Source organism: Astyanax mexicanus, unplaced genomic scaffold (genome assembly GCF_023375975.1).
Source record: "Astyanax mexicanus isolate ESR-SI-001 unplaced genomic scaffold, AstMex3_surface scaffold_33, whole genome shotgun sequence".
Lineage (NCBI taxonomy): Eukaryota > Metazoa > Chordata > Actinopteri > Characiformes > Acestrorhamphidae > Astyanax > Astyanax mexicanus.
Window position 1 is genome coordinate 715161 of NW_026040043.1, and position 72089 is coordinate 787249.

Sequence of the window (72089 nt, forward strand, 5' to 3'; positions counted from 1 at the left end):
CTGCTGGCTTCTAAAACACACTCTCTCTCTCTCTCTAGAGTCTCCATGAAAAAAAATAATCTAAGGTCTAATTTAACATATTTGAGCTTCGTATGAACAGCATACAGCATACATACAGCTCTGTAAAAAAATAAAGAGACCACTTAAAATGATGAATTTCTTTGATTTTACCAAATTAAAAACCTCTGGAATAAAATCAAGAGAAAGATGAATGATCACAAGCCACTGCTTGAATTTAGCCAAAAGCAGTGTGTAAGACTGGTGGAGGAGAACATGATGCCAAGATGCATGAAAGCTGTGATTAAAAACCAGGGTAATTCCACCAAATATTGATTTCCAAACTCATAAAACTTTATAATTATAAACTTGTTTACTTTGAGACTTGATTATTTGAGGTCTGAAAGCTCTGCATCTTTTTTGTGTTATTTCAGACATTTCCCATTTTCTGCAAATAAATGATCTAAATGACAACATTTTAATTTGGAATTTGGAGGAAAATTTGTCTGTAGTTTATAGAATGAAACAACAATGTTCATTTCACTCAAACATAAACCTATAAATAGCAAAATCAGAGAAACTGATTCAGAAACTGAAGTGGTCTCTTAAAAAAAGCTAAAAAAAAAAAGGCTTAAAGTGGAGTAGTGAAAATAATTTAACATCAAGATTTTTTTTCCTACTCCTCCATGCATAATTCTTTCAGCTGTTTGATTCTTCATCACCTGTGTTTGTATAGCATGGATTGTCTTGCTTATTTTCCTCTGCTTCAGTAAAGCATTTATAACCTATAAACTTTCCATACCGTATTTTTCACACTATAAGGCACATCGGATTATAATGCGCATTTTATGTGATACTAGGAACTTGTAGTAGCAACAGGGGTGTCGTCAGGTTTACCTTCTAAATTTAGCAGCTACAGCTAAGTTAAGTAAACAAAACTGTAATTCAAAAAAAAAAAAAAGAAAAAAATTCAGACAAGTTGGAAAAGTCAAACGAGCAATGGATGTTAATCTACACAGATTTCTCTCCTGAAAATTGTTTATTTGGGTGAGTATAGCTGAAGCATTAGCATTAGCGGCTAATGCCACCCAAAAGCGCTACACTGAGGAACCCTGAGCTAGCGGTTTGTCCCACGTATGCTTGTTTAACATGGTAAATGTGCAGACTACAGTCTCATATACTCACCTCTGAATGGCGAAAGAGTTAGAACTTAGCATTGCGGTTAGTGGCTAATGCGAATACTGCTCCAGCAGTTCTAGCCAGGGTTAGCTGCAGGGTACAGACTCATAATACTAACCTCTGGACAGCCAAAAAAGCTAGCGTTTATCGCCGTTAGCAGCTAATGCTAATACTGCTCCAGACTTGGTGCTGGAGAACTAAACTAAACTGAAACTCATGTATAACTCTGTACTTCAGTGGAGTTTCTTTACTGCCAGGACTTTTTAAAATTAAAGAAAATTAAAGTGCACCTTATAGTGTGAAAAATATGGTACTTTTACTACTATTTTAAGCCACTTGATGTTTTGCTTGCTAATATAATAGCATAATAACACAACTACATCTTTTCAAATGTCTTTTACTCCTGTATTTTCCATATTTTTCTCATTTATTTGGTCATTTTCACTCGTTTAACTCTGTCTTAAATCTTAAGTCTTCTTTCTGAAAAAAAAGTATCCCCCTCTCCATTTGCCAAACTCCTGCCGGCCCCTCCCCCATCAATCCCACCCCCCCACCCTCCCTAAACCCAAACATCCTTCAGCGGAACAGCCCCAAACACAGCAGGCCCAAATTGAGTAACTTCCTTTTGACCCGGGTCAGCGATAACTTCGGATGACGGATTGCCAGCATCTTGAGTGTGTGTGTGTGTGTTTGAGAGTGTGTGTTAAAGTGTGTGTGTGTGATAGAGTGTGTGTGCGTAGGAGGCCTTCTGTTTATGGAGGTTGGCTCTCCCAGCCTCTCGCTGACCCAGTTCCACGTCGCTCGCTGCAGAAATCAATATTTCCTGCATTGCTCTGGAGCCGGTTCTTTGTTTGGGTGAAGCTCTTTCAGCCAGGTGTCACTTCACTCCCTGCACTGCTAATCTACTCCTCCTTTGTGCTCCGGCGCTCTCGCACGCCAGCTGGTGAACATGCATGTGCGTGCCATCGCTCACACACTCGCGTACACAGGGAAAACCCTACGCATGGGAATGCCGAGCAGGTAGTCTGGAAGCTCTTTTTGAGGAATGGAATTTCCAAACATTCTCATAAACACACTCCTAAACCTTTTCTAGAAAAGTTGAAAAAAGCTTTTATAGTTGTAGAAGGCGGGCTTACATCATATGAAACCATAATTCTCCAGCAGTATTAGCATTAGCCGCTAACTGCGATAAGCACTAGCTCTTTCGCTGTGCAGAGGTAAGTATTATTGGCCTGTAGCCTGCAGCTAACCCTGGCTAGTACTGCTGTAACGGTATTTAGCCATTAACCACACTAAGCACTAGCTATTTCGCTGTCTAGAGGTAAGTATTATTGGCCTGTAGCCTGCTGTTAACCCCGGCTAGCACTGCTGGAGCAGCATTGGCATTACCCACTAGCAGTAAGCCACTAATGCTAATGCTCTAGCTTTAGTGTAAAATTTGGAAATCTAAGCTTACTCTAAATAATCAGAAGTGCTTTACTCACACAAATAAACACAAGTTTTCAGGAGAGAAATCTGTGTAGATTAACATCAAGTGCTTGTTTGAATTGTCTGAATTAACAGTTTTGTTTACTAAGCTTAGCTTAGTTTACCTTAGCATAGCCTAGTTTTCCAGGTATAGCCACCCAATGGCAAGACCTACTGAATTAGAAGTTAAACATGGCGACACCCCTGTTCCTTACTAGTGTCGCTTAAAGTGCGCCTTATAATCTGATGTGCCTTATGTATGAAAATAGACAAGAAAATTTGTTATCGATAATGCGCCTTACAATCGGGTGCAACATATAGTGCGAAAAATACAGTACTTTGGCAATATTGAGTATTATGACATGATGTGAGTAAAGCTTAGACATGGCTAACTGTGGGCACCGACCGAGTGGTCCAGCTGGCTTGAATCCCGGTCATGCAGCTAGCCATCAGCTGCCGGAGCCCTGAGAGAGCACAATTGTCCATGCTCTCTCTGGGTGGGTACAGTAGATGGTGCTCTTTCCACTCATCACACCTAGGGTGATGTGGATCAGCACAAGGCTGCATCTGTTAGCTGATGTATCAGAACCGTGTTTCCTTTCCTTTGAGTGTTAGCAGTTCAAAAAGAAGCGTGTCACATGTGTCGGAGGAGGCGTGTGCTAGTCTTCTTCACTCTCCTGATGTTGGGGCATCAGTCGTGATGAGTGGGTTGGGTAATTGGCTGTGTAAATTGGGGAGAAAATGGGATAACAATTTGAAAAACTTATAAGTGGTGTCCCATTCGTTGTCCATTGTCCAGCGTCCATTGTTTGGTATTCTTTTAGGGAACTGAACTGTCCACATCACGGTAGACGAGTTGGACATACAACGTCCTGCCAACTCTTCCCATGAGAGTGCCAAGCAGGTAGTCTGGGAGGCATCCGAGCCAAAGGAGGCCGTCCTGTAGAGTCCTGAAGAATAAACACGGCCGAAACTGAATGCAGAGTAAACTGTTCAAACCAGCGTCTTTAACCCTCTACAAGGCTTTTTTTCCGAGGCCAACTAGAAACCACCCAACCCCCCCACCCACCGCCCGTCACCCTACCCTCCTATTCACGGCTTAAAACAATGACGGGGGCGAAGCAAGGAGCTGCACGATCCGGTGATTGGGTTTCTGCTGCTGCTGAAAGCCCTGGAGCTAGCCGCCCGTCACGGTGCGAGAGAACACGCTCCGACATGCGAGAGGCAGCAGCTTCTCTTTCCTGTGGAACTCCGTGCCCTGAGAGACCCAATAAATCACCCACAGCCCCGTGACTCAGTTCTCCAAACAAACCTTTACTCAGACTCACTGCTCTCACAGCGTTAGCAATAGCAGTGTCAGTGTTAACATGCTAATGTAAACATCAAATGCTAATTAATCACATGCACATGTTTACGGATGTATTTGCTTGCGGTTTTATTTAAGAAAAGTTAGTTTATTAAACGTTGTTGCTACTGTCGAGATCAGAAAGTAGCTGGATAACTTAACAAACTTAACAAAACATATTCTTCTCTCCACTACTAATGATTAAAATTTGATTAAAATAAATTATTTTTATTAGAATATTGTTGCGATTGCTGCTAATACAATAATATTGTATGAATCATATTTATTCAATGAAGTGAAATGAAGTGTGAAGCTAGTTTAAGCTTGCTAATCGTGTAGAAAAAGGCATTTTTTTGCATATCGTCACTCTCCAATGAAAAGCACTGATCTCCAAAACAGCAACTTTACAGGAGAGAGAAAAAACCTTGTAAACTTTCAATTTAAGTCAATGTAAAAAGAGTTTATTTCAGGTTATTTTGAAGAGTTTCTATTGGTCCATTCATCAAGAAATTTTGGCACAGTGTAAGGGACAGAAAATGAAGATTAGTGTTTTTCATTGGACAGCGATGATATGTAATTAATGTAACTCTATGCCCCAATCACTAGCATTGTAAGACACTTTGGAGCATAGGCTAAAATCGCTGTATTTGGGAATACTGGAGTTATTTGACAAAAGTTCGTACTCGTTTTCATGTTTCTCTACAACCCAAGTTCATTTCACGCCAGATTTCTCCTTTAAGTTCAACACATCTGCTTATTAGCAGCATCCTATCAGTCATGCAGTGTCCAGAGTGTATCTGGTTTTTGTTTCCCTCAGGGCTCTTTCCACGGCACGGAGGAAGACGAGCTCGACACACAGCGGCCTGCCAACAGCAACAGAGCTGCAGATAGAGCTCCTCACGCTCCGGCGGCTAAACCAGCACCAGATGTTCCTGCGGAAGCGGAGGTGGCCAGGATCTCCTGCCGGTATGGGAGGCCTGAGAAAAAAACATCAGAAATACGCCGCTGGCTCTGCTGCTTCACACGGGCAGGCGGGATGGAACTCGTCTAAACCCTCTGCTCAGAATAAAGAGTTCACCCAGAACCAGGAGCTGCTGCAGAGATGCTACACATAGAGCAGAATACCATAGAGCTTCAACAAGTGTCTTAAGATTGTACAACAAATTACTTTAGAGACCCCAGCTGACAATATTTGGTTAGTAGTAGTAGTTTTCTGAATGTTCCTTTGAGCATCAGTGCTTTTAGCCTACCTGCAGTTTTATATATATACAGTATATTTAAATATATATACATATACTGCTCTGAAAAAAAAAAAAAAAAAAGTTTCTTTGAAACCTCTGGAATATAATCAAGAGGAAGATGCATGATCACAAACCATCAAACCAAACTAAACAGCTTGAATTAATTTTTGCACCAGGAGTAAACAGCATAAAGTTATCCAAAAGCAGTGTGTAAGACTGGTGGAGGAGGAGAACATGATGCCAAGAAGATGCATGAAAAAACTGTGACCAGGATTACTGCACCAAATATTGATTTCTGAACTTCTAAAACTTTATGAATATGAACTTGTTGTTTTATTTGCATTATTTGAGGTCTAAAAGCTCTGCATCTTTTTTTTTTTTTTGTTATTTCAGCCATTTCTCTTTTTCTGCAGATAAATGCTCTAAATGACAATTTTTTTTTGGAATTTGGGAGAAATGTTTATAGAATAAAACAACAACGTTCATTTTACATTTAAACCTATAAATAGCAAAATCAGAGAAACTGATTTAGAAACTGACGTACTCTCTAAATTTTTCCAGAGCTGTATATATATATAGCTGTGCTGAACTCATCAAGAGTTAATTTCTTGAATTTCTTGTCTCTTAATGTTAAGGTTTGAGAGCATCAGTTAAAGTAAAGTAGTGAAGAGGAAGAGTTACAGGTATATAGTGAATAGTGAATATTTGAGTAATGTTCGAATCCAGATTATGAGAAGCAAAAACTACTCAAAAAAGTAAAGAAAAAAATATCCTCAAAGTATCCTCAAGTGCAGTCACCGCAAAGACCATAAAAAATGTTGTAATGATGAAACTGGCACTCATTAGGATCGCCCTAGGGAAGAAAGAGCTTCCCTTAATGAACCGCAATTTTAGTTTGTTTAAGTTTTTTCACTTTTAAGTTACTACATGATTCCTTATGTGTTCCTTTCTAGTCTGGATCACTTCACTATTCATTTACAGTGAACAATTAATTTTATTAATTCACAGTTCATCCCTGCTGCTATAAAATAATCTTAAAAATAGCTTCAATATTTCAGCTGCAGAAGAGCTATGATTAGGCCGGTCATAATAATTACATTATTGACTTATTGTACAATAAACTGACATGACCAATAATCAATAATATTTGATCAACGTGATATCGTCTATTGTGTTTATTTGTATGTGTGTTCACATATATGATGCTGTAGTAGGTGAAGAAAAAAGCATATACTTCCCAAATTATGATGAATTAAATCTGTTATCTTTAAAAGTATATAATTGATTGGTAACACTGTAAAATAAGGCTCCTTTACAAAGGGTTTATAAATAGTAAAAGGTGTATATAAATAATTATTAATTTGTTTATAAACCATTAATAAGCAGTTACAACACATACATAGAAAAGGCAACAGTGGCCTGCCATGTACCAAATAGTGATTCCACATTCGTTTATACTGTTAAACCTCAAAACTTACTACTAGATGCTTATCTCACTTTGTCTTTTCAATCAGTCACCATTAATATTTCTGTTAATAACTTTATTTATTTAACTATAATAACATACTGTATTAAATGACTGAACTGACTTTCTCTATTATTTTATTAGATATGTTAAAAAAGTTATTGTCACTGTTGTTCTTTCTATTTACATGTTGTAAGTGCTTATTAATGTTTTCAAAATGTTTATAACTTAATTTATAACCATTAATAAATGCTTTTATAAACTATTTATAACCCCTTTATTAAGGAGCCTTATTTTAAAAAGTGGTACCAATAGATTTGTTATGCTATTCTACTACTATAACATCAGTGGCATTTAATAATCTTAAAATGACAATAATATAATTTATCGCAATCATTTCTGGAACGATAGATCGTCCACAAAATATTGTTATTGCGACAGGCCTAGTTACGATACAATGAAAACAGCCCTAATGGACACCCTTGAGGGATACCAAACTCATAAACATGGGTATAAATAAAGCTCTGTATCTGTAGTTCACTATAAGTTAATGCTACACCTACTCTATCAGGTACGTCTTTTTTCTTCACCTCTAACGATGACCCAGGAAGTGAAATCTTCGAACCCTGAGCATGTTTTCCATCAGCAGAGCCCCGGGCAGAGAAAAGCTAGCCTGACAGCAGATCCATCCCTCAAACAAAAGCCCCAGCAGAGGCAGAAGAGCCCCAACAATAGCCTCTTTGTATGGAGATGCTACAATGCAAAGTTTCTGTTTTTTTTTTCTTTTTTTTTTGAACCAGGAAACACGACCACACCAAAACACACACAAAAAAAACACTGAGAAACGAGCGTCTGTTTGATTTCGAAAAACGTTAATATATTTTCTAATTCTTTATAGTGAACATATGCATCGTACATGACACCCACGTCAATCTTATCGGCAGCAACAATATCAACATTTTCTTCTTCCTCTGTCTGGAAAAAAAAGTTAGAGTGATGTCTATAAGATGCCTCTCGAAATAAATATTTCTTTATAAAATAATAAAACTTCAAATAAATATTCTTTACACTAAACAATGTGTTGAAATTAGAAAATAAAAGTTTTTTTCTGAGGGTTGCTGTACAATTTTACACGTAGAACTGTAGGAATAAAATTCAGTATAAGGTAAGGCTTTTGTAAGGCAAAAATATATACATATATATTTATATATATTTAGCAAAAAAAATTGATTGCTGTACATTCGAAAAGAATGTACAGCTCTATTTATATATATATATACGTATTATATGTTTCATACATATATTTATATTTTTATATATATTTATGTATATAAAGATCTGTTGAGGCGCCTCTGGTTTGGCACGCTGCTTTTCACAGTTGAAATATGTACAAAAATATAAGATCTCTGAGAAAAGGAAATGTTTTTGCTAATTCACAACTTTAAACTTTCAACAAGGTTAGTTGGTAACATTTCCTATGAATCCTGTATTCATAATGCATTATGAATGCTTTTATAATGCATTATATAACATACATAATATCTAATGACATATAGTTTATTATAACTATAATAGTATAATAACTCATTAATAACTATCTATAGCAACATATATAACATGTTATAAAAAAGAAATAGATATTTTCATAATAAAAGGTTTCATAATGCCACATTACTATGTATAATGTTCTTGTAAACATATATATATATATATTTATATATATATATATATAACATATATAGCTCTGGGATAAAAAATAAGAGACCACTTAAAAATTAGGAGTTTCTTTGATTTTACTCATTTTTGAAAACCTCTAGAATATAATTAAGAGGAAGATGGATCTAAAAGCAGTGTGAAGAAGATCCAAAAGCAGTGTGTAAGACTGGTGGAGGAGAACATGATGCCAAGATGCATGAAAAAAACTGTGATTAAAAACCAACCAGGGTTATTCCACCAAACATTGATTTCTGAACTTTTAAAACTTTATGAATATGAACTTGTTTTCTTTGCTTTATTTGAGGTCTGAAAGCTCTACATCTTTTTTATTTTAGACATTTCTCATTTTCAAATAAATGCAAATAAATGACAATATTTTCATTTTTTGGAATTTGGGAGAAATGTTGTCTGTAGTTTATAGAATAAAACAACAATGTTATTTTAACAAAGTCATTTTACTCAAACATAAACCTATAAATAGCAAAATCAGAAAAACTGATTGAGAAATTGAAGAAAGTGGTTGGTCTCTTAATTATATTTCCAGAGCTGTATATATAACCTATATAACTTATATGTCATTATGAAAACTCTTTTTATAAAGTCACATATTTTTTTTTATATTTTACCACATGTTATAAACATGTTTATAACCTGTATGTGGCTGTTACTATATATTACACTTATTATTATACAACCTTATAACAGTCATTATACATTATAAGGTTATATAAGGTATGTCTTATGATGCATTAAGTACACAGCATTCATAGGAAGTGTTACCTGTTAGTCTGAACAATGCTATCAGTTGTGTTACTGAACGTCAATAATGCTAACATTCTGGACTTCGGTGAAACAACAGAAAAAGAAGAAAAGGACTGTTGTGCCCTGTTGCAGGAGTGACAGCCAGCCAATCAGAGAAGATCTTCTACCAAGCAAGGGTCCTAAATCAAGCCTACAATCCATCCAGGGCAGGAAGGGTCATTTCCAACTGGACAGTCCTGGACAGTCCTCCTCGCTTTTGGCTGAAACCGCCCGCTTGCGTAAAGACGTCCTGCCTTGGGAAGCTTCCCCCGCGATGACAAAGGGGAACAAACAATTAAAAACAACAAAGAACAAACAAACGTACTTCAAACTTCAAACACCGACACTCTCGTCGGTCCGTCGGTCCCCTCTCCCTCTCTTGGTCTACAGTGCCAAAACTACAATGTCAAAGAAAAGAACAAAGAACAAATGCTCAGGTTCTTCTGTTGTTGTTTCTTTTTTATGTACTGTCCTTGCAGAGCGAAGCTCCAGCATCCTGACAGCGGCATCCGGGCCGGTGGGCGCGGTCGTGACAGGCTTGACACAGTGCCAGGCAGCCACGGGCGGGGAGGTAACACAGCAGGCAGGGCAAGATGAGCGCCAGCGCGCCGGCTGCCGACCAGCGGACGCAGCAGTTCGGCTGCTGGCAGGAGAAAGGCTTGTCAGCGCAGACGTCCTCGTCGTCGGTGGAGCAGTGGTAGAACATGCCCTTCAGGCAGCAGGCGCAAGTCATGTAGTCGACGGCGGACTCGGCGGAGCACAGGCAGCGACGCCCGCAGAGCCAGCAGGCCGGGAGCGACCTCGGACTGCGGCATTCCTCGCACTTGCAGCGACGGCACCGGTCACACCGGTCTGAGTGCTGCTTTCCACTGCCGGCGCTCACAGTCAGAGGCTTCAACTCTTCTTTCTTGGCTTCGGAGCGCTTCGGTTGCGCTTGAACCACTTGCACCTGCTCGACTGCCGCCCTGCTCGCGTTCCCCAGAAGTCGCTGCTCCGAGGAGTTGCTGTAGGACCCCTCGCTGGTGCCGCTGGTTGATCGGCTTGCCGGACTCTGGGCAGAGTGGGGACCGTGCGGACCATGCGAAGAATCCCGAGAATCGTGCAAATCCCGAGTCTGCACATCTCTAGAGTGTCCAGAATCCTGAAAGTCTTGAGAATCCACAACTTCCCCAGAGTTCCCAGAAGACAAGGTCCAAGAACCGTCCTGCATCATTCCCTCATCCATCGTTGGACCAGAAGGTCGTAAGTCTGGAGTCCGAGAGCGAGCGGAGATAGCCACCGGCCCCTCTGTGTACTCATTGCTGACGTGAACGGTCCGGATCTGGTGCAACAGCAGGACCGGTGCTTCCCGTGCCTCCTCGCCGCCGTCTCCGCCGTCCGGCGGCCCGCTGCTGCCGCCACTTTGAGCTCTCGTCTCCATCTGTGCTCTGAAGAGGGGACTCTCCGGCACGCCGGGAACACATCTGAAGTCCTGTGGGAAGAGGAACAGAGTTTAAGTAAAGCCCAGCGTAAACGACAGAGACCCATGCAAATCACTACCAGCTTAGCCAACAGAAACGGCTAATGAACACGGCCATGCAAATCAGCTGTGCCCACACACTCTCCATTGTGCAGTAAAGCCTCACAGGGAAGATCAGGAACGCTACTGTGCCATGCCAACGGGTGGCCATCCAGCTCACACCTTTAATTACCTGTAAAACTTCACCGCCTTTAATTAAACAAGTGGGTGCAGTGCCCTCTGTCATTTTCTGTAGGTGTGCCACCTTTCCTTTACACACCTCCAAAAGTGTTTAATTTATCACAGACCAGTGTGCCAGCAGGTTACACTGAACCCAGAACATCTCATATCTTCAGAAAATGCCTTTACTATTGAAGTTATTGTCTTTATTATTGATGCCAGGGGCTAAAACCTTTCTAAACGAACTCTGAATTTGTCCTGGATGCACAGAACTCCTAATTTCACTGATAACAATTAGTTGGATGATGCAGTTTAACAGTTTAACCTTTAACGAGGCATAGGGGTAAAATAATATCACAATATTTTAAGGTATTTAAGCAACAAAAATAACATTATAAGAGTTTTAAACATTTAGTAGAAACAAGAAAATCTATTTGACTATTTTGTGAATAGTAATTTAACAAGACTTTGCTTTTGTATCATTTATTAATGGTGTAGCAAAATAAAGAATTTCTTCAAAAATACAAAAGCAATGTAACAACAAAACCTAACAAAACTCTAAAGTGCTAAAACGCAGCATATTTAATGCAAGCATATAATCTGCAAAAAACAATAAGAACTTTTTTATACATTATACAGCTAATAGCATTGCTTTGAAAAACATCATTATCATCATATGAAGTTTTTTTTACTGTGTAAACTTTTTTTTGCAATAATGTTCCATGCAATACAGTATGGCACACCCCTACTTACTTTATGTAACACCCTTACACTGACTTTATGTTTATTTGGGTTTAGTATTCTAAAGTTATATAGAGTTAATTACAGATAGACACTCTCACTGATAACAATACTGCTAATAGTAACAATACTAACAATTCTAAAGCTAAACCTATTATTACTAAAACTGAAACTTCTACTAATAACACTGTTTAGTACTTAATAAACATGATTGGTTCTGGCCCAAAAAACACTAAAAAAGAATCATATAAGCAAATTGTATTTATGTAATTTTATTCTTTTAAAAACTTCCAACAAAAGTCCCATAAAATATATATTTGGATGATATATTGCCACAAAAATAATTGCGACAAACTATATTACTGTATTTTAAGACCATTTTATGCTTATATAATATAACTAACTACTATTAATACAAGCATGGCTCATGTTTGTTTACTTCGTGTTGGATCATCTGGTGAAGCATTGCACCATTGATAATAAACATACAGAATAAATATAATATATAATATACTGTATTTTTTGCACTATAAGGCACACCTAAAATCTATTAATGTTTCCAAAAATCATCAGAGCTCCTTATAATCCGGAGCTCCTTATGTATGAATTCTACCAGTCAGGTATTAAGGAGCAGTAAATCCACTCTACTGAAGTACAGAGTTATACAGGAGTTTCAGTTTAGTTTAGTTTCCAGCACTAAGACTGGAAAAGCATTAGCATTAGCTGCTAACTGTGCTAAGCGCTAACTCTTTCACCATTCAGAGGTGAGTATTTTCGGTCTGTATCCTGCTGTTTACTTCGGCTAGCACTGCTGGAGCAGCATTAGCATTTGATGGCAAAAAAATACCATTAAAAAGTTGTGATGATAAAACTGGCACTCATCAGGACTGCCACAAGAAAGGAAGAGCAAGAGTTCATCAGGGTTCATCAGGGTTACCAGCCTCAGAAACCACAAGTTAACAGCTCTCAGATAAGAGCACCTAAATGCTTCTTCACAGAGTATTTTGTATTCTGGTTTGTTTAACAATGTTTTTAAGTTACTACATAATTCCTTATGTGTTCCTTCATAATCTGATAGATCACTTTATTACATTATTAATACTAAAGGTTATATTTAATGAACATATACTGAAATCATAATTTTCCCAAAGGCCAAATACCATAAACCAAACACATTTGCGCAGTTCCTCCCTAATTTTCATCATTGTATCCTCAATTAGGCCTGTAATTATAATTACACCATAATTTTTTTCTATTTTAATATTTATAAAATTGTAATTTGATGGCATTTGTTTAGATGATAGGCTCTCCTTCACAGTGCTAACTGAAAATATTTTCCTCAGTTTATGTGATTGTAATAGAACCTGCCTGAATTTATCATCACAATAAATATATGCAGCTCTAAAAAAAACGCCACTTAAAAATATTTTTTTATTTGACCAAATTGAAAACCTCTGGAATATAATCAGGAGGAAGATGGATGATCACAAACCATCAAACCAAGCTGAACTGCTTGAATGTTTGCAGGAGTAAAGCAGCATAAAGTTATCCAAAAGCAGTGTGTAAGACTGGTGGAGGAGAACATGATGCCAAGATGCATAAAAAATGTGATTATAAACCAGAGTTATTCCACCAAATATTGATTTCTGAACTCTTAAAACTTTATGAATATGAACTTGTTTTCTTTGCATTATTCTGTTTTGTACAACTGCTAATCCTAAGCAGCATTCTGCATCAAAGGTTTAGACATAACTTCTCATTAAATGTTTTGCTTTTTTCCTACATAGCAAATGAATAGTAAAGTGATCTATCAGATTATGGAGGAACACATAATGAATCAAGTAGAAACTTAAAAATGTTAAACAAACTAAAATACTCTGTGAAAAAGTATTTAGATGCTCCTATCTGGGGAGCTGTTAACTTCGCTGGTAACTCTGATAAACTTATCCTGTACAACAGAGGAAACTCTCACTCTTCCTTTCCTGGGGCGATCGTGATGAGTGCCAGTTCCATCATTATATGGTTTTTGATGGTCTTTGCAGTTACTGCACTTTCAAAGTCCTTGAAATCCGTCTTTTCAGATTGACTGACCTTCATTTATATCAACTCTACCTCTTCACAACTTTACAACTGATGCTCTCAAACATATTCAGCACAGCTGTTAACTGAAAGCCTGAATTCCAGGTGACTATACCTCATAAAGCTGACTGAGAAAATCCAGCAGAGATGTACAAAACTGATCATCTAACCAAGAGGATCTACTTTATACTTTATACTTTATAAAACTGACAAATAAGAAATGAAAATTGAGAATTAAAAAGCCCTGAATAAAAACAATTAAAGAGTCTGCTGTAGGGCTGCACAATATATTGTTACAGCAATGATGTCATGTATCATCAAAGCAACATAACAGGAAATGGAAAATTCACACTATTTATTATGCATGCTGTATCTATCAAAGGCAGATTATATTTGCATATCATCAATTATTTTACTTAAATGTTTGACAGTATATCAGATATTATTGACTTTTAGTAAAATCTGGCAATACTTATTGTATTTGTTTATATTGCAATATATATTTCAGAAGGAAAACAAGCACAATGTTTTTATTTCCAACATACCGTACACTCCCCCTGTCTATATTGTCAAAATATGCAGTCTTTATATACAGTCCGAATATATAGTCTACATATACAGTCCATTTATACAGTCTACATGTACAATCCATACCAACAGTCCACATATACAGTCAACATTTGCAGTCAACATAGAGTCTAAATTAACAGTCCATATATACAGCCAATATATACAGTCCATATATAGTCAATATCTACAATCTATATATAGTCCACATCTACAATCCACATATACAGTCAACATATAATGTCCACATGTACTGTCTATATATAAAGTCCTCACATACAGTCCACATATACAATCAACATATACAATCATTAAACAGTCTATACATGCAGTTCACATATACAGTCCAAGTATAGTGTCAACATATAGTCCCATATATGCAGGCCACATTTTATAGCTTTTCAAAAGTAAAAAAAAAAACAGGAACAATCTCTGATTGTACTATATTTAATACATAATTTGAACACACCAACCGTCACTTATACTTTAGCAAAATCTCTTGATGAATTGACCAATAGGAATTATCCAAATTTACCCGAAATTAACTCATTTTACATTGACTTCCATTGAAACTAAAAATGATTTATATCTCTACTGTGAAGCTGCTGTTTTGGAGACACATTTTTTTATTGGTCAGCAACAATATACAGTCCATACACACAGTCTGCATATACAGTCCACATATATAGTCTATATACACAGTCTGTATATACAATCCTTGTATACAGTCCATATCTAAAGTGCAGTCCAAATAAAGTGCACATATACATCCTAAACACAATCTGCATACACAGTTGACACAAATAGTCCACAAATACAGTCCACATATAGTCTATATTTACAGTCCTCATATACAATTAATATACACAGTCCACATATACAGTACAGTCCATATATAGTCCACATATACAGTTCAAACACATCCCACATACAGTCTACATTTACAGTCCACAAATACAGTCCAAACTAAATCTGCAGTCCATATACATGAACCATAGAGTCCACATATACAGTAGATATACAGTATACAGTCCATATTTACAGCCCCCACAGTATCTGCATATACACTCCACACAAACAGTCCAAATATACACTCCATATATACAGTCCATACACACAGTCCGCATATACAGTCCATGTATACAGCCTACATAAAATCTGCATATACAGTCCACACAAACAGTCCACATATACAGTCAATATATACAGTTCATGTATAAAGTTTTCATATATATTCCACATTTACAGGCCAGGTGTTTAGCCCATGTATACAATCCATATATATAATCCACAGTATAGTCCATATAGAGCTAAAGTACAACATATAAAGTACAGTCTGAACAGAATCCAAACATACATTTCATATATACAGTACAAACACGATCAACATATTTAGTCTACATATACTTTTCACATATACAGTACAGTCCATATATACAGTCCAAGCAAAATCCACATACAGTCTACATATAGTCTAAATATACAGTCTACATATACAGTCCAAGCACAGCCCACGTATATTCAGTCTAAATACAATCCCTACAATCCCCATATATTATCTACGCACAGAGTCCACATACAATACATATATAAAGTCTATATAGACAGTGTACATATGCAGTCTGCATACACATTTTGATCATTCTGTTCCCAATATAGAAAATGATTTTATGTTTCTATTAACTTTAAAATGAGGAACAAAATTTAAAGTACTCATTGGGAAATGGAACTTGTTTTGTTTGTTTAATAAAATAGCTTTTATTTTGTGAAAACTATGTTTGTCTATACTAACATTTGTGACATGACAAGAAAAATGTTTGCATATGTCTACCTATGCAAAAATATAACAATTTTAAATATTCTATTTACATATTCTAGTACACATGAGCATATTTTTAATATCACAAAAATTAAAGGTGTTTTTGGCTTTACAAAAATAGCATATTTTTTAAATTCTGTGTTTTTATGATGTCACAATCTCTAACTAATTTACTAATTTATTAATGTACCATCCCTATTTTGAATTCACATTTTTTTGTGATTTCAAAATAAAAATATACATAATTGGTTCTAACCCTAGAACACCCCAATTTTTTCTTTTTTTTGTAATTAATCTTTTCAGGTTCAGTCAATAACTGTGAATGCTACAAAATCCAGTGTACAAAAACATTGCATTAAACTACATTTTAGTATTGTAAACAAATATTAATATATCGTAAAAATATATTGTAATATTATTGTTTAAAACAGAGAGGGGGATTTTTAGCAAATAATTAATTGGTTAACAGCTTGTAGCTGGTAAGTATCAATAGAAATAAACTGAATTTTGAAAATGGATTTTAAAGAATTTCAACTTCTATACTATTAGTCTGTAGTAAAGCTGTAGTGCTGAAGCAGATTAGTGTTACTGCTGTTACTCTCTACTGCAGCAGCATTTACACACTTACACACACAGCATATTCACACTTTCATCATTATAATAACCAGAAAAGGACACAGATAAAACACAGCAAACCCTGTAACTATTAAAAGTAGAAGTATTTCTTTTCTTTAGAGAAATTACAGATACAGAAGCCAGAGAGCGGTGAGTACTGTTTCCTACACCTTCAAATAAAGACTCTTGGAAACTGAAGAAAAAACTGCTACAGGAAGAGTCACGTCTGGCTGATCCACATGGAAACAGCAGCTTTAGCCTTTAGCTCTTTAGATTAACATGATTAAGGACTGAGTCTCAGTTTCAGCAGAAGAAGAGAATTAGAATTAGAGTTAATCGGACAGGTGAAAAACTGCAGTAATAAAGTCATTAATAAGACAAAGATAAAATAATAAAAATGATTGTCTGGGTTAAACAGCACTGCAGCTACAGGATGACTAAACAATAGGGGTGTTCTAAAACTTTTGACCGGTAGTGTACATTCATGATTATACATAATTTGGTGGGGTTTTACACATTTACATACAGGGTTTATACACTTTTTAACTATCAATTTCCATGATTTTTTCATGCCTTCAAGACAAATTTTCATGACCATACGACAATAAAACCAAAAATCAACTAAAACTATTATCAAAATTGATTATAGTAGGCCTTAAATAAAATCAGATAAAATGTCTTAATTACTGAATTAACTTTAAGATGATGTATTTTTTTTAGCTCAAAATAGATTTTCTTCATCGATAAACTGAAACACAAAGATTTGAAACCAAATTTCCATGACTTTTCCAAAACTTTCTGTGTATTTATATTTTTATATTTTTCCAAAACTTATCCAGGCCTGAAAAAAAGTATTTTTAAATTCCATGACTTTTCCAGGTTTTTCATGTTCGTACGAACCCTGTACATATATCCACCTCTGCAAAATTACAAAATTATAGATTATAGAATTATACAAAAGCTAAGTATTTACATAGATCCTCTTATATCTGTGATGTTACAAAAAAGAAAATAAATATATATGTGCCATTTATGTTAATTCTTTGTTTTTGTGATGTGACACATTTTAATCCATGCACAAATTGATCACTGACCTAATGGGGCTTCTGTATACACATCAGCCAAGCCAATTAAAACAGTGCTTATTTACATATTTATATCAGTTTTAATAATATAGTCACAAAAAAGTGTATCTAGAAAACAAAAGTGACAGAGCAAAATTCATTTTACTGTAAATTCTGTAAACTAATTCTGATTTGTTGGGAGTTGTACAGTGACCCCAATACATGAACTCTGACAGAGAGAGAGATCATGAACGATAGAGCGAGATTCAGTAAACAAAGCCACTTTTATAAAATCATTTACACCATCTCAACCACCTACACAAGACCACAGTGACAGTGATCAGCTGTACAAAAAACATCCATTTTTAAAATTATAATAAGCAGCCAATTTTTTTAATGTTCTGTTTTAGTGATCATATTTTTGGCTTTTTGATTTGAACACCATCTCAACCACCCAAACAAGACCACAGCATCCACCGCCTGCTCCAGACTCCTACACAAATCAACAGTTAGGGTCTTCTCCCAGAACTAGAACCAGAAGTACTACAAGACAACATCCACCTCTACAAAAAACTTAATTTTCAAAACTGTTTTTGAAGTGAATCAATTTGCAAAATTAAACACCATCTCATCCACCTAAACAAGACCACAGCGACCACCGTGACAGTGAGATATTTTGAGCTGTACAAAAAAAACCAATTAATTTATGTTTTTTTTATATGTATATAAGATTTTTGAATGTTCTGTTTTAGTAATCATATTTTTTGGCTTTTTTTTCGTTTTGAACACCATCTCAACCACCTAAACAAGACCACAGCAACCACTGCCTACACAAATCAACATCTGTCCTCTTATATACTAGTGTGGGTCTTCTCCCAGCACCAGAACCAGAAGTACTACAAGACAACATCTACCTCTGCAAAAAGGTAGGTTTTTTTTACTACTATTTTTGAAGTTAATTAATTTGCAACATTAAACACCATCTCAACCACCTACACAAGACCACAATGACAGTAAGATGTTTTCAGCTGTACAAAAAATAATCAATTTTTGAATTTTGCATTTTTGTAATGTCACAAAAACCAACACATTATAGATTTTTTTAATGTTCTGTTATAGCGATTATATTATTGGCTTTTCGATTTGAACACCATCTCAACCATCTAAACAAGACCACAATAACCACCGCCTGCTCCAGACTCCTACACAAACCACCATGTGTCCTATTATATACAGATATAGGTATATATATGTTATATACCAGTGGGTCTTCTTCCAGCTCCAGAATCAGAAGCACTACAAAACAACATCCACCTCTGCAAAAATAGGTCATTGTTGAATTTTTAGACTTTTGATGTGATTAAATTTGCAACATTGAACACCATCTCAACCACCTAAACAAGACCACAGCAACAATTTTTTTGTATTGTCTTAAAAACCCTCACATAAAAAATGCTTATTTTTGAATGTACTGTTTTAGTGTTTTTGACTTTTTTATACAACATGTTGAACATCAGTTCAACCACCTGGAAAAGATCACAGCAACAACATCATCTCATAAACAAGGCCACGGGTACAGCGTAATTTGTGTTTTTGGCTGTACAAAAAAACTATTTTTAAATTTTGCATTTTAATAATGTCTCAAAGAAAAAAAAACAACACGAAAAATTGCTCATTTTCGAATGTAATTTTTTAGTGACCATATTTTTGATGCAGCATTACAGTGTAAACACCATCTCAACCACCTAAACAAAACCACAGTGACCACTGCCTGCTCTAGGCTCCTACAGAATCCATACTATCCCATTATATATGCAAAAATAGATAATTTTGGGATTCTTTGTTTCTGTGAAAAACATTTAGGTTAATCCCTGTGAGCAATAAAAAGGTAAATTTTCCAATTCTGTGTTGTTGTGATGTTGCTTTTTGATGCAACATTATTTGCAATGTTAAACACCATCTCAACCACCTAAACAAACCAAACAAAACTGAAATAAACTAAACAAACCCGGACATAATAAATAGATAATTAAAATATATTTTTTAATACTGTACTGTTTTAGTGATCATATTTTAGGGGTTTTGATGCAACTTTATTTTCAATGTGGAACACCATCTCAACCACCTAAACAAGGCTTTTACAGAACTAATTATATATGCAAAAATAGTCCATTTCCGAATTCTTAATTTCTGTGAAAAACATTTAGTTTATCCCTGTAAGCAAAACAAAAGGCTATTTATTTATTTTCAATGTTTAACACCATCTCAACCACCTAAACAAGACCACAGTGACCACCGCCTGTTCTAGGCTCCTCTAGGCTCCTACAGAACCCATTATACAAAAAAAAGGAAATTTTTCAATTATGTGTTTTTGCGACGATGCTTTAAGATTACATTTTTGACTTTTTGATGCAACTTGATGCAACTTTATTTGCAATATTGAACACCATCTCAACCACCTAAACAAATCAAACAAAACCAAAATAAACTAAACAAACCCGCACATAATAAACCAGCACCTAACAAATAGCCCATTTTTTATTTCCAATTTTACTGATCATATATTTGGCTTTTTTATGCAACTTTATTTTCAATGTGGAACACCATCTCAACCACTTAAATAAGACCACAGAACCGAATATGCAAAAAAGGTCAATTTTTCAATTACGTGTTTTTGTGACGATGCTTTTAGATTACATTTTTGACTTTTTGATGCCACTTTATTTTCAATGTTGAACACCATCTCAACCACCTAAACAAACCAAACGAAACCAAAATAAACTAAACAAACTTGCACATAATAAATAGCCTATTTTTGAATAATAATATATATCATATTTTTTGCTTTTTTGTGTTTGAACACCACCTCAACCACCTAAACAAGACCACAGCGACCACCGCCTGATCCAGAATCAGAACCAGAACCCCCATCCGAACTCCAGAAGGCCCAGACTAGCATGCACGAGCCCCTACCCCCCACTCAGACCCCCAGAACTCCCCGGTCTCGAGCTCACCGTGGTGTCAGCGCGCGCCTCCGCTCCGGCTGGTTCGCTTACAGCGTAAATCCCGGGTCGCGCGCCTCGGCCGGAGCTCGCTCCCCCAGTTCCATTCACAAAAACAGCGGCGCGCGGGGAGCGGAGAGCTCGCGAGGGCTCGCGGAGGATCCGGGGCGGGAAGAGCGGCGCGCGAGATCCGCGAGAAAAAAAGTTACAAAGTTTCGAACAAAAAAACACGCGGCGACTTTTAACACTTTTCTCCCCCTGCACAAACTCCTCGCGCCCTGTGCGCGTGTGTGCGCGCGTGTGTGTGTTTTCTTCTACTTTCCGGAGGAGGAGGAGGAAGGGTTTATGCTGTAAATGGCGTCATGTGGGAGAGGAGGAGTGTGTGTAGAGGGGGTATGTGTGTAGAAAGTGTGCGTGCAAAGAGAGTGTAGTAAGTGTGTGTGCAGTGAGTTTGTGTGTAGATTATGTGTGTGTGTGTGCAATGTGTGTAATTAGTGTGTAGTAAGTGTGTAGAGTATGTGTGTGTGCAGTAAGTGTGCAGTCTGTGTGTACAGAGTGTGTGTGTGTGTGTGTGTAGAACAGAAGAGCTGTTGTCCCGGAGGATATATCGCATCCGGTCTCGCCTCATTGGCTCTCCAAAGACTCCCCTCCCCACCTACACCCCCCCCCCCCCTCCCCTCTGTGGGCCTGGAGAAAGAAAAAAGTCCTGAAGTTCATTTTTGATTTTTTGGATTTGGTGATGTCATAAAAAAGAAATATATTTGCGAATATACAAAAATAATTACAAACTAAATGCAAATTGTTTAGTTAATTAACCGTTGAAGACAGACAATTAGCCAACTTTTTGTTTATATCAACATTTTTGGAATTTTTGTTTTTGCAATTAAAAGTCACATCAATATTTGGCTATACCAAACTTCTATAAAACATTTTTAAGTTGTTGAAGACATTAAGATATTTTTGGCTAAACAAAATCGACCAATTTTTCCAAAACACATTTGCATATATCCACTCATTTTTAAAATTTGCTGTTGATTGATTTGTATTGTCAATAAAAAAAAGTTATAAATTTTTGGCTAAACTATTTTTTTTTTTTTAATTAACTGTTCAAAAGGAATTCAACATTTCTTGGTCTCAAAAACTCAAAACACATTTGCATACATCCACTTTTATTTAATTATCCATTTATTTTATTTTATGTTTTTGTTAAGTCATAATAAAAAGTCTACTTTTAACTGCTCACAACATATTTTAGCTAAACAAAGTGACCAATTTTTATTTATTTATTTATTTAATTATGTATTTTTATGTGCAGTCACATTTCCATAATTCACACATCATTTTTTTTTTTTTTGTGATGTCACTATGATAAAAAAAGACACAAATATTTTTGGCTATACCAGAATAGTACATTTTTCAAATAACTTTTAAAGATGTAATGTGTGAGTAGTGTAAGTAATGCGATGCATGTGCTGCATTGCAGAGGCATGCGATTGTTCAGAATGTCCGGTGCAGAATGTTCAGGGGGAAGTTAAGTTGATATGCACGGCTGTACAGTACAGGAAGTCTGAAATGCGTAGGTGCTGCAACATGCGATGCACGATTCAGTAAAAACACTGTGTGATATCTGTGGGTCACGAGACACAGAAGATCACTAGTATTGTTTAAACAGACAGTGTAAAATGTGATGCATGCATTGCGACCACTTGCATCACGTTTAGGCTGTTGATTTCTTGCGATGAAAAATCTGTGCAAAGCAACAAATAAAAACAGTTGCTTTAAACCTGTGATTTTACAGGTGGTTTCTATGGTGGTTTTAGGTGGTTGCTTGGACATTGCTAACTATAGCTTTCTAGAGAGTTGCTTTAAAGTTGCTAAGAAGTTGCTTTAGCATCACAGGTTTTAGCTATGGTATCCCAGGAGGTTTCTATGGTGTTACTGGGTGGTTGCTATGGAGTTGCTAGGAAGTTACTCTTGCATCACCAGGTTTTTGCTATGCAGTAATAAGTAATGGCTATGATATACCAGGAGGTTCCTAAAATGTTACTGTATGGTTGCTATGGAGTTGCTAAGGAGTTGCTCTAACATCACAGGCTTTTGCTATGCAGTACTAAATAATGGCTATTATATCCCAGAAGGTTTCTTTGGCGTTACTAAGTGGTTGCTATGGAGTTGCTAAGGAGTTGCAATAGCATCACTGGCTTTTTCTATGGAGTACTAAGCAATTGCTAAGTTATTCCGGGAGGTTTCTATGTTGTTACTGGGTGGTTGCTATGGAGTTGCTCTAGCTTCACAGGCTTTTTCTATGCAGGACTGAGCAATTGCTATGATATTCCAGGAGGTTTTTATGGTCTTACTGGGTGGTTGCTATGGAGTTGCTAAAAAGTTGCTCTAGCATCACAAGCTTTTTCTATGCAGTACTAAGTAATGGCCATGATATCCCAGGAGGTTCCTATAATGTTACTATGTGGTTGCTAGGAAGTTGCTAAGGCTTTTGCTATGCAGTACTAAGTGATTGCTATTGTAGCCCAGGATGTTTTTATGGTGTTACAGGGTGGTTGCTATGGAGTTGCTAAGAAGTTGCTATGGAGTTGCTAAGAAGTTACTCTAGCATCACCAGTTTTTACTCTGCAGTACTAAGTGATTGCTATGATATCATAGGATGTTCTTATGGTGTTATTGGATGGTTGCTATGGAGTTGCTAAGGAATTGCTCTCTTTTTGCTTTAGTTCTAAGTGATTGCTATGATATACCTGGAGGTTCCTATGGTGTTACTGTGTGGTTGCTATGGAATTGTTATGAAGTTGCTAAGGAGTTGCTCTAGCATCACAGGATTTTGCTATGCAGTACTCGCTATTGGGTTGCTAAGGTGTTACGCTAGCATTACAGGCTTTTGCTATGCAGTACTAAGTGACTGCTATGATATCCCAGGAGGTTTCTATGGCATTACTAAGTGGTTGCTATAGAGTTTCTCTAGCTCCACAGGCTTTTACTATGCAGTACTATGCAGTGTTACTGGGTGGTTGCTATGGAGTTGCTAAGGAGTTGCTCTAGTGCCAAAGGATTTTGCTATGCAGTGTAAAGTGATTGCTATGATATGCCAGGAGGTTCCCATGGTGTTACTGGGTGGTTGCTATGGAGTTGCTCTAGCGCCGCAGGCTTTTGCTATGCATAAGCAATTGCTATAATATCCATGGAGGTTGCTATAGCTGGGTGATTACTTATGAGTTGCCATATAGTTAGTAGGTAGTTACTAGGTTACTAACTAGGTGACTATGTGATTTTAAACATGATTTTAGATTTTAAACATCTGGAGCTTAGCCAAAATATACAGGACCAATTTTTTGACAAATGTAAGCTAATATATACATTATTTTAATAGTCACTGTGTAAATTTTACTTTGTAGTTTTATTAGCTGTATACTGTAGTGGCTAGGTAGTTGTGCTGGCATCACATGTGGTTGCTATGGTGTTGCTATGTTGCAGTTAGATGGTTAGATGGCTATGGAGTTGCTAAGTAGTTTCTATAGGGGGTTGCTAAGCTGTTACTGTTACTGATAACTGATTAACTGACTGCAGTAGCATTCCATACAATTGGTGTATTGTGTGACAATTAAAAAATATATATATATAAACAAATTTGAAAAAAATTGGGTAAAGTAAGTTTTTCAGTATTGCAGTGGTTGGATGCTGCTGAGCATTGAGATGAAGTGTGTGTGTGTGTGTGTGTGTGTGTGTGTGTGTGTGTGTGTGTGTGTGTTGTATTATATATGTGTGTGTGCTGATGCCCTCTAGTGGCACAAATGCAGCAGAGCATGCTCCTCTGAAGGCCTGCTGTATCATTTCTGATACTGTACAAATAATCTGTTCTATAACAGATATATACATGTAGAGCTGCAGTCTGATCTGATTACACATATATAATTAGATCATATATAACCCTAATTATATCTAGGATGATGAGGCATGAATACGATACAACATTATATACCCTATATGTACTGTCTATAGCATAATCACACTATGTAAAGAATAACTTTACATTGCAATTATATACAATCACTATATACTTAGAGTACAAAATATATACATTATAATAACACTAAATAACAACTATAGAAAACTATATAAAATTATATACACATAGATAATAAAACTTTTTCACACTACAACACAACCTTAAAATATCAATAACATTATATAACAACAGACAATAACTATATTACACTATTTAGTGTTATATACACTATACTATATATACTGTATGTAGCATAATCACACAATGTAAAAGTATAACTTTATACAGCAGTTATATACAATCACTATATACATACAGTACATAAAAAAGACACTATATATACACTATATAACAACTATAGAAAATATTATATACATATAGATAATTTAGCTATACATTATGAAATAACCGTATAATAACACAATAATAACACTATTATATAGCAATAGACAATCACTATATAACACTATATAACGTTATATATACTATATACTGCATGTAGCATAATCACACTATGTAAAATATAACTCTCTATTGCAATTATATATAATTACTATATACCTACAGTACAAAATATTTACTATATACCTTAATATACACATAGATAATATAGCTACACATACACCACAACACAACTTATAACACTATATGACAATAGAAAATCACTATATAACACTATATAAACATATTATATATCCAAGTGTATATATAATATACATATATAAACACAATTATAACACACCATATGACAACATAACTCTGTATAGCAATGATATAAAAGCACTATACACCTATATAGCATTATATACACTATAAATTGACATGCCAAAATTCATGGGACAGTATTGTGTATGTGAGTATGAGGTGTTATCTAGTGATGTTTTTGGAGTTGAACATTGATGATTTCCAGAAATACAGATTCCATATTCAGTGCAGTAGACTCCGCCCACATATCCCACAGGTCAGTGCTGCATTCTTTAACTTTCGTTGGGTGTGCCAAAAGTCATGGTACTCCATGCAAGTACCTGTCCAATAACATTTGGCAACTCAATGCATATTGTTCTTTATATTCAAAGAGCTGTGTGTATTTCTAATAACTGTGTGTGTGTGTGTGTGTGTATGTTAGTAAGTGTGTGTGAGTGGTACCTGTTGTTGAGGTTGGCACACTCTCAGGTGTTTGGAACAAAACCACAAACCACACAGTGTCAATCTGCTCTCAGAGAACACACTGACAGCACAGTGCCACACACACACACACACACACGCACACACATGCCGAAACAACACAATGCCACACACACCCTGAGAGAATTAGCAGGAAACAATACAGGCTAACAGGGCTCCCCGCCGAGCGCTAAAACCACAGTTCAGCCAACAATCACACACTACACACACACACACTATACACACTCACCACCACCCGGGTGTACAAGGCTAATGGCTAACACAGCTAACAGGTAATGGATGTCTATGTAAAACAGCAGGCCTACATCCTCACCTGTACCAAACCTGCTGTAGGATGTTGGAACCTGATAGCAGCAACACATCTCCAAAAAGTTGATGCACTGAAACAAAAGACTGGAAAAGTAAATCGCATGACTGGCTATTATTAAAATAGCTTTTTGGAGAGGCGGAGTCTCTCAGAAGCTGAGAATCTGTGAGTAAAAATGAAAAATTAGAAAAATGTAATGTAAAATCTTGCCTTTGTATAATAGTATCATCAAAAGATTAAATGGATCTACAGAAATCCCTTTGTATGTATGGAACAAGGCTGGTGCTGGTGATCAGGCAGCGCTGCAGTAATAACAGGCTGTACTGATTCTGTACTAGTAATCACTGCCTGAGCTTAGAAATGCTTAGTATATGTCAGCACCATCCAGGAAGGCCATTGTCTTCTCTAGGCTAAAGAAAAGCATTTACAAGGCAATAAAGAGCAATGGGCTGAGAACTGAGCCCTGAGGTTCCACCTTAAATGACAGAACAGTTGCACATAATCGTATTCTTACTACTGATAGGGTTAGATAGACTTGGGATGGGAATACAAGACTCCAGAACTGAGAGGCAAACATACTAACCACTAGAGTCAATTTAGTTATCATTATCAATTTGTTGGGTGTGGGAGAGATGTGCAGAGTTGTCCACAATTCCCATGCTGACCCTTTTCAGTCGTTGCTCTGGAGCAGTTTGTTTGTGGTAAAAACGTGATCTGTAAGGTGAACTCTACAGAACTAAGCTAAATTCCATTCACAAATTCTCCAATCTAAACCACCTGCCCAAAACAAACTAACCAAAGACAAACCAAGTTAAACTAACCCAAGCCAAACTAGCCTAAGCTAAGCTAATTTAAGCCAAGCCAAGCAAAACTAACTTAAACCAATCCAAACTAAGCCAATCCAAGCCAAAATAAGCCAAGCTAAGACAGCCAAGCCAATTAAAAACAAATCAAGCCAAACCAAACCAATTTAAACCAAATCAAGCCAAGCCAAGCCAAGGATAACTCAAACCAAGATGACTAAAACCAAACCAAGCCAAACTAAGCCAAGCAAAGCCAAAATAAGCCAAGCTAAAACAGCCAAGCCAAAATAAGCCAAGCTAAAACAGCCAAGCCAATAAAAACCAAAGCAACTCAAACAAAACCAAGCCAATCCAAAGATAATGCAAACCAAGATAAAACCAAGCCAAACTAAATAAGCTACAAATTCAATCCATGCCAAGCCAAGCCAAAGAGGACTTAAACAAGCTTACTTAAACCAAACTGAGCCAAACTAACATGAGCCAAGCAAAGCCAAAAAAAGTCAAGCCAAGACAAACTAACTTAAACCAAACCAAACCAAACCAAGCCAAAACAGGCCAAGCTAAAGCAGCCAAGCGAAGCCAATTAAAACCAAGCCAAACCAAACCAACTCAAACCAAACTAATCCAGGCTAAGCGAAGTCAAACCAAAACCAACCCAATCAAACACATACCAAACTACATAAACCAAGCCAAACCAACTCAAACCAAACTAAACCAACTCAAACCAAACTAAACCAACTCAACTCAAACCAAACTAAACCAACTCAACTCAAACCAAACTAAAACAACTCAAACCAAACTAAACCAACTCAACTCAAACCAAACTAAACCAAACAGAAAATGCTAGGCTTATGTACTTGTAAACTGATTCATACCTGAGCGAACCAATCCTAAAATGTACTTGTTATCATTGGAACTGGACCTCAGTTTGATGGAAGAAAGGAAGTTGGTCCAACAAAATATCTTGTTTTCTTGGACAGTCATCTGCCTGTGAACTGTTTACTTGTGGACATGTGGACGATACCACAGATACCACCTGCATGGAGGTGTTGTAGGGGGAGCTGTTTTTAGTGGCACTTGGAAAACAACAGTATGGATGGTTGTATTATTTGAGATCATTGATGCTTCAGTATGAAGTGAAGCACCATGCAGTCCTTTCAGATGCTGCTGCAGAGCTCCAGCTTCCTCCTCATGAGGAGCAGATGGAGAGTATTGGACACTATCAGACAGTATTGGACGCTGCGGTTTAAGTGTGTTTGTATCTCATCCGCTGGCACTTAGCCAGGATGCTGAAGTGGATCCTTGGCAGAAGAAAGTAAGAATAACATCTCCGTCTCTTTTCGACAGCGCTCTTTCTGAAAACTCCTCTCCAGATGGGTGAAGAAAGAGCGAAGTGCGTAAACGCAGATGCGGGAGGAACATAAGCAGAGCCGGGTTTGTTAGTAAACAGCTCTGAGAGGGAATTTGTTGTCTTTACGGTAAGAGTTCGGGGAAATCTCGGAATTATACAGCTTTCCTAACCACTCCAGATGCGCTCGCTCAGCCGCGACAAAATGTTTGGATTTCGCTTCTTTTACAAACTTTGAGGCTTCAACTTCGCTAACACTCGATGTCCATATTTGCTCAAATCATTTCCATACGCAACCACTCAAACTGCTCCAACTCTTTTCATTTGGTCGTTAAGGTTTGTTAAGGTGGCACAAAAAAAAAAAACGGTTGACACATCCCAAGGCCACCTTAACATATCGAGTGTTTCACACCAGCTCTCCTGTTATGATGAAGCTCTGTTTGACTTATTATACTTATTTGTAATCATACTTTTTTTGCATCATTAAAGGTGGAATGGAAATGATTTAGCAATCGTAGTTTGCTGTATTTAAGGTGGAACAAAAATGATGAAGAATTTAATTTCATTATCATTTCAGGTGTTAGGACAACTATCTAGCAGTAATGTTCTGCATCATGTAAGGTGGAACAGAAATAATATAGAAATAAATAATCTGCATATTTAAGGAGGAATAGAAGTGCAAATGTCACTTCTGAATTATTTAAGTGTGACAGATATGATGCAGCAACTCTACTCTGTAAATTTTAAGGTGGAAGGGATTTTTGTTGTTGTTATTTGACCAACATTTAAGGTGGAATATAAATTATGATGAATTTAATTTTTACATAATTTAAGATGGGCTGCAAATTTTGCACCTAAACAATATAGAATGTAACATCAGTATCATTTATATTCTATATAATTTAAGGTGAAACAGAAATAATGTGGAACTGCAATAAGTTTCAATTACGTTCTACATGTGTGACATATATTTCATATTTGTCACATACTATATTTTAAAACATGTATTTCCCAAAAGCAGCAGCTAATCATGCTGAGACTGCTTCTACAAACACTAGTGAAAGGATGGTCGCTGAGTCCAGTCGTGAAATTTCACTACTTACTACTAAATATTCCACAGCCAACTGTCAGTGACATTATAACACAGTGGAAGAGACTGGAAACGACAGAGACTACAGATCTCAAAACTTCATGTAGCTTCAGATTAGATTAGATTATACAGTAGAGCGCAGGATACATTTATAGGCAATATTGTGTATGTACAACATTTTTTTTTTACTTCATATGGCCATATACAGTACAGGCCAAAAGTTTGGACACACCTTCTCTTTTTCAATGCGTTTTCTTTATTTTCATAAAACTCCACATGTGTTCATTCATAGTTTTGATGCCTTCAGTGAGAATCTACAATGTAAATAGTCATGAAAATAAAGAAAACGCATTGAAAAAGAGAAGGTGTGTCCAAACTTTTGGCCTGTACTGTAGGCTGCTCTGAGTGTCAGGTTTTTAGTAATTTAATCTACATGTATCCTAGAGGTGTGATTTTTGATTATCAAGAAAAATAAAATAACTCCGCCTTATGTTGTTTCTCCATGTATTTTATCAAAGTAATAATTAATAATCCATGTAATGAACTCAAATCATCAATATTCTTATGCTTTTAACACTCTAGTCTAGGCATTTTTGAAAATATATGTTAGATGTGAATATATGTAAACTCTTTACATTCAACAATAAGTAAAAAAAAAAAAAAAAAAAAAAAACAGGCGCTTGGTAAAAATTGGAGCAAAACACGATCAGTTCCAGGAAAATATAAAATATAACAATTCTGCTTCCTTTTACATTTTAAATGATTATATTTTTGAGCAGTCGTATGTCTTCTGGAGTAAAAGAGATCAGGGCATGTGTCTGTCTGATATAATTACTGTGTTATAAGACCTGAAAGAGGAACTGAAAACAAAAACGGACACAAAAAAACACAACAAAACAGCCTAGAGTTCAAAGGGTTAATGACCAATTTATGCAGAAATCCAAGCAATCCCAAAGGGTTCACTTACTTCTTCTTGCAACTGTAAATTACATAACTGGACGGGTGGCTGAGTTTGCTTGGAATTCCAAAATTCTTGTTAAAAGTTTGTAAGAAAAAACTGTAGTTTAGGATCAGGCTGCCACCACCCTCACATATCTACACTCCTGCACTGTGGGTTTGGCTCTGGCGCTGGATTGGCTGGAGGGTTTTATAGCCGGGCTTTGTTTCCGAGCAGCAGCGGTTCGGTGGTCCATTAGTGGCCCGGCCGTATCCTGGTGTAATTCGGTATATAAAGAAAAACAATCCTCACGGCTGCCGGCCAGTTGGACCCCACCACCAGGATCTGAACCACAGGCCTCGCAGAGCCATCAGAGCTAAATTGAGACGGATCTCAGGCCGAGTCTTATTAGAGAACATGCACAGATGGCCGTGGAGAGAGAGACAGCTCTAATTCCACCTCCACAGAACCAGATTCTGAGGGAAACGTGGTGAGGTTGGAGTTTTTTGGGCCTGGGGGTAAAGAAGACAGATTGATTTGTCAGGAACGTGCGAGTGAGGAGAGTCTGTGGAGTAAATAAGGAGAAAATCCATCAGACCCAACAACATCCGGCCAAAGTGAAGCAACCAACACCAGTATCACATATATATACAGCTCTAGAAAAAAATAAGAAATCACTTAAAAATTATAAGTTTCTTTGATTTTACCAAATTGAAAACCTCTGGAATATAATCAAGAGGAAGATGGATGATCACAAGCCATCAAACCAGGCTGAACTGCTTGAATTTTTGCACCTGGAGTAAAGCAGCATAAAGGGATCCAAAAGCAGTGTGTAAGACTGGTGGAGAAGAACATGATGATGCCAAGATTTTTTGGTTATTCCACCAAAAATTTATTAATTCTGAACTCTTAAAACTTTATGAATATGAACTTTTTGTTTTCTTTGCATTATTTGAGGTCTGAAAGCTCTGCGTCTTTTTTTTTGTTAGTATTTCAGCCATTTCATTTTTTCATTTTCTGCAAATAAACGCTCTAAATGACAATAATTTTATTTGGAATTTGGGAGGAATGTTCATTGTTTACAGAATAACAAAAAAATGTAATTTTACTTAAACATAAACCTATGGGCGCCGAGTGGTCCAGCGGTCTAAAGCACTGCCACTATGAGCGGGAGGTCGCAGGTTCGAACCCCCGCTCATGCAGCTTTGCCATCAAGCTGCCGGGGTCAGAGGGAGCAAAATTGGCCCTGCTCCCTCTGGGTGGGTAGATGGCGCTCTCTCCCCACATCACTCCTAGGGTGATGTTTGCAGCACAGGGCGTCTGTGAGCTGATGTACCAGAGTCGAGCCGCTGCGCTTTCCTCCGAGCGCGCTGGCTGCTCAGCAGTGCTGCATCAGCAGCAGCTCGAAAAGAAGCGGTGGCCGGCTTCACATGTATCAGAGGAAGCATGTGTTAGTCTTCACCCTCCTGGTGTGTTGGGGCATCACTAGTGATATGGGGTGTCCTAATGAGTGGGTTGGGTAATTGGCTGTGTAAATTGGGGAGAAAATGGGAAAAATTAGAAATAAAAAAATAAAAAATAATAAAACATAAACCTATAAATAGCAAAATCAGAGAAACTGATTCAGAAACTGAAGTGGTCGCTTATTTTTTGCATTTTTGTCATACTTGCATTTTTCAGACTATCAAACAATATCAGACAAATGTAACCTGAGTAAATATTTTTTAATAATCATTTTTTTTTTACGCGAAGATTTTATTTATTAAAGGAAAAGAAAACTAACCAAACCAATCTAGCTTTTTGTTTGCCCCCACATAATTGAACTGTGATTAATCACATTTTTTGAGAAGCTGTGTGTACTTTTAATATGTTTTAAGTAAGTACATAAATATGTTAGTATATTTACAGCATACTTAGACATTTCTCAATATGTTTTAAGTACAGTTAAGTATATATTGTTTTTTACCAGGGTCTACTTAAGTGTGGAGCTTAAAGAACATTTCAACTACTTCACTTCTACTCAAGTTACTTTTTTTAATAGAGCACTATAGTACTTAAGTCTTACTTAAGTCTGGGTCTTCACTAGTACTTCATATTAATGAGTTCCGGACCTGAAATAAGACGTAAATGTAAAATCTGCTGGTTTCAAGCCCCCCTTTTCACATCTGCATGCAGGAGTTGTGAGTAAATGCGATTTCGTGCTGATTTATGGAGTCTGCTCCGGTCCGTCGTGAATATTTTATAACACCCAAAGTGGCAGTAGAGGAAGTTCCCACTTTTGGACGTCTCGCCGGCTAATTAACTTCCTACCACTGCAGAGTGTGAGGGGCTTTTTTACAGACACTGTTTTACAGACACTGCTGTTTCCTTATCGTTTCCAGCTGTGGTCTAAATCTAACTGGAATTGAATGTGGCTCTAATAGTATAGAGACTGTTTAATATGGGTGTATATATCAATATGTTTTTCAATACTGTATAGATCAGGGGTTGGCAATAGCAATAGTATAAAATATATGGCCCGTGAGGTTGTTTAATAAACTATAATGCACGATAATGAAAAAAATAAATAAATAAATAAAATGCTTCTCTGGTGAGCTTTTGTTTACGTACCTCCCCTGTCTTTCTCTGTCTGTCGCGCTCGGCGTAACTTTAGTCTTTAGTTTCCGCCAGTTCTCATTTTTTTCCGCCCGTTCTTGGGCTCCCTATCTCCATATAAGGGTGTTTTTTCCTGGCTGTGTCCCAATAATTCACTAGCCGGGGCTTGTAGTGGTAGTGTATTGGATTGCGATTATTTTTTAATTCTTTCTTCTTGGGTTCACCTGCTTGGAGATCAACTGTTCTGCAATTGGGTTCAACAACCCTCTGGCCTGGAGAGCTTTTACTAGTCTGTAGCACTTTATCCCATTACACTTCATTTTACAAATCAGATTTTTTTTTGCGGCCTCCACGTAATGGCTCGGAAAATATCTGGCCCTGGTATAGACTGTCAAAAAAACACTATAGTTTTTACATTGTAGTTTAGATAGTAAAAATTGGTGTCAGAAGTGGTTTATTTTCTGTGGGTTTTGGGTACCACTGTTTTCCTACTGATAGTAGGAAAAAATATTTTTTTTCATTCATTTTTCAAGATTTTACGCATATCGTTACAGTCCATTGAAAAACATGCTTCGCCAAAACAGCAACTTTCTTAACTTTCAATGGAAGTCAATATAAAAAGAGTTTATTTCAGTTAATTTTGGAGATTTTCTATTGGCCCATTCATCAAGAAATTGTGACACAGTGTAAATGAGTGTTTGTATATTTTTAAATTATGTAGTTAAAGGAAAAATAGACAAAAATGAAGATATTTGTTTTTCATTGGATAGCAAATGATATGAAATAAAACAATGATCCACATTGCCTTGCTTTCATTATCACAATGTATCGCAATATACTGAATTGTATTGTCATAAGTATTGCATTCCCAGGTTTCTACTGATATGCAGCACTAATCCTTAAGTCATAAAAGATGTGTACAGTAGATTAAATAGGCCGACCAGAAGTGAAATAAAAAATATCTTTTAAACATCACTAGGCTCGGATGCAATTGGGACGAACCATCACGCGGTGAAAATGAGTTTTGAGATTAGACAAATCAGAGAATCAGTGTATCCTAGAGGAATAGGATGAAATAACACTTTAAGACACTTTAGCACTTGATATCTTCAGTGCCAAAACTTTTTTAAATGTTGTGAGAAGGAATGGCCATGTATTTAAAAAAATGAAAAGTGCTTATTAATGGATATATATTGATAAATGAAATGAAGCTGACCATCTAAAACATAAAATATCTTGGGTTTGTACTTTTTGCAATCAAATAAAAGTGGAAATGAGTGTAATAAACACTGATTTCTCAAGGATTGGACATCGCTTTATAAAAATAAAGAATGTAGACACTTCCAAAGGTCTGACTGGTGCTATGATAGTCCTCCAAAAGGTCAAAGACACAGAAGACACGAGTTCACAAGTATACAAGTGTGTATAACTCACAGTGAACTCCCTAAACCCCGGTCAGATTATACTGCGATGCCTTTCAGTTTCCAGGACACTCTGGAATAAATCAATCCGGTTTCCTGGAAGTTTCCAGCCGGATCTCTGCAGGAGTCTGGGTCAGCATGTTCGGAGCTGCTCGGGTGGTTTGATGCGCTTCGGCATGTAATCTGGTATTAAAGAGGGGAATGATTTCCAGTTTTCCTTTTTTCATAAGACGTTTGATGAAACTGCGTCTGAGAGTTCCCGTCTGGCATTCCGATGAGCGACCTGTCACTCTGCATTCCTACATATCCATTATTCACCGTCGGCGGGCCCGGCGCGCTCCTGCTGAATGCATAAGCTTCTTCACTTCTTCTGCACCCAGAGTGAATTGAAATGTGTGATTTGTGGAGGGAGTTTTTGGTTTCTTTTGCAGTTGTGTTTAGAAATCAACCCTCTGTGTTCCAGCAGGTGTGGAAGGAGGATTTGTCTTGGCCTTGCTTGGCTGAGTACGAGTCCGGACAGCTGTGTTTGGCTACGGCGCCGCGGCAGCTTTTAGTTCTACCAGCGATTCCCCTTAATTAAATGCACATTTTCCTCACGCCGCGTTCCACACATCCGTCCAGCACAACGTCCATCCAACAGAGTTTCCATCTCCAGCAGCTGTACGCGTATCTGATAGTCTGGCTTCTACTCAATTCTCCTTGAATCGGCCTCACAGAAAAGAGGGTGCAAATTTAGAGGTACAAATTTCTCTAACCCTTGATTTTAACCCTTAGAACCCAACGGACAGATTTTCCATCCAAAATCTCACCTTGTGTTCTCAGCTTAATTACTCAGGAATCCCTTCACACATCAACATAATCCATATATGGTTAGAAAGGGCGGAGCTTACTCTTTTTAAAATTAGAAATCACATCCCAGTGCGGTAAAGCTAAATCTACAAGAAACCCATTGAGAAAAACACCTAAAAAAGTGAAAAATCTCTTTCCCCAACCAATATTATTTACCTTTAGTGCTTCAAACATATTTATATGATGTTTCAAACCAAATAATATCAGTAAATATCAGACTCAAAAGTTTCCACAAAAAAGGTGTGAAACTACCTGCTTTACTCAAACTAAAGCTAGGTATGGTGTGCGCACTACTTTATATATTTTTTTTTTACTTGCACATTTTTACTAAATATTTTTATTTAGACTAAAAAGTTTACATTTTTATATAGTTTTCTTTGTGTGTCCTGATACTGAAAATACTGAAAGGCATAGGCTGCTCTGAGTGTCATGTTTTTAGTAATTTAATCTACATGTATCCTAGAGGTGTGATTATTGATTATCAAGAAAAATCAAATAACTCCGCCTGATGCTGTTTCTCCATGTATTTTATCAAAGTAATAATTATTAAATCATGTTGTGAACTCAAATCATCAATATTCTTATGCTTTTAACTCATAAACACTCTAGTCTAACCATTTTAAAAAGATATGTTAGGTGTGAATATATTTAAAGTTTATACATTCAAAAATAAGTAAAAAAAAAAAAACAGGTGCATGGTAAAATTTTGAGCAAAACATGATCAGTTCCAGGAAAATATAACAATTCTGCTTCATTTTACATTTTAAATGATTATATTTTTGAGCAGCCATATGTCTTCTGGAGTAAAAGAGATCAGGGCATGTGTCTGTCTGCTATAATTATTAATTACTGTGTTATAAGACCTGAAAAAAAGGAACTGAAAACAAAAACGGAGAAAACTGAGAAAAAGACACCAAAAAAGCCTAGAGTTCAAAGGGTTAAGTGTCACCTTTCGGCATGAGAAGTTGGAAGTAGTTGAAAACCTTGAAAACCAAATGGAACCACCCTTCAAGAACCTGATGGATCATCATAATAAACAATAAACACTTATAAAGAATAATAAATATTTATTATCATCTAAGCCTGATTCAGGAATCCAACAAGACTAAGAGATTCAGAGATTTGCTCTTAATGCTTATTCAGGGTCAGTGGCATGTTCTTGATTTATCACAGTGAATCCAGCTCAGTGATGATCAGTCGCTAAAACTGATTACCAGGCTAATCTAAAGCTTTCCAAAGAGATACATCAAAAATGCATTTTATCCTTCAGTTGATTGAGTTCTTCATTTTCTTTTTCATTCACAGAGTAAGGAAAAAGTGATTAAAGCAGCTGGTAGATTTATATACAGGAACGCCTGCAGTCGTACTCTGGTGACTCCACTGAGAGGCATTTTTACAGCAATTCAAACACTCCAGCTCAGATTGGATTTTGTCCTTTTCTTCACCCCAATTTGTGCAGATCTGTGTGTAGATGAATGGAAATGAAATGCGAACTTGAGTCTGACTTCCTTTGGTTCATCCACAAAAGTTGACAGTGTTACAGCAGCAGAGTGATGAGCAGAGAAACTAAGAATACCTCCTCGTCAATTGTTAGAAAACTTTAACAATAGAGACCAAAATTCTTAGAATCAAGTCTTGAGCATCAGGGAAGTCTCAGACGAGTCTCTCGGATTTAAATGAGGCAAAAGTCAGGTAAGTTGGGTCTACAGTCTCATGGCTTCAACTCTTTAAGTCTTGTCTCTACGGTGTGAGTCTGAGTTGAATCTTAAGTCTCCAAGGTTCAAGACTAAATCTAAGCTTGAGTCTCTGGAGTGTGAGTCTAAGTCGTCTATTAAGTCTCTACAATTTTTAAGTCTGAGTCAAAGTTTGAGTCTCTGGAGTGCGAGTGTAAGTGGAGTCTTAAGTCTTTACGCTTAAAGTCTGAGTCTAAGCTTAAAACTCTGGGGTGCAAGTCTAACTCGAGTCTTAAGCCTCTAAAAGGTTCAAGTCTCAGTTATGTTGCGTCTTAATTCTTTACAGTTTAAGTCTCAGTCAAAGTTGAGTCTTAAGTCTCTAAGGGTTAACTCTGAATCTAAGCTTGAGTGTATGGGATGCAAGTCTGACTTAGGTCTTAAGTCTCTAAGATTCAAGTCTAAATTTAGACTTGAGTCTCTGGGGTGCGAGTCTAAGTTGAGTCTTAAGTCTCTAATAGTTTCAAGACCTAGTCTAAGTTTAAGTCTCTGGGATGTGAGTCTGAGTTGAGTCTTTTGTCTCTACAGTTTAAGTCCGAGTCAAAGCTTGAGTCTCTGGGGTGTGAGTCTAAGTTTTGTATTAAGTCTCTACAGTTGTTAGCGGTACCGTTGTATGTCTCTGGGGTGGATTTTGTGTAATTCTCTATATGTATATGTTTGCTCTTTGTCTTGGCTATATCTCCAACATGGCTAATCTATGGATTTCCATGTTCCTGCAGTTTTCTATGTTCCTTTATTCTTTTATCTCATGTTTCAGCTCCTGGTTATTTCGCGAGATTGTGACGGACCCCTGCTACGCGTAATGCTGCTGATTCCCAGATTAGCTTTGATAAAAGTCACCCTCCTGCCACCAGTGCTTACACGGTTGCTCCCACAGGCTTTCGGATAAGCCGGATCATTTGCATACATAGAGGCTGGTTTCCAGTCCGTGCATTTGGCAAAGTCTATTACAGTCTAACCGTCCTGCGTTTAATATTCAGCGAGACGAACGAGCTGATTAGCTGCATCAGAGGTACATGAATGGGGTTGGGACTGAAGTCGGCTGAACAGCCGAATCTATGGTATCTACTGTTCTGGACTTATTGGAGAATCAATACTAGGAACATGATCATTTCTTTTACCAGGTGCCATATTTACTAGGTCAAAAGGTAACTTAAATTTTAGAAAGTGTGTTAAACCAGTAAACCAATTTAGTTAAGAAGTAGGAGCTGGAAATGACAATTTTATTACTATTTTAAAATATTTCGAATAATCCCCAACTGGTTAAAGAGTCATTTACCAGTGTTTTACTTTAAATCTAACCAAAATAAGTCCTATGGTTTATGTCCTATTGCATTGCTAGCATAGTCCCAGCCAGGATAGCCCTGTTAGTGATACCAGTTAATTTATATTTTAAACATCTATATAGCATTAATACATTCACTAATAGACAAAGTAACCGATTGTGTATAGAACTGTTTTAATGAAACACTAATAGATAGAAGTGATGGTAATAATAAACTGTATAATACTACTACTACTTTTATTGCTGTTGATGTGTGAGGGGTGCAGCCATAATGGTCTCCTCAACTTTCCATGTAGGAAATACAACCCTTTTGGAGCATTTTAGATAAAAATTGGATGAGATATTGTACTTTTACTTGTACTTTGTATCTGGATTGGCAGTAGAAACCTTTGACTGGGATTCCCATTATCCCGTTTTCAATCAATTGAGTGTAATGTTGTAAAGTGACCACTAGATGGTACAGGCTGTGTCTCTGTATGAGACCAAAGGATCAACATTTTGAAAAAAAATTAACTACTTTATGGTGCAGAAATGTAGTTTGAACGTTGTAATGCTGGTTCGAATCCCGATCATGCAGCTTGCCATCAGCTGCCGGAGCCCTGAAAGAGCACAATAGGTCTTGCTCTCTCTGGGTGGGTACTGTAGCTGGAGCTCTTCTTTCCCCTCATCACTACTAGGGTGATGTGGATTAGCACAAGGCTGCGTCATTGTGAGTCATTTACCAGTGTTTTAATGTGGTTCTAACCAAACTGTGTATTGTATTGTTAGCATAGTCCTAGAATAGCCTTGTTAGCGATACCAGTTGATAATTATGCATTACACTATATTTTATACATCCATACAGCATTGAAATGTGTCCACAGATAGACAAAGTAACCTATTGTATATAGGACTGGTTTAATAAGACACTAATAGATAGAAGTGATGATAATAAACTGTATAATACTTCAGGAAATACAATTCTTTAGGAGCATTTTAAATAAAAATTAAATGAAACAAGAATGTTGTACCTAGTGCATGTATCTCATGTCTGGACTGGCTGTATAAACTTTTTAACGGGATTCCAATTATCCTGTTTTCAATCAATTGAGAGTAATGTTAAATGTAAAGTGACCACTAGACGGTACGGACTGTTTCTCTATATGAGACCATAGCATCAACGTTTGAATGAAGTATTAAGAAAGTGCTGGCACTATGATTGAGGGATCCCTGGTTCGAATCCAAGTCATGCAGCTTGCCATCAGCTGCCGGAGCCCTGAGAGAGCACAGTTGGGTGGGTACAGTAGTAGATGGCGCTCTTTCCCCTCATCACTCCTAGGGTGATGTGTATTAGCACAAGGCTGCATCTGTGAGCTGCTGTATCAGAACAGAGTCGCTGCGCTTTCCTTCGAAAAGGGGCGGAGTCTGACTACTCATGTTCTCATGAGGAGGTATGTGCTAGTCTTCACCCTTTTTTTAACCAACATTCTCATGTCCCTCAAGGTAGAAATGACACTCAGAAAGCACCGTATTGCTGTAAGCCAGTGGATTACACTGCATTTATCCATGTATTTACATATAAATAAATATATAAGCCTTCCGTTCACAATGCTGAAGATTCGCTGAAGTGGACGACGGCGGCACGTCGAGTGAGGTCGATCTCATTCAGCTACTCTCACATTTTCATTCACATGCAGGAGGAAGACTCTCAGCTTCTGAAGGAAAGGAAGGAGCTTATCACGTGAAGCCAGTCGGCTCTAGCCTCGGGTCAAGAATTAAACGCCACAATAACAACAGCATACATCCGCTCCCCGTTCTCAATCGGCCGCTTACGTAAACGCCTCATTTCCACCTCTAATTGCCGGGCTGAGATTACCCTGTTATTATATAAGACTCTTCCTGAGTGCTGGAGGTAATGAGTGGCTGCGGGAGCATGTTCCTGCATGCAGAGGAGCCCTGAGGAACTTCTGCACCGCCGCCGCCACCACCACCACCACCTCCGCCACCACCGCCGCTGCTGCCGCTGAGAAACGCTGGGGTTAGAGAGGGATGTAGCAGGAATGTGAAATTTAGTGTTTTCTTTCCACAAACAGAACTGCACTTCTGAATAAAGTGATGAATGAATGAAGCCAAAAATGAACCTCAACTGCCCGAATCCAACAAAAGAACTAGGGATGGATTAACTCTTGAATTCCACAGCTTGGTAAAAAGGGCAAAAAGGGGGTACGCAGCGTATGCGACGCGTAGAGGAAAAGTATTTCTAGTCGGTATTTTCTGTAAGAGCTGTTTGTGCATGTAAGATAATACACAGGGGCGTCGCCTGGCCTGGGCTTCCGGGGCTTTAGCCCCGAATGATTATCCAGTACCCCCGAATCGTTTCGCTCAGCTCAGCTGTATTATTAGTGAGGAGACGGGTCCCTGTCCGCTGTGAATGGAAAATCTCTTGACGTGAATCACGGAGCCAGATCAAGGATAAAGTTCCACCTTTTAGGAGAAACAGCCAATCAGCTTGCTGGTAAATCATAAAACTAATACATTTTAGAACAGGGATTGTCAACACTGTTTTTCATATTACATAACTGATTTTCTGCATCTAGAAAAAAAAAATAGTATGTTTGCATACACCTCAAAAAGTATGTAGTTGCACCCCTGGATACTAGGGTTTCGAAACTACTTAACCCTCCAATTATGTTCATTTACCAGGAACAGCAATGGTGTTCCGGGGTTAATTTGAACCGGTGCATATTTGATTATCCAAAAGATGATCTGAAACCCAAAAAAATCCTTACAAGCAGCGCAAATAGTTAATTACTAACTCCATTACTAATTATTCTATCAATATTTAGTGTAATGCAGTTCCTTACCTCTAACAGGTAATGCTTCAATTAGGAAAATTCACTTGTTTTTCATAAAAAAATACTTTTTTTCATGAAAAATTACTTTTAAAAGACCAACATATAAAGCAACAATTTTAAATAACATTGAAACATAATATTGCGGTTTTGTTTTGGTTTTAGTTTTTGCAGGGGGTGGTTGTTGCAAATATGTGAGATGAACCATTTTCATATTATATGTTGATTACACTAATTAAAGCAAGAAAAATACGTTTCATACTGAAAAAAATACTTTTTACTAGATATTCAAACTCAATTTGACCCGAAACACATAACAGGAGGATTATAGTATAAAAGTAAAAGTAATGTAAGGAGAAAAATAAAGCCATTAAGAACAAAAGCTTAGGCCACGCCCACAGTGCACAATAGTGTCCTATAGTGCACAATGACAATAAATATACAGTGGCTTGCAAAAGTATCCAGACCCCTTAAACCTTTAATATTTTGTCATGTTACAACCACAAAAATAAATATATTTTATTGGAATTTAATGTAAAAGACCAACACAAAGTGGTATACAGTTGTGAAGTGGAAAGAAAATAATGCATGATTTTTCGAATAAAAACTAAAAAGTGCACTGTATATTTTGTTGTATATACTGTATATATATATATATATATATATATATATATATATATATATATAACTTTTTGTACTTTCCCACACTGTTGTTGTTTTGCTTAAGTAAAACTAAAAATGTATTAAAATGTATTAACTATAATAATTATTATTATAATAATAATTAAAGAACCACTTTAGACACCACAGCAACCATCTAGGATATCATAATAAAGAAATGCCTAGCTACCACCTAGCAACCGTAACTAATCATCCACACGCAAAGTGCACATAATATAAATATATAGTATAAATATAAAATCAGTTGGGAAAGTTCATGCCCTTTGTGCTTTTTTATATATTTTTTGCACTGTTGTTGTTGTAAAACTAAAAAACGAAATAAATAACCAGCTGCGATACCGTAGCAACCAGAATGAAATCCTTCTTCATTATTACCTCCCACCTCGTTGTGTACAGCAAAAGCATCGTACGTTCCTGAGAATTCGAGGAATTACCGTATTCCCCAGCCGATGCCTGAAACGCAGCAGCAGCAGTGGCACAGATTCTCGTAGAATCCCCAGAATCCCGAGGTCTGATCTCAGCGTTATCGTCATGACAACTGCTAGGCCGAGTTTCCCTCGTCGTGCTCCGTTATGAAAACTGTGGGCCCTAATGACGGCTAAATTTAGCCGACGCGCGGGATGTGACAGACCACCCTGTGAAAATGTGAATTCAGTGGGGAAAACAACACAGTACAAACACTCACACACACACACACACTTAGACATACACACACCTAGACACACACACATACACACCTTGGGATTCCAACAGAGCAGCTGTGAAATCCAACCTGTAGTGCATTTCCACTGCATTACCTGGCTACAGGTAATAAACACTCATTTCTATGTAAATCTACGCTTTTATATTGCTATGCTAAAACATGCTAATTTAATACAAATTAAATTACATGCTGAGAATGCCTTAAAAAACACCTTAAGCCTTGTTTTTACTATTTTTTAAAAGTGTTCTCGGATTATATTAAGACTGATTTCTGTTCCACCTTAAATAGTACTGCAGTATGGAGCATGTAGTTGCTATCAGCAGAGAGTAGTTGCTACAGCATCATTTAAGGCGGAACGTAAAATGCCTAATAAGAAGCCAAGCCAAGCCAGGTAGACTGGGGTTCAGGGGTAATTTTCTCTTTTATGGGGGGTTTTTATTCTCTATGATTTTATTCCCGTGCAGAACGACCACGTACGCTTTTTTCTCAGACGTCCTCTAATAAAAAAGATTTCTCTGAACTCCGTGCTCCTCCGGTAATTTTATTTCTGTCCGGACGCACATTTCTGAGTTTCGTCTCCTAGCTATTTGTCCACTGCCGTGCACCGTAATTACTTTACTGTACTTTGGATATGCATTTCCACAGAGATCCACGTAAAAAAAACAACAACACAACAGCGAGTGGAAATGGAGGAGCTACTGAACTCTGCGATGATGTCATGTGACTGAGAAAAAAAGCCTAAAAACTAAAAACTCACTGGTCCTCCCGTTTTTTTTCAATTGAAGTCCAGATGTAGAGGTTTTATCACTGAGTAGAAGTGTAAAATATTTTTCACAGACATCCCTCAGAGAAACTAATCCCGTCCAGATAGGGTTTAATAATCAGGGCTAAAATCAGAATCAGCGACTAAAATTACATACAGCCGTTTAACATAGACAGTAGCTTCAGTGCATCTTGTTTTACATTGGGATACTTCACCATAGACACGATTTTTCTAAAGTATAGAGTTCCTTTACTCAGAACAGACCGTCATCTTCAAAAAAATTTCAATCATCTCCATTTGAGCTGTAGCTTCATCTGTCAACAGTGGGGGTTTCAAATGATCTGAATCAGCAGCCTTTCCAGAAGTGAAAAGTAACTAATTACATTTACTCACATTACTGTAATTGAGGAGATTTTATGAGTAATTTGTAATTGTTAAAGTAGTTTTTAAATAGGTAATTTTACTTTTACTCAAGTTCATTTTGACACAATTAATTTACTTTGCTACAAACGGGGAAAACTCCCCGTTTATGAGTATCAAATAAAAATGCTGGGGAAAAAAAACAAATTGTCTGAATAAAAAAAAAATTTGAGTTTTGTTCTTCATGGCAGCACAGCTGAACTTTTCCCAGCAGTGTTTATTATATTATACGGTTAGCGGGAGAGACGCTGTGTAAATCAGCTGTGCTCGGGGGAACCGGTGTTCTGTTGAGTTATGCTATCCATCCATATGTGCTTCTTTACAGCACTGAACATGAGCCGACCAACATCCTTTTTTTTGTGTTTCATGTTTTTCATGATAATTCCTTAAGTTTTTATTGGGAACATTTTATTGGGAAACAATCAGCTTGAATGTAAAAAAAAAAAACATGTAAATAGCAGTTAAAGCATAACAATGGCAAGTTAAAAAATAATAATGAACTGTAAAACTATAAAAATACAGTTTACAGTCACCTATATGATCATAACCTTTAAACTTTCTAACAGTAAAGAAAAAAAATGGATCATTGAAACCTATGCCACTTGTTCTTGAAAATGTTTTATAGGGTGGTCTGAACAAATACTGCCTGAAAGGTCCAAATTATTGCTTTGTTGTACTTTTTTACATCAAATAAATACAGTAAAAGTAACCATGTAACTTTTGCTCAGAGTAAATTTTAAATTGAGTACTTTTTGACTTTTACTCAAGTAGATTTTTAGATGGGTACTTTTACTTTTACTTGAGTAGAACTTTAGCAAAGTAAAGGTACTTTTACTTAATTACAATTTTTCAGTACTTTTTCCACCTCTGGCTTTTTCATCACTTGTAGATCTTGGAGTCTGTCCTCAAAGCTCTGTTGCAGGTTTTTAAGACGTGTTGCATAGTGTGCAGTTCTCCCTTTTATAGGACCTCAGCTGCTTTTGCACTTGCATTTATCACAGACAGGAAATGTGTTAGTTCTCCCTTTTAAAGATGAGTTTTAAACAGCTTGATTTAGTTAACAAATGCAAATACTGACTGCACTAGATCAGGTAGCCAAGAGAACTTTAATTTCTCCTGGAGATCGAGGTTCAGTCTGTTCAAGTGGTGCAGCCTGTCCACCAGAAAAGCCAGATCTAAAATCCACTGGGGATCAGAGAACTCAGGATAGTCTTTGTGTTTATCTTCCAGGAACAACTTGACTTGGTTCAAAAGTGCAAAAAAAATGAGATATCACCTCATGGGTTTCATGACGTGGTCCAACTTTAGCTTTTTAGGTACCAGCTGCTCTTGGAGGATGATGCTGTTAAAATTATAAAAATTTCTGGAAAGCGTTCATCAGACTTGCACAGCCCATTGCAAGTCCATTCAAAGATCCCAAAGATCGTAGATGGTATGATGCTTCATCTGTGGCTTTGGCTGTGATTTTTGATAATGTCAAATTTCTCTTTTAACAACAGTCATCAGGGTCTCTTTTATGTCGATACCAAGAGTCCTGTCTTTTAAAATTGGATAACGAGATTAAAAAAGTCTCTGAGGCTAATATTGGGTAGTGTACCTCCTGGTGAGAGATCGTTGACTGCTAGGCATGCCTCTATAATGCACTCATCGACATGTTGCCAAGACTTTGAGCCAATATTACATATTTGTGAGTGTACAAGTATGTGAAATTTTGCTTTCAGTATCTGGTGTGATTTTCCCCACTTTTGCAGCAATAACTTTAGCTAAATGTTTCTGCACACCAGCTTTGAGGAACTTTAGCTCATTCCTCCACACAGATCTCCGATCCAAACAGCTTCAACTCTGGGATACTGGTGGGTTTCCTCACATTAATCGCTCACTTCTGCTACTCATCTTGTTGTTCTTGTTTTTTCAAATAAAACAGGCTCCGCCCCCTCGAACCTGATTGTTATCGCATTGGTTGAAAACATCTGATTCTAATTTCACCACCAAATTAACTGCTAATCCTAGAGATTCACATGCTTTATGCCACTGACAAATATGTAATATTGGATCATTTTACTCAAGAAATAAATGAACAGGTATAATATTTTGGTTTTATTTGTTTAACTGGGCTCTCTTTATGTACTTTTTTATTTTTAGGACTGATGATGTTTTAGATCACATTTATGCAGAAATATTTGTCATATTTATGCACTGTATTTGAAAAATGGATAATTAGAAACTGATGGATAAGCAGAAACAAAAAATTTTTTAACAGTTTATTTTTTTTAATTGTGCTCTTCAGTAAAATTGCTTCATTCATTTAGGGGTCACTTGAGGCAAACAAACAATTGGAGAATCGAGAATTAAAGCAAAAGTCGTCCCACTTTAAACCCCCTCGCCGTTCTCGGCCATACCAGGAAGACAAACAAGGGCTTTGAGAAGCGAGTCTTAAAGATTTGAAACAGTGTTCAAAGCCCAGGCATCCAGCATCTGCCAGAGGGATGGAGAAACCTGATAGGTCCTGGCTGTTGGGGAACTTAACAAAGATCTATTGAGGACTTTCGCAGAGTCTGATTGTGAAAGAGGGAACGGGAGGGAAAAAAAAAGCTGGAGGCCATAACAGGCATCCGGCGAAGGGTGGAGGGTAAGGGGGGTAATTTCGATTCACGCTCCGTCCCCCACCAACACTCCCTCGGGTGGGTTTGGACGGCGCCCAGGAGCTGCGGCCACGGCCACTGCCTGTGTTAGCGCCCGCGGCTAAACGGCTATTACCCCAGCCCAAACTGTTTTGTACGGCTCGCCTCTTTAACCTCCGCACTGATTAAGGTTATCCGAGCAATTTAGCAGAAGCCGTATCACATTATGGGATGGCTTATGAGGTGGAAATTAAATTTTGCTGCGGGCCGGCACTCTCCGGGGAGGCCGGGCTATGAGGAAGTGGATGCACATCACTGACTGACTGTTGATTTTTTCGTTTTTTTCCCTCCTCTTTACACCTAGGGCGAATTTTGCCTGACCGGACAAGCTCTGTGATCGGGTTATCTGTAAAGCCCAGGCAAGATTAGACTGAATTCAGCTGAAGGTCGTTCACTTTCCTGTCTTTTGGTGAATAGTGAGCTCTGTGCTGTGTTTTATAAGGACAGTGTTTCCATTGAAACCAATGGAATGCGATCTGAATGGCAGGACATTTATGTCATCTATATGGATATTTGTTCTAAATTAAGGGTATTAAATATAGTTCATCCTGCTTTTGTTGGAGTAAAAAGAGGCTTCACACAAAAACACAACTATCGCCTAATACCAAATGGAACCATGACCTAAACGCTAACCCTAAAATCCTAAACCCTAACCTAACCCCTAAACCCTAACCCTAACACTAAAGCCTTACCTAACCCTAAACCTGACTCTAAACCTAACCCTAAACCCTAACCCTAACACTTAACCCTTATCTAACCCTAACCTAACCCTAAACCTAAACCCCTAACCCTAAAGCCCTAAACCTGACCCTAACCCTAAACCCTAACTCTAAACCCTAAACCTAACCCCCTAAACCTGACCCTGAACCCTAACACTAAACCCCTAAACCTGACCCTAAACCCTAACTCTAAACCTAAACCCCTAAACCCTAACTCTAAACCCTAAACCTAAACCCCTAAACCTGACCCTAAACCCTTACCTAACCCTAACCTAACCCTAAACCCTAACCTTTAACCCTAAACCCAAACCCCTAAACCTGACCCTAAACCTGACCCTAAACCCTAACTCTAAACCCTAACCTAACCCTAAACCCAAACCCCTAAACCTGACCCTAAAACCCTAGCCTAACCCTAAAACCTAAACTAACCCTAAAACCCTAACCCTAAACCCTACTCTAAGTTCAAGTTGTAGTAATTTTTAGAATTGATCATCCAGCTTTTTTCACTTCAATGATGCGCATCATCTCAAAGTCAAATGTTTATAAAATGTTTATAAGTGCATTATAGATGCAGTCAACAAATTCTCACCAGGAGGTACACTACCCAAACTTAGCCTCAGCCTTTTGATAGATAGATAGATAGATAGATAGATAGATAGATAGATGTGTTATGAACTTACTTTTTTCTGTCCACGTTAATCTGTACTTTTAAATCATCTTGCAAGACCAGGCTCCCCATGGTAGGCTACTAACTAGCGTTAGTTAGCTAAGCAGGCTACTCTAAAGAGCTACGGCTTGACTAATATTTACCCTCTACTCGTTTTGACATTAAACCTGGAAAATAACCAGTTAAGGGTTAATCCAGTCATGAAGCTACTTTTAACCCCCATGGCCTCGTTTTGGTAGACAATGGTGAGGTAGGTGAATAATAAAGCGTATAGGCAAACTTAGATTTAAGCCTTCCTATTCAACGTTTTTTTGGACCAACAGCCAGTGATGGTAATCAGCCCTGCAGCAGTAGAATAGACGAGCCGCCGCTGTTGCTGCTGATGATCTGATAATATTACAGATGGAAAAATATCCCCTGTGGTTTTTACTGCAGCCACCAAACTCCCTCAAACTGCCTAATTCCTGCAGTAACCTGAGATCCTACAGAACCTCCCAACTCTGGAGCAGGAGCTGGAGGAGCTCCTCCGGGAGCCGGGCCAGCAGGCCTCTGATTACCAGGCCATTTCCTAAAGCAGCGAGCCATGCAGCCGAGCCACCACCAATTTATACACTCACTATTTTTATTCCCTGATATATCAGAGACTCTACATCCCAACCAGAATCCAACCATCATTTATTACCAAGACGAGCCAAATTCAAAACCAGCTTTTTTTAGACTCAGAATACAGACCTTCATCCTTCTGAAGTATACTGTATATCACTTTCTTTAATTAAAATATTGTTAGACCAGCATGACCAAAGTGGTTTACCAACATAAAAATGTTGTTTGCCAGCTTATATCACTTCTCTTATCATAATAAATAATAATACTGTAACACGGAGGAGGCCGGATGCAAATGCAAGTCAGTTTTATTTGACATAATCTGAAACCAAAAACTAGCACAAGAAAATAAATACTAAGACTATAAAATAAAGACTATAAAACAAATAGTTTAAAACAAATCACTAAACCAGGTCTAAACAAAGAAGTGAAATAAACTAACATAATAAAACAACAACAGAAAACAAACTAGAACTCTATGGACAAAACACAGACTAACTTCCAGACACGGTTGAACAGGACAGCATCAAACAAAAAGCACGACAGAGAACAAAGGAGCACATGGGGTATTTATACACTGGCACACACTAGGGACACCTGTGGAGGTAATGAGGGGGTGGAGTTACAAATGAGACACAAGTTGATAACACTAATGACTAGGGCAGGGCTAGGGCGGGGATAGGGTGGAGACTGGACAATAACAAAACAATGCCATGTGCTAAAAAAGCGCATGGCTGGGAACTCAAGACAGGAAAACAGAGGGCAGGAGCACAGAAAACCAAAAGAGGGAAAGAGGACAGACACAGGCTAAGGTGTGACATAACCCCCCCTCAATGGCGCCACTACCAGAGGCGCCAAGACAGGGAGAACAGAGGACAGGACAAGACTGGACTAAGGACTAGACATGAATCACAAAGGAAGACTGGACAGTGACCGGGAACTAAGAACGGACCCAAGACTGGACAGGGAACAGAGACTGGACAAAGGGCTTAGACTGGACAGGGGACATGGGCTGGACAAAAGACTGGACAGGGGGCTGGACGCTAGACTGGGGTGAAGACTGGACCTTGGACGGAAACATAGAACGGATAAAAGACAGTGGACGGGAACATAGAACGGACAAAAGACTGGGCAGGGGGCTGAGACTGGTCAAAGGGCCAAACGCTAGACAGCGACGGAGACTGCAAGGGTGATTGGACGGGGAACTTAGACTGGACAGGTGACAGGACAGGAGACGGAGACTGTACTGGAGACTGGACGAGACCAGACATGGGGACACGTACTAAAACATTGACAGGAACTGAGACGAATACAGTGATGGGGACAGGAACCGAAAAATTACCAAACACGGGAACTGGAACACAGACAGTAACAGAAGTTTTAAAGTAATTTATATTTTATATATTTTTTTTGTTTTATTTGTTTTATTTAATTTAAAAAATAATTTAATTTATTTTTAATTGTTTTATTTATTTTTATTTATTTAGTTAGTTCGTTTTTTATTCTTATGGTTTCTTTATATTTTAATTCCTATGTTCTTAGTTCAGTACTATTAATTTTATAATTTCTTACTACAACCTACATTTACTTTTGTTATCTTTTCTTCATTTTATATATATATATATATATATATATATATATATATATATATATATATATATATATATATATATATACTTTTTATCTGTCAATTTCATGTTATGGTCCTTTCTTTATTTACAAACTTATTTTATAAATCTATATTAAATGTAGATTTAAAATCTGTATTCCTTTTATTTGTAATTTTTTACCATTTTGTTCCTTATTATTATCATTATTATTATATAATATATAATATTATATATAATTATATGATATATTCTTATTAAATGTTTATTTATGTTATTAAATCTATCTATCTATCTATCTATCTATCTATCTATCTATCTATCTATCTATCTATCTATCTATCTATCTATCTATCTATCTAAATGAGGGTTACCCTCAATGTACTCCTGAGTGAAAATAAAGCTTGATTGATTGATTGATTGGTTATGCTAATTAGCTTTATCATAATGAAATGCAATATACAGTATGCTAGTTAAGAGCTTGTGTACCAGCTAGCTTACCAAAATACTAATATACAGAATGTTTTATCCTGAATTACCAGCTTTTCAACCATCATAACCATCTAAACCAGTTCCTATCAGATATTTGAGCAGGTAAAGCTCCGGTATAAGCAGTAAAGAAACACGCCTGGATTTTCCAACAGAAAAGCACCAGCAAATCACGTTACTCTGTCAAATCGACCAACCACATTAGCGACGCTAGCTCTTTAGCTAAAAAAATGCTGCCCTTGTCTTTCATGAACACGATCCGATCAATATCTGACTTCCTATGTGGAAAACACTGGTGCTCACTGTGCTGCGATGGCATTTAGAAGCCATGTCTCATTAAGAACATGTTCCCAGACCCATGTACTCGAAACATTGCTAAATGAGCCACGGCCAATTAGCCGCTAGGGCTGACATGTAGTTAAACAAAGCAACATCCTGTAGACGTTTATCTCTAATCCATACTCTACCTTGGGTTTGTGTATGAATGGACTTATATGAGAATCTATCAGCTTGTTTCAGTTAAAAAGTAAACAGCATCTTTTTTATGATTAGCAACATAGCATTGTTAGCATTGTTTCATTAAAAAAAACATAAAATAAAGGTTGAACAATAGATATTATACAAAGCTCTGGAAAAAAATTAAGAGGCCACTTCAGTTTCTGAATCAGTTTCCCTGATTTTGCTTTTTAAAGGTTTATATTTGAGTAAAATGAACATTGTTAATTTATTCTATAAACTACAGACAGAATTTCTCCCAAATTTCAAATTAAAATATTCTCATTTAGAGCATTTATTTGTAGAAAATGAGAAATGGCTGAAATAACAAAAAAAGATGCAGAGCTTTCAGACCTAAAAAAAAAAATGCAAAGAAAACAAGTTCATATTCATAAAGTTTTAAGAGTTCAGAAATCAATATTTGGTGGAATAACCCTGGCTGGTTTTTAATCACAGTTTTCATGCATCTTGGCATCATGTTCTCGTTCTCCACCGGTCTTACACACTGCTTTTGGATAACTTTATTCCTTTACTCCTGATGCAAAAATTCAAGCAGTTCAGTTTGGTTTGATGGCTTGTGATCATCCATCTTCCTCTTGATTATATTCCAGAGGTTTTCAATTTGGTAAAATCAAAGAAACTCCTCATTTTTAAATGCTGACCTTGATACCACAGCAACCCAAACAGATAAGTTTGTGATGTCCAGACAGGCAAGTCTTATTACATACAAATAATAGTATGGACAGATGCATCAGATGTGTTTATTTATTGTTTGATAATCATGTTAGCATAGCTTTAATAATTTAGCCCATATATTTAAGGTGTTTTATATGATTATTAATCATTCCAAAAATGATCAATTACAGATACTGTTCTGTGGGTGGGATTTACATCCTGATTGGACTATTGTTGTGTTTACTAGACCTATTAGTGTGTTCTGTGGATGGGATTTGCACTCGACCTCTATCTTTCATAGTGCATCAGTTCAGCGCTACCTCTCTAAAACACGTTATTGTAGAATGGGATGTATAGAGGTCATTAAAAATCTTAATGTTCACACTACCAGTCCACATCTGATTTTTGAAACAGGTTTTTGATAGTGTGTACAGTCAAGAAAACGAACTTGATACCACAGCAACCCATGCAGATTTGCTTGTGATGTCCAGAAAGGCAAATCCTATCTGATCACTTGAAGATAACAGTGCAGACAGACAAATCAGATTTTTGTCGTATTTACATTTTATCCAGATACAGATTTTCGATAGTCTGGACAGTCAGTAAACCATCTTGATACCACAGTAACCCATGCAGATTTGCTTGTGATGTCCAGACAGGCAAATCTCAGTCATCTCAACAGATCTGATGTGAGAAACAAAGGCTTTAATAATTCACCCCAGATGTTTAAAGTATTTTAAATAATCTCTTATAATTGTTCCAGCAATTATTAATTATAAGCTGTGGGAGGGATTTAAATTCTGATCAGTTTTCTCTGAGGATGTGATTTGCCCTCGACCTCTATCTTTCATAGTGCATCAATTAAATACTGCCTCTATATGTTACCATACATTCAGGATTGCATTTAAAGAGGCCTTCATGTCACTGAATGACTATGTTTAGACTGCCTTCCAAAATCAGATTTTTGGCATATCTAGATTGTATCCAGATTGATTTTTGATGGACTGGACAACTAGAAACCACTTTAAATGCATAGATTCTAAATTCAAAATGATGGAAGTGCTTAAGACAAATCCGATTTGCCTATAGTCTGAACGGTGCCTTAATGTGGCGAGAGTGGTGTGTTTAATTGTGTGTTTGATTACATCTAGGTCTGATGCATCAGATTGGCATCTTTGTCTTGTAATCATCACATTAAAATGGCTTTAATAATTTAGCCCAGATGTTTAAAGTGTTTTGGATGATCTTTAATTGTTGCAGTAATTATCTGTCGCTGTAGAAAACGGCTTTATTATACCACGTCTTTATTTTCTCCATCAAACACGGCGAGGCTAACTCCGCATACGAACACATTCAGTATTTAACTTGAAAACAATGGCATGTCTTCTCTCTCTCTCTCTCTCTCTCTCTCTCTCTCTCTCTCTCTAACTCTGTCTCTTGCTCTCTCGTCCGTCTCTGTCTGGCCTTGGCAGCCGATCGATGTGGGCTGTCTTGAAAGCTCCTTTGCTGAGCCTCGGGGGGATTCTCTCGCCGGTACCCCTTCGTTAACTGGCTCTGGACTCTGGAGAGCTCATTCTCAAAGCAAAGCTCAATCCCCACTTCTCAACCCCCCCACCTCCTCCACCGCCTCCACATCCACCACCGACCGCCAGCCCAGGGGAGAACATGTGTCAGGGTCGTCCACTCAATCTCTCACTCAGGAATAGTTTGGCGGGCGGGGGTCTGGTGGGCTCGCAGGAAGCTACCGATGCTAACACCAGTAACGTATCGTCTCAGGTGGCACTTCTGGGCGTGGAGAACCGGTGGTGGGCTGGAGAAAGAGATCTGTCTCAAATAATTGCTCTCAAGGAGAACAGCTCAGCCTCTGCAGTCTGACTGAAAACAGCGATTGGAGACGAGATATCGGAAGTTTGTAATTTTATCATAATAAAATATAAAGTACACAGAAAAAAATGATGAGTTAAATTTACTTTCTGCATTTGCTTTTTTTAAGTAAATTTAATTTCAGATAACTTTAATTTCAGATAACTTCAGTAACTTCAGTCAATCCTTTCTTTTATTAAACTTTACTTCATTTATTTTTACTGAATCAATCCTTTCTTTTAGTAAACTTTACTTCATTTATTTTTACTGAATCAATCCTTTCTTTTAGTAAACTTTACTTCATTTATTTTTACTGAATCAATCCTTTCTTTTAGTAAACTTTACTTCATTTATTTTTACTGAATTAATCCTTTCTTTTAGTAAACTCTACGTAAATTCTGCATACAATATTACCTAATTACAATTACTTACTTTCTACAATATTACTCAAATAATTTATGATACATAATATATTATATTTCATGAAATGTAAATATTTGTAGGTAAAACACACATATCACACACTCAACACATGGATGGCGTGTAATACATTTTTTTTAGTATATGAAAAACATCCATGTGTTGAGACAGTGAGACCTGATCCGTTTACAAAATACATTTTTGAGATTATGTAAATATTTGACTGTGTGTTTTAACTAAAATTATATATAATAATATTGTATAAATTAAGTAACTGAAAAAAAAAAAACTGCTCTGGTGATCCCGTGTAACGCTGCTTTAGTCCGGTGGAGGCGTGTGGAGGGACAGGGAGAAGCAATGGAATTTCAGCTCTTACTCATTAATATTCAACATGCAAATATATCGCCTCTGATTGACTTTTACGGTTTTAAAATAAAGACATTTTTTACACTAATAAGTTGTCTGAATATGTTTGAGTTTAAAATATACCTAAAAATATAAAACACCTAAAATATATCAAATACCTTCTGAAATGTGACCTAGTACATTATTTTGTATCAAAAAAACTGCTTGTTTTAGATCCTCTTTAATCTTCCCATAGACCTATCAGTATGCTCTGTGTATGAGATTTGCACTCCACCTCTATCTTTTGTAGTGCATCAGTTTAGATAACAGATAACTAGCTCACTTTTGAACCTACTTACCTGAAGTTCCACCCATGTGAGCCCAACATGGGCATGCTTGCTGGGTAACTACAGTGTTTATTGGTGTATAATCTCCTGGAAGATCGGAAACCTTCTTAAACCTGACCTGGAACTCAATTTTTATTGAAAAAAAAAACCCACTGTATTTTAATCCAGTTACCTTCCTATGGCGTCACATTAATGTCAAAAGTTGGGGGTGCAAAAATACCAGGTGAACAAAATTAACCAGTGTGTTTTAACATTTTGCATGTGTAAATTCTCGCGAGCGCAAAAGTGAAGCTCATGAGCAAAAAAAGGGGGAATTGTGTGCGCGCTGAACAGAATATCGCTCTCGAGCTTCATTTTTTTCCTCTTGGGTGCTTTTTTTGCTCTCAAATTCAAAGTTCTCCTCGTGCGGCGTTCGAATTACCTGTGTTTTTTGTTTCTGCTCTTTTTTGGGCTCGAGTTTTGAAAGGGGTGGTTTTGACAGTTTGGGGGTGTGGTCACGGTTGCCTCGCTCAGCGAATACTATTGGCTGATATCTCCAGGGTTTGTGACGGACCACCTACCTCCAAGGGCCGGAGGAGGGCGGGGAAAAAAGGACAACTGGGAGTTAGCTAACTGGCTATGCTAAGATCCAAACAACTGGCTCTCCACCGCTGTTAGCCCAGGTTTAGTGCCCAGAATGAACGCTCCAGGCACTAATTGAAAGAGCCGGTCAGTCCGAAAACTAACCCCGGGCTAACAGCCCCAGGGGGCCGGTTGTTTGGATTTTAGCATAGCCAGGAGCTAACTCTCCTGCTGTCCTTCTTTCCCTGCCCTCCTCTGGCTCTTGGAAGTAGGTGGTCCGTCACGAACCCTGGAGATATCAGCCAATAGTATTCGCTGAGGGAGGCGACCCTGATCCCGCCCCCAAACTGTCAAAACCACCCCCAAAACTCGAGCACAAAAGCCTTGCTGGAGCAAAAACAACAGCAGCAGATAATTCACACAGCGTGCGAGAAAAACAGTGAATTCGAGAGGAAAATAAACACCTGAGAGGAAAAAAAAGGAAGCTCGAGAGTGATATTCTGTCCAGCTCGCTCACAATTCCTCAGTTTTTTGCTCGTGATCTTCACATTTGCGCTCTCAAGAAGTTAATTTACACACACAAAATGTTAAAACACGCTGGTTACTTTTTTCCACCTGTTTTTTTGTGTCCCCAACTTTTGACATTGATGTGACGCCATACCTTCCCTCTGATCTCTAAGTAGTGCATCAGATTGGCATTTTTGTCTCACAATAATTATTTTAGCGTTTTAGATCATCTTTACATCTTTAATCGTTCCCTGTATCTAACAGTGTGCTCTGTGGGGATGGTTTGATTGAACTCAACTTCTCAACCTAATGTAGTCAAACATGTCTCGGTTGATTGATCACGTTTGACGTACGTCTCACTGCTGAGTGATGTACAGGTGTCCAACCATCTGAGACGTGAAAAAACCTTCTTCTGAAACCCGACCTAGAACTCGAATTCGAAGGTTCCAAAAAAACTAGACTAGGTGATTTCAGATTGTTGCATTTATCTGATTATTCAAGTCAGACATCCCATTTTAGGATTTCAAGGAGGTACCACTTAACTGATGCACTATGAAAGACAGGGGTTGAGTGCAAATTCTCCCCACAGGGCATAAAAAAACATAAAACAGTTTCCCCTACTTACCCTAATCTCCTGAAATATCGAAAACCTTCTGACCTGGAACTCAATTTTCATTGAAAAAACACTGTAATTCAATCCAGTTTCCTTCCCTCTGATCTCTAAGTAGTGCATCATTTAGGCATCTTTGTCTCACAATAATTATTTTATCGTTTTAGATCATCTTTACATCTTTAATCGTTCGCTGTATCTAACAGTGTGCTTTGTGGGGATGGTTTGATTGTACTCAACTTCTCAACTTAATGTAGTCAATCACGTTTGACGTACGACTGACTGCTGAGTGATGTAAAGATGTCCAACCATCTGAGACGTGAAAAAATCCTCTTCTGAAACCCGACCTAGAACTTGAATTTCTCAGATAAAGAGCCGCGGCTCGATCGCTCACCTCGCGTTACTCACTCTTCAAGCCGCTTCTGGCCGAACCCTGAGTAATTTCAGCATTACTGTCAATCACACGCAAAGTCAAAAGGGGTTGTTGGCGTGCGAGCTCAACCCCAGCCCGTGTTACACAAGAGACACTCTGAAGTAATGGCAGCCTTGGCAAGGTTAGGAGTGCATGTATCCTGTGGTATCAAGACCCTGTCAAACAGACAAAGAACCAGCGTCTGCATTCCTCCGCTGTCCTCCAGCTACGCTCCCGACTGCCAAGACCCAGAAAACCAGAGAGAAAACGAGGGAGGAGAGAAAGAACCGGGCGACAAGAGACGAGACGAAAACCGCAGCTCCAGACAGGAATGACTGCTAACTTCCTCTTAGCGCTTGGCAGGAGCTTTGAAGGCCTCTTCGCTCCAGGAAGCCTCTTTCAGCCAGGTTATTTTAATGACGATACAAGAAGTATCTGCTCTGCCTCAGCATGTAAGAGGAGCCAGGACGTTTTTATCCCCCTCGCATTTTTGGGATGTTTTTTAAAGAGAGTCTTGCTCTCGGCCGGTTTGGCCTCATTTAACCCTTTACTTGTAGGTTTATGTTGTTATAATAGTAATAATCATAGAAACTTTTTTTATATCGCACCTTTCATACATAAAAATGCAGCTCAAAGTGCTTTACAGAGAGAGAGAGAAAAAAAAAATATATAAACATACATATAAATAAAATAAAATAAATTTAAAAATAAAATGAACATTAATAAAATATAATACTCAAAAACAGATGAATGAAAATTATGACATAATAAAAATACAGTCAAAACCAGACAGATAAAAATAAGATAATATAGGGTAAAAATAAAATCAGAACCAAATAATAAAAGTTATATTGCAGTGTATAAATAATAAGTAGGCTCTAAATGAACGCTAGAAAACTGGAAAAAAATAAGGTCTAACTAAAAGCTAATAATGTAAAAAGATATGTTTTTAGCTTTTTCTTAAAAATAGTAACAGAGGTTGCTTGACAAATATTTATCGGCAGTGATCAGAGCTGAAGTTGAAGATCTTAAGACAGGATTTGGAACATATTCAATCTGCATTTCAGAGATGTATGAAGGTGCTAAACCATTAATTGATTTATAGACTAGTAATAAAATCTTAAACTTGATTCTAAAAGAAAAGCGTCAAACAGCCCAAGTTTAACGAATTTCCCTACTTAACCCAAATTTAACAAAGGCTCCAAAAAAATAAAGAAGTGGACTAGGTGATTTTAGATATTTGCATTTATCTGATTATTCAAGTCAGACATCCCATTTCATGGATTTCAGGGAGGTACTGCTTAACTGATGCACTATGAAAGACAGGGGTTAAGTGCAGATTCTCCCCACAGGGCATAAAAAAGCACCAAAATCCTGTTTTCCTACTTATTTCAAATTTAACAAAGGGTTCAAAAAAAAAGTGGCTCTGTGATTTTAGATTTTTGCATTTATCAGATTTTTCAAGCCAAATATCCTATTTCAAGGAGGTACCCCTTAAACGATGCACTATGAAAGACTGGGGTTGAGTGCAAATCCTCCCCACAGCACAGAAAAAAAACAAGTTTTACAAGTTTTCTTACTTACCCAAAATGTAACGAAGGTTCCCCAAAAAAAGTGGGCTAGGTGATTTTAAATGTATCTTATTATTCAAGTCAGGCATTCCCTTTCAGGGTTTCAAGGAGGTAACACTTAACTGACGCACTATGAAAGACAGGGGTCAAGTGCAAATCCTCCCCACAGAGCATAAAAAAGCACCAAACAGTTTAGCTCAAATAAAAGGAGTATCACCTCCACTAGCTGGTCTCGGTCCGGGTGTTTTAATCCGAACCCAACTGAGATTACTGTTTTTTTAAGCTGCTCAGTTGAACCACACTAAAGTTACAAACCAACCAAATAAGTCGGTTTTAACCAAACCAAACAGTGCTGGTGTGAAAAGCCTTAAGCAAAAAAATCTTCCAATGGGGTCAGCACATTTTTTGGTAGTAGGATGTCTTAAAATAAGCTACTGTATAATTGCAAAGTCACAAAATAAGTGTATTAAGACTTAAATCAAGCAAAACTCACGTATTTTGTGGCTTATATGCGGAGACAAGGATCAGAATAACTTGACTAGTGACTTACTTTGCTCAAATTTTGTCAGTCAAATTACTGAAAATAAGGTAAAAATAAGTAAATAATTCTTACAATCACAATTCTTAGTAAGACAAAATTGATAATCTTATCAGAGAGAAAAAATAAGATTTATCGCTTTGAAAAGAGATAATTTCACTTGCTAAGATTTAGTTTTTGAAGTACAATGATCTTTAGAGCTGATTATTGTATATGCATTGTATAGCACTTTTTATAAAATATAAAATCTATGACGTACAGTACAGGTCAAAAGTTTGGACACACCTTCTCTTTTTCAATGCGTTTTCTTTATTTTCATGACTATTTACATTGTAGATTCTCACTGAAGCATCAAAACTATGAATGAACACATGTGAAGTTTTATGTACTTAACAAAAAAAGATGAAATAACTAAAAAAACATGTTTTATTTTCTACTTTCTTCATAATAGCCACCCTTTGCTCTGATTACTGCTTTGCACACTCTTGGCATCATTCTCTCAATGAGCTTCAAGAGGTGGCCACCTGAAATGAAAAGTTTTCCAGCAGTCTTGAAGGAAGGAGTTCCCAGAGGTGTTTATTAGCACTTGTTGCTCCTTTGCCTTCTTCACTCTGTGCTCCAGCAGCTCACCCCAAACCATCTGGATTGGGTTCAGGTCCGGTGACTGTGGAGGTTCAGCTCATTTTTTGTACATAAAACTCCACATGAGTTCATTCATAGTTTTGATGCTTCAGTGAGAATCTACAATGTAAATAGTCATGAAAATAACTGTACTGTATATTAAATTGATTGCACATTTTTATCGTAGCCCTTTTTATGCTAACATTAATCAGCCTCATTGCAGTGCTGTAGCTTCCATTTGATTGCGTTTAGAGAATCAGTTGACTGAGATAATATCGTTCCAGTGACTCAAACGCCAATTATTTGGTATCAGCGTTCGCCGCCCGTGTCTTTTCCGTGTTTCCATTCAGGTCGACACACTCTGTGAATTTTATTTCCCATAATTCTCCGCTCCTGCTCCACTGGCCTTGATCTAATCAGCCCTTTTATGAAGGTGGCAGGAGCCCATTCAGATCGGCTCCGGTCGATGCGTCTTACCGGGGCGGAAGCCTGGCGTCAGAGCCGGCAGAACCGTCACGCGCTCCTCATTCATCCCGCCGCCGTTTCAGCCGGCTGTTCAGCGAGTCGCGGCGTCGCCGAGGCCTTTAGAGCGGCGATGATGGCGCTGTGTATTTATCTGTGATGCACTTTAGTGTTCAGAGCAGCAGAAAAATCCCCCCGACATGCTTTAAAAAACAGAAAGAGCTCTCAGAGCGCTGCGTTCCTCTCGCTCAAAGAGAGGAAATGTTCTTCTCATTCGGCCTCCTGCTCTTTCAGACCGCGGCGACGCCGAGGCCTTATCTGAACCCCACCATAAACAGCTCAACCTTGGAGGAGCATTCACCACTAAAGCTCTGTGGAGAGGAGGAGTCATCTATTTGACTGATCTGAGGAATAAACTCCAGAGTTTAGAACTACAGAACGATGCACCGTGGGTACAAACACGTCTAAACTCCACTGGATGAGGATTGAACCACAACTCAAAGGTGTTTTTTACACAGTTGACGATTACACTGCAAAATTCTTCGTAGCATCGTAGCATGTAAAATTGTCTCATTTCAGATTAATAAATCGTATTATGTCCTCTGATAAGAATAAGTTACAATATTGCAATGAAAAAATGCATCATTAATTGAATATACATAATTTTATATTTTTTAAAGAGCTACACAACACATATACAAAGATCAGCTCTGCAAAACTTAATCTTATCAAGTGAAATGATCTAATTTCAAAGCAATATATCTTATTTTTCTTCTCTGATAAGATAATCATTTTTGTCTTACTAAGAATTGTGAATGTAAGATTGATTTGCTTATTTTCACCTTATTTATGTAATTCGACTTTTATTTATTGAGATAAACTGCTGTTCAGTTGCAGTTTAATCTGATATATTAGCTACATAACGTTAATTACCACAGCTATAATCAAACGCTGTCTCCGGCTGTTTAAAAGTGTAGCGGCCAAGAGTTATTAAGAATTGTAAGCGAGTGGTCCAGGGGGCTAAAGCGCTGCCACTATGATCAGGAGATTGCCGGTTTAAATCCCGTTCTTGCAGCTTGCCATCAGCTACTGGAGCCCTGAGAGAGCACACACAGTTAGCCTTGCTCTCTCTGGGTGGGTACAGTAGATGGTGCTCTTTCCCATCTCATCACTCCTAGGGTGATGTGGATCAGCACAAGGCTGCGTCTGTGAGCTGATGTATCTGAACCAAGTCGCTGCGCTTTCCTCCGAGCACTAGCGCTGTGACGCTTAGCGATGCAGCGATTTTACCAAAACAAAAGAACATCCAGAAAACTTGATAGATTAAACATTTAAAGAACATTTATTTTAACATATTTTTTTTTTATATGTGTGAGATTCCATGAAGATATGGGAGACATGAGATGTTCTGTTTGTGAGTTTGTGAGAGTTGGATGAACTTAAACCTGCCGTTTGTTGGCTCTTGCCCTCACTCCCTGCACTGTATGTACGCAGCAGCACTCTGAAAAAAATCCAAATTTTAGATGAAACAATGCAACGCAACAACTTCAATAAATTAGAAATTGTTTGCTATAAATAATTCTGTCTTTTCGCTTGAAAGTGCTTCTTTTTTGCCTTTTTCGAACTAATATTTTGTGAAATATTCAGTTCATCCCCCACAAAAAACAACAGAAGGTGGTGTAAAGATGGCTTCGCTGCAGTGTGAATACCTCGTTAGCAAACACTGAGAGACGAGTGACGGTGGCGGAGAAGTGCAGGGTTTATGAGGGATAAGAACAGCAGATGCCGTTTCGCTAAGCAACAGCGAAAGACACAACATCAGCATCCCGGTGAACATCGGCCTTCCGAAAACTCTTTCATCTCGATTCTCTCTTTTTAATCTTTGTTCAGAGGGAGGTGTTCACCGTTTGGTGGGATCTGACCTACTTTGCTCGGAATTGTTTGGCTAATCAGAGACATTCCTGCTAATGAATATTTTCCTGGAAATTTAGCGGTTAGTAGTTTTACTTTCAGGCTGAAAGTGGGTAGATTCTTTTTAATGGCAACTTCATCCTGGCTGAATGTATTGGTTTGGACCTCCTATATTTAATATAAAATATGAATTATACCACAGTTAGTTCCGACCCTGCAATGTGATTGGCTGAAAGGCCTTTTATGAGTGACATTATCAGCCGGTCATGCACTGTAACCGAAGCTCTAGCAACGATGCAGCGCTTACAAGCCAAAAACAAACCAAATGCGATGTCATGGGGTATTTTAAGTTGAATGTAAAATAGGAGACCCTTGCAATTCCAAAGGTCTTGCGCTGAAGTAAACAAAACTTTTTTTCAAGGTCAAACAGGCTCTGGACTTTACTCTACACAGATTTCTCTCCTTAAATATTGTTTATTTGGGTGAGAAAAACTCCTATGTTTATTTACAGTAAGCTTAGATTTCTTAAATTTTTACTGATATGACCGAAAATAGAGGCCACTGCTAACCTAGCAACAATGCAGAGCTTAAGGAGGATGTTAAAGGAGAATTCTGCTGTTAAATTGACTTTTGTTGTAGTAAAACATAATAAAGAGTACTAAACTTTGAAGAATAGCACACCTCCTCTTTCCCGCAGCTTTCTGGGATCCAGAAAGTTTGTGCTTTTTGTTCAGCACTCTGTACAATGGCTCTTCAGGGCATAATTTACCCTGATAAATCGTTTTTTCCATTGTTATCCAGCTCAAAATAGCTCCACACCTCCTTAATAGAATCCGGAGAGCCCTGACATTTAAAACGAGGCATTAATAACTAGGGCTGGACCCGAATATTCGGGTATTCGGATATTCGTTCGTTGAGTAGGTATTCGGTTTTTAATTTTGGTATTCGGATATTCGTTTTTTTTCTCCTTTCCAGAGTTCCACCTCACTCTAACCACTTCTGTTCTCGCGGGTCCCGTCAGAATATCTTGCGCGCGGGACAGAACTGAACTGTTATTGGCTGGAGCGGGAGTTTAATCCAGACGATGCGGGAGCAAATTAATAAATAGTTAAGAAAACTGTAATAATTGTAAAAAAAAAAAACCTAAAGAAAACTCTCAACGCGCAGGATGGACCGACACACACACGCACACACCGATGGTGTTTGGACTGGGGTAAGGAACGGGACCACACTATTCAGCGCTGCTGTTTTAATAAATATATAAGTAAATTTGAAGCATTAAATGTAGTTTATTTAATTTATATTAGGAACGTGGGGCGGGAGCGGCAGAAATGTGTATGTGGCGGGCGGGCGCGGGATTAAAAGAAGCATTTTTTTTGCGGAGCGGTAACGAGACAGAAACGCGGGAGCGTGGAAGAGTGGGTTTAAAAATCAGTCTCGCGCAGACCTCTATTATACATGATAAAAAAAATGCAGGCTCTTCGAAACTGATTTATATAATAAAACGTAAGGGGTAATGTGGCAACAGTAGGGGCTAAATCGGTTACAAAAGCCTGGCCTACAAAAATGATGTCTGAACGAATTTCCTCTTATCTAATATAATTTAAAATGGTTTAAAAATATAAAATAATTTCTAAGCAAACTAAATATTTAATATTGAGCTTATAGCCCAAGTGCAAAAATACAAAATCAGTAATACGGCTATGCCCTGCACAATGCTTAAACCGAAATAGACCAAGTACAATAACGTCATTAACAATGACTTTCCTCTACTCTAATATAATTTAACATGGTTTAAAAATATAAAATATTTTCTAAACAAACGAAATATTTAATATTGAGCTTATAGCCCAAGTGCAAAAATACAAAATCAGTAATATGCCCTGCACAATCCTTTAACCGAAATAGACCAAGTACAGTTTACAATGACTGTCCTCTAATATAATCAACAATGTTTAAGAATATAAAATACTTCCTGAACAAACGTTTTTTTTGTTTGTTTTTTTTAAGCAAATAGCCTAAGTGTGAAAACACGAACAGCAATTTACTGGGCTGGCTTGCGCAGCGGAGAAACCGTGCAGCAGAAGCCTCCTAGCCTGCTTACGCAGCGGATAAGCCGCATGTGGGGCAGCAGAAATTCCGGGATGAAAACACAAAGAAATCTGGGCTAAAAACACAGAAAAAATATGGGGTGAAAACACAAAAATCCGGGATAAAAACACCAAAAATCCGGGGTGAATATGTCTCGTCGGTCAGAGCAAATTGAACATTTTTCAGTGGATTAAAGGGGCCGTGATTTGCTTTTTTTTTTTTTTTTTTACCTCTTTTTTTAAAAACGAATATTCGAATATTCCCTTCGAATCAGTGCCGAATATCCGGAGCTCAAAAAACGCTATTCGGGCCAGCCCTATTAATAACTTATAAAGTGCACAAGAAGCTTATTAAAAACACTGTTTACATCCCATAACAATGCTAGCTTCAGCTCCGAGCGCCGCCACCACTGTACTGATAATAACATAGAGTACATAGACTCTGCCTAGCCTGCCTCCTGGCATAGCATTTGGCACTCAGTGCATTTATTTACAATAATAATAATCACAACTCCACCAATTTTTACCTGATTTTCACACGGTTGGGTTTGTTACAAACCAAATGTAGTAATGATGTAATAATGATATAGGGAGCTGTCACACATTATAAATACGTGCTTTCATGCTAAAATGCTTTGTATTATGCTCTTTAACAAACACACACACACACACACACACACACAAATACATACATATATTTGTGTGAAAATCAGTTGTGATTATTATAGGTGTATTAAACACCTTCTTCCTCAGTGTAAATAAATAAATGCACTGGGTGCCAGCTCCAACGCCAAGAAGCAGGCTTTACAGAGTCTATGTATATTTACATCTATGACATTATCAGTACAATGATGGCGGCACCTGGAGATTAAGTTGCACTACAGGTGGGAAACAGTGGTTTTTAATAAGCTTCTTGTGCGGTTTTAAAGTTATTAATGCCTCGTTTTAAATTTCAGGGCTCTCTGGATTCTACCAAGGAGGTGTGGAGCTACTTTGAGCTGGATAACATAAACGTGTAAAAAGCCATTTATTGGAGAAAAGTTTGCCCCAAAGCGCCCGTTGTACAGAGGGCTGAGCAAAAAGCACAAATTCACTGGATCTCAGCTGTGGGAGAGCGCGGGTGTGCTATTCAACAAAGGTAAAAACTTTTGATCATGTTTTACTACAACAAAAATCAATTTTACACCGGAGTTCTCCTTTAAATCAATGTTCATTTAAACTAATGAAACAGGAGTTAACTAAAGTAGGTTGCATTCAGTTCATAACCAGTTGTTTTCTGAAGTCCCCAGGCAATTGATTGGATTGCTTGCCTTGTCTTGCAACGGGCCTAAAAGGAACGAATTAATACTTTTGGCAATATAGTGTATATTTTATACTGTGTATAACAATTATCAAGCTAGCTAGCTAACCCTTTGATACATTTTTAGGCTAAAGGGTGTGCAATTTTCCATATACTGTAAATATATGTCACAGAAGGCAATAATGGTAATGATTGTGATTTTCCATGCAAGAGTGACTGGTGACAAGTCAGAAATCCAGATTCCACATCCACAGTGAATGCAGGAGACCCTGCCCACAAATCCCACAGGTCAGTTCAGCACTCCTTAGCTTACATGAGACATGGCAAAAGTCACGGGACAGGACCCAGAGCTTGCCACGCCTCTGCATGTTGGGTAAAACTGACTACATTTCCGCTAAGCGGGAAAACCGTAAATTAGCTCTTTTGACAGCTATTGCTTTAAGCCATAACATCTTAATATTCTGCGAGACACCTCGGGTAAATCCTGCTGCCTCTGTGAATAGAGACGGGGGTTCGGGGGGGAGGCAGGGGGGCTTTTAAGGCGAACGCAATCTGTATTCCAGCCGGCGTCGCTGCGTGAGAGCGGACCGCTGCTAAACACACCGAGCCAGACAGCTTATCTGTTTCGCAGAGGCAGTGACTTATTGCTTTCTGGGGGGCTCCGCCGGCCGAGCCGAGAGGCGTGATGCATGGGTTTGTTGTGACAGAACAGCTTGTCTGGAATATCAGTCCTATCTGGCAGCAGAACAAGAACAAATATGGATGATTTAGCAAAAGTCTGAAAAGCATTTCATGCTTCTCTTGACATTTCTGACTGCCACGTTCGGCATCGCCCATGACGAGTTTATCTCCGGCAGTATCTTCCTCCGGTTCTGGATAAAAAAAAAACACAGCGAGGCTAAAGGCTGGTTATTTAGCATCATCATCGATTTTTGTAAACCCTTAAATAAGTTTGTTTAAAAGGAAAAAGGAGTCTTTAGTTTAGTTTAGATGCTGTTGGCTCCTCTATCCTGGATTTAAGATGAGATTGAGACGTTAGGGCAGGACAAGGAAGCGAAGACGTTCCTGCATTACTGGAAAACCTTTGCTGTGTGTGGGTGAGCATTATCCTGCTGAAAAATTCCAATTGGAAGTCCTGCCATGAGAGACAGCAACACGTGTGGCCAGGGCTGGACTGGTAATCTGGCGTACCTGGCGTTTGCCTGGTGGGCCGACAGTCCTCAGGGGCCGATGCTGTTGGATTTTTTTTTCTTTCTTTTTTTTTTTCTAAGAGACCGGCCCACAATTTAAAGGGTGCGGCGCATTGGCCCATCTTCAATATAGACAGTGGACTGAACCGATCAGGATATAGGACGAAAGTGGCCCCACCCTTTCTCTGCGTGGTACGTACAGTGTTAAGCGCGTATGTTAAAGGAGAGGCAATATGGAGAAACAGCAGCGGAAAAAGGATTGTGCGGAGAAGTTACGCTCGATGAAACTCACTGTAGCAGACAGCAGACAACAGACAGCAGCAGCAGACAGACCAGGAGAGCAGACTTGTGATGGAGAAACCGAGGGACAGACTGAGCAGGAATGATAGATAGATAGATAGATAGATAGATAGATAGATAGATAGATAGATAGATAGATAGATAGATAGATGGATACTTTATAGAATGTGTAGCACATAAACAGGTAGTAACTTTAGTAAGGTTAGGATTACACAGGGACTTTGAGGTGATGAGGTAACGTTAGCTCTATTACATGAGAATGATGAGCAGTGGCTGATAAAATAGCAAACGGTCAAGAATGAGAAGTGTTGGATGAGCAGCAACCGTATATTTTAGGCTATATTATAGTATTTTAGATATTTAGGTTAAAGGTGTGTTGAAAGGCTGCATAGTTTGATTTTTGTAGGCTCTATGCCGTGGATCAACATGTTTTAAAACTGATAAATGATCAGTTAACTTAACAAGTGTAAAAAAATATCAAAGTAATATTAGCAAAAGGTATGCCCACACTGAATAAGAGTAAAACAGTGTTATATGCTTTTAAGACAGAGTTGCATTGCATGAATTTATAAAGCAGCCCTGTTTGTAGCCTGATACAAATACATGTTATAGCTGTTTAAAGGAGGAAGCATCTTTGACCTGAAAGATTAGAATTGAGCTGTTATATCAGAGAAGTTCAGAAAATTATTAGAGATTATTATTAGAGATTAATTCAATAAAAATTGTTGCTGCACAGTTTACAGTCTTCATCGTCCTCTAGTCCTTCATCAGTGGATACAGGACTCTGCCTACAGGACATAGTGGGCACGAGGAAGCTTTTGGCTGGATAATTTCTTGTTGGTGGATCATTCTCAGCCCAAACGTGACAACGATGTGCTAAGATGTTGCGAAAGGCTTGCTAGCTGTTGTTTTCTGATACCTGGTTCACACTACACAACCTTTTGTTTAATTATATCCTTTAGTTGGTGTGACTTTCACACCACATGACAGTGTAGTCACAAAATGATACAAGTTTTTACCATGAGAAATCGCGGACTCGCCAGGCAGTTCTCCAGAAACACATTTGGTCACGCCAGAACTAAACGCACCCAAGCACTAGCGATGCCAGAGAATCACTGGAGTGGAGAATACCTACTTGAATTGAGTCCAACATGTAAGACATGAAAATAGAAATGTAAGACTTTGTTTGATATTTTTTTTTTAATACTGAAATTTGTACTTAACACAGAAAAATATCAAATATTTCCGCACACCAGACTCACACAACAGTTCACACTACACAACTGAAAGACTGAGATCCTCGATTTGCCTCAGACCAGAGGTTTTTGATGGCGAGCTACAAAAACCGGGCTAAAATCAATCATCAAAGTGAACACCTGTCATAAGGTGTTGCAATGTTGTCATAAGTTGTATACCGAAACCTCTGTATACAGTAGCTCAAAAACATTTAAACCTAACTCTGGCTTAATGATGGAATGCAAATATTTGGCTAAAAAACAGCTTTAAGCATGGAAATAGCTAGCCAAGCACAGCAGACAGTAAAGAAAAGGTACCACTTTAAAATAAGACTACCTTCATAAAGGGTTTATAAATGGTTTACAATTAGTTTATTAATGGTTACTAATTAGGTTGTAAATGCTTTAAAAATCATTAATAATCAGTTATAACACATACATAGAAAGGGCAACAAGATAGATGGCTGTGGGTTCACTATTTTGCCAAGAACAGGTTACCGTTGCCCTTTCTACGTATGCGTTATAACTGATTATTAATGATTTTTAAGTCATTTACAACCTAATTAGTAACCAATAAATGGAAGCGCTTTAAACACCCAAATAAACAGTTTTCAGTAGAGAAATCTGTGTAGATTAACATCCAGAACTCGTTTGACATTAAAAGAAAATGTTTTTTGTTAAGAATTACAGTTTTTTTTACTTAACTTAGCTTAGCTTTACAGTTCTCGCCACCCAGTGGAAAACAAGGCGACACCTCTGTTCCTTTCTAGTGTCACATATTGTGTCTTATAGTGCAAAAAATACGGTACTTCTACATGCCACTGTATACACATATATATCTATATATCTACTAATTAGGTTGTAAATGCCTTAAAAATCATTAATAATCAGTTATAACACATAGGTAGGGCAACAACATAGATATAGGCTTTGGGTTCACTATTTGGCCAAGAACAGGTCACCGTTGCCCTTTCTACATATGTGTTATAAGTGATTATAAATGCTTTTTAAGGCATTTACAACCTAATTTGTTACCATTAATAAACTAATTGTAATCCATTTATAAACCCTTTATAAAGGTAGTCTTATTTTAAAGTGGTACCAACAAAAAAAACTTTTTAAACTTTTGCCTACAAGATGATTGGTCCAAAAGCTCCTTAATGCAATTAAATTGCTGTTGACAAATAATCAGAAACAGTTATGTGGTTAAACAATGTCAAACAACTGTATGGTTACAGATGCTGTAATACTAAGAATGCTGATTTTTTTAAATGCTGTCATTAAATTGTTATGATACAATAATAACAACAACAACAATAAAGCTTTATCTTATTGGATAAATTAGTTATTTTCTTCTTTCTCATTATCTCTCTGGTAATGCTGTGTTCAGTAGATCCCCCCCATACAACACGTCTGTACATCAACATCTGTTCTTTTTGGTTCTTTTGAACGATGCATCTGCCCAACATCTGTATATTGGTTTTTCTTTGTTCTCCCCTCGGCGTTCCGAACGGTGGAACGCACTTGATTTATGTGAACGCTTCACCATGCTAAGCGCTAAGCTGGAGATTGAGTGAAGTTTCCATTGCTCGTACTTCATCAGAATACTGACGCTGGGCCTCGTATTAGTCCTCCTATCATTTTCAGCACTTTTTTTTTTACAATACAGAGGCTTGCAAAAGTATTCATACCCCTTTGTGTCACCATACAACCACAAATTAAACTGATTTTATTGAGATTTTAAGGGGCAGACCAACACAAAGTAGAACCTTCATTCTAAAGTGGAATGAAAATGATACATGGTTTTTCAAAATTCAGTCAAATAAAAATCGGAAAAGTGTGACGTGCAAAAGTATTCATCCCCCTATGCTCTGGAACCTCTGGAATTGGTTGTTCTGGAATCCAGTGCAATTAATTGCCTTCGGGGTCCAGCTGTGTGTAATTCAGTAATTTAGTCACAGTATAAATACAGCTTTTCTGTGAAGGCCTCAGTGGTTTGTTAATGAACACTAGTGAACAAACAGCATCATGAAGAAGACCAAGAAGGAACTCACCAGACAGGTCAGCGATAAAGTTGTGGAGATAAAGAAGTTTAAAGCAGGGTTAGGTTATAAAAACATATCCCAAGCTTTAAGCATTCCAATGAGCACTGTTCAATCAATCAATCATCCAAAAACGAAGGGAAAAGTATTCAATAACTATTTCTATAAACAGTTATCTACCAAGACATGACCATGATCCACCCAAACTGACAGATCCAGCAAGAAGAGCACTGATCAAAGAAGCAGCCAAGAGGCCTATGGTCACTCTGGAGGAGCTGCAGAGATCCACAGCTCAGATGGGAGAATCTGTCCACAGGTACAACTAAAAATCTTGCTTATATGGAGAAGTAGAAAGAAGAAAATCATTGATAGAAGAAAGTTATAAGAAGTGCTGTTTGCAGTTTGTAGCTACAAGTCATGAAGAAACAGAGTAAAAAATGGAAGAATGGAAGATGGTTTTGTGCTCAGATCAGACCAAAGTTTAACTTTTTTTGCCTAAATGTAAAGCGCTATGTGTGTCAGAAAAGTAACACTGCTCATCACCTGGCCTGATCTGACCATCCCCACTGTGAAACATGGTGGTGGCAGCATCATGCTGTGGGGATGTGTTTCTTTAGCAGGGACACAGTGGCTAGTGCTAGCAGTTAGATGCTAATGCTAAAGCTGCTGCACCCAGCCTTAGTGTAAATCTGGAAATCGAATCTTACTGTAAATAAATGAAAGCCTGGTCTAGCCACCCAGTGGAAAACATGGCAACACCCTTGTTCCTTACTAGTGTCACATAATGTGTCTTATAGTGCGAAAAATACGGTACTTCTGCATGCCACTGTATATACATATATATATAATCCTAATAACTACTGTACCACCATCGTTGTGAACAGCAAGCCTCTTGTCATACAGCTAATTTGACCAAGAGTTAAATGGAAAAATGGTAGACAATAGGATTCCAGTATGGTGCCACCAGCCAACAGCCACACGCACCATGTCTTAATACTGAATTAACATATATTTAATTACCGTTTTTACCGTTTCGTTAAGTGTTAATGGTCTTTTAGCCATTAGATCACAAAGTGATCACTAATTCACCTGCACTGGAGGCGCCCAGCTCACAATTAGCATCTATCTGCTCCATTACCACCTCAGCAAGGTAGCACTGACATAACAATATAGGTAATTGTCCCTCACAGTCGTTTCCAATTAACCAGATCGCAATTATGATTATTAGGCAAGAATGCATTGTCTTAGTGGCAGAGCCGCACTGTAGGGAGCTGTTCTGCTCATATGAATGAAAAACAGGTTGAAAGGGAAAAATGCAGTGTACGCATTTACCAGAAAAACATTCAAGACCTTCACATAAGATCCTGTGATGTGTGGAAAAAAGACACTCTAAATTCTACAATTTACTTTGGTTTAAAACAAACAGGTTAAATTCCTTATCTACGAAATGAAAAACTCTTTTTACTCTGGTATCTAGGTATATGTACCTAGATACCAGAGTAAAAACAGTTTTTCATTTCGTAGATCAGGAATTTAACCTGTTTGTACATATACCAGTAATCCAGTACCAGTTAAACAAAGCAGAAAATGTTTTATATTTATATTAGATTCTTCATAGTAGTAAAAAATTAAGAACTTTAAGAACTTTAAAAATATCCTCAAGTGCAGTCACCACAAAGACCATCAAAACTTTATAGTGATGAAACTGGCACTCACCAGGACCTATTTAAGTAATGTTCAAATCCATATTATGGCAAGTACTACTTAACTAAGCAAATAAAATGAAGATCAGTCAGTTCAAAAACTTAAGTGCAGTCGCTGAGACCTTTACAAACATTATGATGAAACTGGCAAAAAAAAAAATTGTGTCAGAAATTTGGCGTTAGCCCCAATAGCCTACTAGAATAATCCATTAAAATATTTTACTAAATTGTTTAAATTATCATTTTTTGTGTCTAAATGTTGCTTGTTAAGTTTTAATATATAATCCATGTCAATCAACTCATTTTCATGTGTAGCCCCACCTTCTTACAATATACTGCATTTTCTCACTAGAAGGCGCACTTTAATTTTCCCAAAATATTGC

General features: G+C 37.7%; 1 protein-coding gene across 1 annotated transcript; it reads right to left on the reverse strand.

The window, feature by feature from the left end:
- Positions 1-7545: 7545 nt before the first annotated feature.
- Positions 7546-21230, reverse strand: spry2 (sprouty RTK signaling antagonist 2). The gene is made up of 2 exons (XM_007232549.4): positions 20789-21230; positions 7546-10682 (listed from the first exon to the last, which is right to left on the reverse strand). The coding sequence occupies exon 2, from the start codon at positions 10629-10631 to the stop codon at positions 9672-9674; it is 960 nt and encodes a 319-aa protein (XP_007232611.3). The 5' UTR covers positions 10632-10682; positions 20789-21230; the 3' UTR covers positions 7546-9671.
- Positions 21231-72089: the final 50859 nt, after the last annotated feature.

Coding starts and splice junctions, on each gene's coding strand:
- spry2 (XM_007232549.4), bottom strand. CDS start 10,631: ATGGAGACGAGAGCTCAAAGTGGCGGCAGCAGCGGGCCGCCGGACGGC.